The sequence below is a fragment of the Mixophyes fleayi genome, chromosome 1 (genome assembly GCF_038048845.1).
Source record: "Mixophyes fleayi isolate aMixFle1 chromosome 1, aMixFle1.hap1, whole genome shotgun sequence".
Lineage (NCBI taxonomy): Eukaryota > Metazoa > Chordata > Amphibia > Anura > Limnodynastidae > Mixophyes > Mixophyes fleayi.
In genome coordinates this window covers 408,732,290-408,804,378 of record NC_134402.1, presented here as the reverse complement: position 1 = coordinate 408,804,378, position 72,089 = coordinate 408,732,290, and the positions used below count along the sequence as shown (strand labels likewise).

At 40.2% G+C, this 72,089-nt stretch overlaps 2 protein-coding genes, 1 non-coding gene and 1 pseudogene across 6 annotated transcripts; 3 read left to right on the top strand and 1 right to left on the bottom strand.

The window, feature by feature from the left end:
* The first annotated feature begins 16,726 nt into the window (after window positions 1-16,726).
* Window positions 16,727-16,857, top strand: LOC142137256 (small nucleolar RNA SNORA47; annotated as a pseudogene).
* Window positions 16,858-19,061: 2,204 nt separating this feature from the next.
* LOC142137257 (small nucleolar RNA SNORA47) lies at window positions 19,062-19,181 on the top strand. The gene has a single exon (XR_012687899.1). It is a non-coding gene; the product is annotated as a small nucleolar RNA SNORA47 (small nucleolar RNA).
* Window positions 19,182-24,536: 5,355 nt separating this feature from the next.
* AGGF1 (angiogenic factor with G-patch and FHA domains 1) lies at window positions 24,537-50,285 on the bottom strand. Of its 2 annotated transcripts, none has more exons than XM_075182140.1 (14): window positions 49,839-50,285; window positions 45,598-45,688; window positions 44,129-44,319; window positions 43,799-43,930; window positions 42,589-42,774; window positions 40,763-40,832; window positions 36,414-36,525; window positions 36,282-36,333; window positions 32,732-32,833; window positions 31,939-32,101; window positions 30,714-30,796; window positions 30,148-30,275; window positions 29,800-29,899; window positions 24,537-25,597 (listed from the first exon to the last, which is right to left on the bottom strand). In XM_075182140.1, exons 1-14 carry the CDS (start codon window positions 50,142-50,144, stop codon window positions 25,400-25,402), a joined length of 1,914 nt encoding a protein of 637 aa, XP_075038241.1. In that variant the 5' UTR covers window positions 50,145-50,285; the 3' UTR covers window positions 24,537-25,399. The 2 variants fall into 2 exon arrangements, with proteins under 2 accessions (XP_075038241.1, XP_075038233.1); XM_075182132.1 differs by lacking the exon at window positions 40,763-40,832 and adding an exon at window positions 37,080-37,341.
* A 122-nt stretch (window positions 50,286-50,407) lies between these two features.
* On the top strand, window positions 50,408-57,646 carry LOC142099061 (THAP domain-containing protein 1-like). Of its 3 annotated transcripts, none has more exons than XM_075182161.1 (3): window positions 50,408-50,528; window positions 54,373-54,462; window positions 56,491-57,646. In XM_075182161.1, exons 2-3 carry the CDS (start codon window positions 54,395-54,397, stop codon window positions 57,236-57,238), a joined length of 816 nt encoding a protein of 271 aa, XP_075038262.1. In that variant the 5' UTR covers window positions 50,408-50,528; window positions 54,373-54,394; the 3' UTR covers window positions 57,239-57,646. The 3 variants fall into 3 exon arrangements, with proteins under 3 accessions (XP_075038262.1, XP_075038271.1, XP_075038253.1); XM_075182170.1 differs by lacking the exon at window positions 50,408-50,528 and adding an exon at window positions 50,544-50,633; XM_075182152.1 differs by lacking the exon at window positions 50,408-50,528 and adding an exon at window positions 53,581-53,741.
* Window positions 57,647-72,089: the final 14,443 nt, after the last annotated feature.

Here is a 72,089-nt window from a genome sequence, read left to right as displayed (position 1 = left end):
TCATTTAGAGTATAACATACAGTTTACAGAGTCACAGTATTGATAATACCCAATGATGGGTTCAGCAGTCTGTGGTTATTTTGTAGGATACATGATGAGAAGTTTATTAGACATGAGCAGACACATTGTATTCCCTCTAAGCTGGACAACAGAATTCAGGAAATGCAAAGCCATGGCCAGGGCATGTTCGCTTCAAGTTGTGGGTGTCATCTCTGTGTGGGTTGAGTGTCTTATCTTAGCTACTGGTTCTTATGAAGTGTTAAGCACTTAATATAACTAATAGCAACATGTTTAGAAGGGAAGTGACCTTATGCTGTTTTATTTCAGTAAACATGCTGCATTGCACCAATTTATTTTAGATATAAAACATCACAGCCAAGTCATGAGGAAATACTATATATGTACTCTTTCATAGAAAGGCTGTTTGCATGTACTGTAGCTTCGATGTAGGTTATTCCTAAAAGAATATATCATTGTTACCAGCTATGTCTGGGTTTCCAGGCATACAAGTCAATTAGGAATTCCACCAAAACAAAGATTTATTCTTATATATGAAAACAGTTTATACATTAATAATTTTAGGCACAGTATTCTGTCTTCTAGAAGACAAATTATAACAAGCACTGCAATAGACATAATATTAAGCCAAGCTATTCAGTAGACCCTGCAGACTGAACCACCTGTAGATACTGTGGCAACCAGTCACTTTTCCTCTCTGAAAATGTTCAAATAAAAATACATATTTATTTGTAGCAAAGCTGTCTTGTTCCTTTATGCAGACAGTGCAGCATGTTGCCATGGGAACATAGGATGAAGCAGAGGTAAGCTCCTGTTGTGAGTCTGAGCAAGGGAAGGAAAGAGGTCTGAGAGCAGAGTATGCTGAAAAGACAAAGTGTGCCAGCTGACACCAAGACAGCAGAACTATAAAAGAAGCTGCTGAGTGTAGTATGGCAAAGGAGAGTCTTATAGCTGGATTCCTGCACAGAATCAGCTATCAAGCAGCCTTAGGGAGATTGCACAGCAAAGCAAACCAATGTGCGTAGAGGAAGACTCCTGTTATTAGCGGACTGTGTGTTAGCAGAGAGGGACAGCTAGCAATATAAAGCTTTCCAGTAGTCCATGACCCAAATGTGGCTTAGACCATCATCTTCATCCAGAGGGAAAGAGATAAGTAATAACACACCAAACACTGGGACACTATTATTACTGCATTATGAAAAGAACATTAAACCTCTAATCTCCACAAGTTAGACATTCTAACATTGATCTGTACATATATCTGAGACTGTGCTACCTGCGAGAGATATAGAAACATTCAAAGTATCAGAACTCTAATGCAAGTTACCCGTAAATACACCAAACTTAAGTAGCCCGGGTTACCAACATTCCTACAAGTGCACCAATGTTAACTAGTTAATCTCTCAAACTATTTAATATTGCTAGGACTGTGATTGTGTTAAATGAATATTGATTTATATTTGTTTTATATTTATATAGTTAAGAATTAGGAGCTCTCCTGCTTGTGTGATCTATAATCTGTGCAATTACTGCTACTACTATGTGTAGGATCATTCCTGCAGTTTACTAATACAGCTGGTTGCAATGCAAATAGTTACAAGCTTCATCCAGCTCTCAGTCTAGCAGCCTCAGGCGTTCAATCACCTACCACACTCATGCAGCTAGTCATCCTGCAGTTCTGATTGGTGCTGCTGCCTTTATAAACCTCTTCCTTGCAGCATACCAATGCTGGTGATAGTTCCTGCTTGACCTAGTGTGCCTTTTATCCTGACCTTTTCTGCTATCAGTGTTTGACCCAAGTTATTTATAGGAATTGCTGTATTCTTCTTTCCTGACCCTTGATTTTCTTAAATGGATTTGCTCTTATATCTCTACCTGCCTTTATTCCTGGCTTTATATTCCTGACTTTTTATTTAAAGGATTCCTATGTCTTCTCTACTCCTGATTTCTTCCTGTCTGACTCTGAGTTCTGACAAATACATTCTGGTTGATCACTATCTGCTGCCATGTGCTATCCACTCCATCAGACAAGTGCCACACTAATCTGTATTAACCCTTGCCTGTCTGTCTCATTGTTCTGCTATTTACAGCCTGGTTGCTCACTACCTGCTGCCATGTGCTGTCCACTCCATCAGATAAGTGTCAGACTACTCCACATTAAACCTTGCCTGTCTGGCTCAGAGTTCTACTAATATATCATTTTGCTCATTACCTCCTAATGTGTTCTGCCCTCTCCACTGGTCAGTTGCTAGATCAACAACTGCTACTACCCTAGCCTGGAGGCTACCGAGTATTGTGGAACGTAATAAGTTCCTCAGAAAGGGGGCTGCTAAAGGTGAATATCTCGCGAAGTGGTTCTATTATTTGAGGATCTCACGTTATTCTCCCCGTAACAGTGTATGAGTGAGTTGTGGGATAGTTTGGGCACCAGTAAATGCATATGTGGCAGCCATCTTGTTTGTTCATTACTTTTCACTGTACTGTTGCCTTTGATTATTATCTTACCCGTTGTCCAACTTATCCTGTCCAGGATCTCTTCATATTTAAATTTGCCTTACCCATTTACTTTTTCCAAAATAAACACCCAGTTGCTTGTTCGTAAACACAATATGTGACCCATTATAATTTATTAAACAGAGGGCTAGTGTGGTCAGATACAAGAGGCTTCCCGAATCAACTATCAGTGGATTCAGTCACAGTCCCTATCCCACCATACTTTGTAGAAGTCTTGGGTGGGGGCACTGAAGCGGAGAGACAATATGTCACCAAACTGTTACAGAGTGCTAGGGAAAGGGGTGTTACATATTATATTTACATATGGAGCAGAGTCAAAACCTATTGCACAGGCAGGCGAAGCCACATTTATTATTATCATGTCCAGGGTTCGTGTCACGTTGAGGAAAATAGTTTTCTATGTCCGTATTAAGTGTAGCAGAATTCTATTATGAGCAAACCCAGCGGTCAGGTAATGTTGCCATGTGTAGTTTCCTGTCTCTATATTGATTGCAATAAAACTGTATTACAATGTCCAGTGGTCAAGAGATGTTGGCGGCTGTAGTGTCCTATGTCTATATATAGTTTAATGAAATTGTATGATGATCATGTTCAGTGGCCAGGTCATGCTGGAGCCTGTAGTGTCCTATGTCTGTATTCTGTGTGATAGAATTGTAATATAAGCTATTTCTTATGGCTCCTGGTGATATTTCACCTATCCCAACATTTCTCTACACCAAATCTTCCCATCCACCTTGTATTTCTCTGCACTCTTGGGAGATCTGTTTGTAACAAATCATATCCATTCTTGATTTACTCTTTTCAGAATCTTTCAACCTCCTTGAGGTTACAGAAACCTGGTTTACCCCTTCTCATACTACAATCCCTGTAACTCTCTCCTACAGGTCTCTCTCCATCAGCCATGCTCTCAGACCGAGAACAAGACAAGGTGGAGGATAAGGCTTCTTACTTTCACCAATATGCACCTTCCAAATCATACTCTCAGAACCAATCATCAGTACCAGTGTGTACCATTTAAAGTACACACTGTCCATCTATTCTCTCCTATTCACCTTTGTGTTGTTTCATTTATCACCCCTAGTTCCAGTTTCCAAATTCCTTTTTCTAGTTTGTTGCTCACATATCCTTTAAGATATCTAATCTCATACTAGGTGGTTTCATCATTTCTATTAACAACCACACTGCCACCACAAAGCTTCTTTTTCTTGCTTCATTCCTTTGGTATCTCCCAGTGGACTTCATCTCCTACCCACTGTGACGAACACTTCATTGACCTCATCTTCTCCCACTTCTGCTTCTTCTCAAGTTACTCCAAATTTTCTTTCTTGCTCTTGACCATAACCTCCTTTCCTTCAGCCTTTCCTTACCTCATGATCCCCGCGCACCCAAATCCACATGCACAAAGTGAAACCCTTTCACTTGTCAAGTAAGATCACTTGTCTAATATCCACCCAGTCATCTAGCCCCCAATGCAGTTTTGCTACCTAAACTTGCTTCTCTGGCCATCTACAGCACCTCCTCCTTCCTCACAGCCCATTACTTTGCCACCTACGTGAAAGACAAAATCAACACCATTCAACAGGAATTCTATACAAGACAGACACCTTGAACACCTTCTACTGCACTCCCCAATCCATCCTCACTTTGTTCTCCCCTGTAGCAGAGCACCGCACTAGACTAATTTAATTGTCTTACCCCATAACCTGTCTCTTCAACACTATTCCCTCTCAACTTCTTTGCTCCCTCGGCATACCCACCTCTAGCTCATCTCTTCAACTTATCTCTCTCAATTGACGCATTCGTATCACTCTTCGGACCAATAAAAAATATATATATATATATCTCGACTCTCCAATTACTACCCTATTTCTGCCCTTCTTTTTTCTACTCTCATTCCTTCCTCATCTTTTGGCAATCTGTCCCCCCCCCCCCCCCCAACAACACACATATTCCACTGGAATTTCTCTCACAAGTTGATGAATGACGGCAAAGTCTAAGTTTTACTTCTCCATATTCATCCTCTTGGACCTCTCTGATGTTTTCAGCACTGTTGATCATCCTCTTCTCTTGAACACCATTCAATCCACAGTTCCCACCTGGTTCACTTCCTATTTGTCCAACCCCTCATTCAGTCTCCCTACCTCTGGCACATCCTCCCCTCCATTCCTATTATCTGTTAAGGGCCTACGAGACTGTTGTTGGCCCTCTGATTTTCTTACTGCACACCTCTTTTCTTGGTGAGCTAATTTGCTCACTCGGCCTCTAGTTCCACATCAAGGCTGTAGACACATAAATCCACCTCTCTTCCCCTGACCTCTCTCCTTATTTGTTATATTGTGTGACCAACTGCGTCTCTGCTGTTGCTACATGGATGTCCCAAAACTACCTAAATCTCAACATGTCCAAAACAGAGCTTCTAATCTTCCCTCCTCCCTGAGTCACCAGCTCCTAGCTCACCATCAACAACATTACAATTTCCTCAGTCTGCTAAGCATGTTGCCTTGGTGTGACCCTTGGTTCTGCTCTCTGCTTTACTCCTCACATCCACTCGCTCACACAGTGCTGCCTCCTTCATCTATGAAGTATTTCTGTAATATTCCCGTTTTCTTTCTCAAGATGTAAACAAGACTCTTAGGAGCATATTCAATTCCGATCCCGATCCGCGGGATCGCGCCGTAACGGGCCACAAACCTAATCCGCGGTACCGCAATAACGTGGATTTTCGTTCGCAGCCCTTGGGTTGCATACGAAAATCCGCATTATTGCGGTACCGTATTACCGGAAGTAGTGCGCATTTTCCGCGGTAACGCGCATTACCGCGGATCGGGATCGGAATTGAATATGCCCCTTAGGCAGGGTACACACTACTGTGTTTTCAGCAGATTATCGGGCCAATCAGATGATGAATGACTGATTGGACCAATATCACAGTAGTGTGTACCCTGGAATGATAAACGATTATCAATCCAAAGCACATAAAATCGTTGATCGAGATTTTCAAACTGACTTGAAAATCTCGTTCAACGATGGAAAAATGTTGTATGCACTCCCTAAACTTCCCTTTACAATGCAGCGCCGCTTTAAATTTAAGCGCTGAAGAGGCTGAACACGCCGGAGATGAAGAATCCGGAGATTCATACATTTACCCCCAGGTCTCAAATGATTATTTGTGGATCTGTTTTACGATTTCATTCACGCATTTGTACTTTAAGAAGGAGTAAACACATATGAAAACAAAAACTTTATATGCATTTTAATGCATTTTCCATGCACTTTTGAAGTGTTATGCTTGTAAAATCTATTGTACTGATAGTGTGGATTAATGCAAGAGAAATAGGTGATATTGCATTCTAAAAGTTTAAGTGCACAATTATAGAAAGTAATGGTGGGAACCATTCATAATATTCATAATATTTTCAATGCACTTTTCAGGTGTGTGTACTGTAGTATTAATTACTTCATCCTAGTACCTCTGCTGACCACTTGTGGAGAATTGATGACAAAGCAAGTAATCCACTATTACTATCTTTATTTTATATTTACAAAGCAACAACATTTTATGCTGTACAGTGGGAAACTAATGCAATCATAAAATAATGACAGTACAATATATATAGTTGAAACAAAATAGACGTTTAGTTACACAAAAAGGGGCCAGGGATGAATCTTTAAATATTGGGACTGTCTCAGCAAACCATTTAGCAGAGGTTTATACTTCTACTCATATTCTATGATTGCACTAGGTCATAAAATGAGATTAATATGCTACATGGGAATTTGGAGCTATAGCTCTCCTAGCTCAAATTCCTATCTCCAAAGGCAATGCTAACCTACTACAACAATCAGAGCAGCGGGGTTACCAGCTTGTCCTCTCCTTCTGCACCTGTCTGATGGGGCGCTGAAAAGTACCCAGCCCCCGCCAGCAGTGTTGAGTAGGTGAGGGCGGGTGACACTCCAGCAGGGGAGAGTGACTGCACGAACCAATAGTTTCCTATTGGTCCACTTGGTCACAACCCCTTAGGCTGCTTCTGCCGAAGCTGTGCTCACACACTGGGAGAGAGGGTTCAGTGCTGTCATGCTCACTAGGACTGTGTGCACAGCAGCGGATTGTGCAGAGGGAATCCTCTCTGTGGCCCTGTCTGTCTGTCTGCAACACATAGCAGCCAGTGATATAAGGGGCAACAGTTGCAGGAGACACGCAGCATGCAGTGACGCCCTTCAGACAAAAGCCACTGTGAGCTGCTATATACCTCCAACAGTGCCTATTTTGGTAGGACTGCCCTGATTCGCAGACCCAGGATAATGTTATTTGGAAAAATCATGGAAGGGACTTATTGGGGTCCTGATTTTTGCTTTTTGGAATGTTGACAGATGTGTGTTGTTGCTGCTGTGGTCACTTTCAAAGATGTGGTGCTGATTTAATAAGCGCAAAGAAACTGGCAATATTCTGTTGTTCTTCATTTCCTTACAAGATAACTTAGGCCCATTCTTGGGACCTGGCAGTTTTAGTTATACCCGGAGGCAGATTGCTTTGTAGTGGTTTGTAGAAATAAATGCGTTAATGCAGGACTAAAGAGGTTAGAGAAACTGGAGACAGTTCTTAAGACTCGCTGAAGAAATGAACCCTAGGGGACCCAGGAAAAAACATATTTAGGGCCCAACAAGGTTTTGATTTGGCTCTGTTTAAATATCAGAATAGTTCTGTTTTGTCAGAAAAGCATTCAGAAGTTACACATGCTGTCATATTTCTGTAAATGTCCATCCCACTTCCCATGACATTGACTTTGGTCAAACAATAAATTGCTCTACAATTTTTCCAGTGTCGTTGGATGGCTGCTGGAGGAATTGTGGGTATAAGGACACCCTGTCCCACATGTGGATGCCCTGCCGCAAAATTGTGAAGTACTGGAAAGAGATGCATGGCTTTATCCAGGTTATCGAGCCCCTCCCTGTCCATCGTTCTTCTGCGCACCTTTCCAGGTGTGCCTAAGTACACGCAAAGCCTAATTTGACATATTTCCCATGCCGCTAGCTACAGTCTTGCGGCCAGCTTGAAGACCGCTGAACTTCCCTCCATCATGGAACTTGACAACAAGGTATGACAAACACACTGGCTTGAATACATAACAAGTATCCAACATGAAAAATAAATCTGCAGCTTATGGTCCTCCTGACTGAATACTATGCAGCCCCTCACAAACTTAAATGTTCTAAATGTCCACAATAGTACTCACATTTCCTCCAAATTCCCTACACTACCATTCCCCAAACTCTCCCTCCCTCCCATTAACCTTTACTACCACCCCCTACATCCCCCTCCTCTTCTAAGCAGCATTGATTGCTCTCTACATATTTGGTAATATACCTCTTATATTCAGTTTTTCCCTGGTATTTCAATACTTACTGACTTTGTCCTTTATATTTGGGCAGCACAGTAGCCTAGTGGTTAGCACTTCTGCCTCACAGCACTGGGGTCATGAGTTTGATTCCTGACCATGGCCTTATCTGTGTGGAGTTTGTATGTTATCCCGTGTTTGCGTGGGTTTCCTCCGGGTGCTCCGGTTTCCTCCCACACTCCAAAAATATACTGGTAGGTTAATTGACTGCTATCAAAATTAACCCTAGTGTGTGTGTGTGTGTGTGTGTGTGTGTGTTAGGGAATTTAGACTGTAAGGTCCTATGGGGCAGGGACTGATGTGAATGAGTTCTCTGTACAGCGCTGCGGAATCAGTGGCGCTATATAAATAACTGATGATGATGATGATATATTGTCTATTAGGATAAGCTGAAGACTGCAACACTGTGAATGGTACCGTATCCCCTCCATTTCACTCCTTTTATCTGTTCTATACCCCATCCCATATTATTCTTCTTGAGAAAATAATTTTAAAAAATAAACTCCTTTATTAAAAATCAGATTTTACCTCCACCACCTGTTTACATATCACACTTTTACAAGCAATGGAAAAAAAAATCTAAACAAAGCATTTCCATTATGACAGACTTGCTCCTAGTGTAAATAGCACAACGCCACCCACTTTCAGAGATATTGTCATAACAGCGCTGAGTCATCTGGTGCTCAGATAGCATAAAGTATTCATGCCAACATGTGAAAACAAATTCTAGGGACACTTCACTGTTGGGCAGCTGGATCTGTACATGTCGCTGGTGTAAGACACCTACTCAACAAGACCATACTGTTATGATGAGCACGAAATATAGTGGATTAACTATTTCCAGCCAGGGTTGGCTCTAGCAGGAACAGAGACATGGAATCTCACCACTCCTGGATTTCACCAGATGGTTTGGGCATCGCTGCTGGTAGATTCACAGGTTGCAGCCCTCTGCCTGGCATCCTGGCATGACAAGCTGGTGTGAAGCAGAGAAGAAGAGTGGTCAACAAGTCGGAACTGGTGCACAGTTGGATTGCAAAGTGCCAAAACTTGAGGAAATAACGGGACATCAGGACTAGCCGGGTCAGATCAGTCACAGAAGAATGCAGAGGAACACTGAGCAGTGCACAGAGCAGGGTTTGATAGATTCAAATTATACAGGCTTAGTAACATCAGCTGTCACATGTGACTGCCAGTAGAAACTCCCTACACAGCCGCACATCTACCTCTATTCCAAAGCGGGACAGCGGGAGGAAGAGGAGGAAGCACAGGGCACCAGGACCTGCAGTGAGCAGGTCAGAGGGAGTGTGCCAGACTCTGGTACATGACACAAACATCCCAACATTTCCAATAAAAAGAATCAGGACACATTTGACCATGACACTGATCCACCTTGTACAGATCCTGATATTGTGTTTGGAGGAAGGGTCCAGCATGCATCGTAAATACCTGTATTCAGGGCTGGCGCTGGCCGGAGTTTGCGCATGCACAGTGAATATCCTTTGGACCAACCCAAACCCTTACGCCTATTCGCCACAGATTGGTTGACAAGGCACCCTGAGAACCATTGCAGCCTCCTGCAGTGCTTACCATGTTCCTCCAGCCCTGCTTCTATTTAAACTTATATTATATTTTTATATCTGCTACAGCATCCCGAAAACAATAAATGTATTTTAAATAATAAAATAGCAACTCTTTTACTCGTTTTTTTTTTTCTATATGTTTTTTCAGATTTTTGCTGTGTATGTTTCCTTTCTGAAAAGCCCCACCCCTTTAAGCACCTGCTGTGAACCTATAAATTGATTGAACACATGAATGTATAGGGACTCTCATTGTTTAGAGTTAGGCCCACCCTATTAGCAAGAGCGCCTTGATATAATGGGGGGCTTATCATATCTGTAAATTTATGTAACTGAGACTTCAGCATTTTATGCACAAGTAGAATAGCAGCTCTTTTACTGGTTCATAGCAGTGTGCTGGGTTTTTTCTGTGTATGTTTCTTTTCTGGGTAGCCCCACCCTTTTAAGCACCTGCTGTGAACCTATAAATTGATTGAACACATGAATGTATGACCCAATATAGGGACTCTCATTGAGTTAGGCCCACCCTATTAGCAAGAGCACCTTGATGGGGCGGGTGGCTTATCATATCTGTAAATGTATGTAACTTAGACTTCTGCATTTTATGCACAAGTAGAATAGCAGCTCTTTTGTGCTGGGGTTTTTTCTGTGTATGTTTTCTTTCTATATTTTCTTTCTGGATAACGTCACACTTTCAAGCACCTTCTTTGAACCCAGAAAGTGATTGAGCGACTTCCATTTCCGCTATGGAAATGGTACTTAATAAAATGATCAGTATAACAAACCAGCAATATTTTCAAAACTTTTAAACTTTGGAATGTCCCTTCCAAGCCAACACCCACTAAATGTCTGCTTCGCTTAAGACTCATTTAAATATTTTGTCCAACCACAGAAAAACTACAAAACCTGGGAGTGTAAATCTGGGAATTGACTATTTTGTCCCTCTTTTTGAATCAGTATGACCCCGGCTTGTTAGACTCCGAGTTGCCTCCTGATTCTGCCTGACTCCATTCCTGTGCACCGAACCGGCTTGTCTGACTCCGCATCTTCCGCTCCACTCCGCTGCACTACATCTTGGGGCGAACCTGAGGACCGCGACCTGCGACTACTGGCAGCAAAGCCCACCCCGCCTTGCGGCGGTTCTTGGTGAACACCGGGGAGATCGTTAGACTCCGCGCCTCAGGTAAGCCAGCGCTAATCAAGATTAGTAGTAGCAGAATCCAGTATCTGTTACAGTTTGCTCTGACCATGGATTCCGCAGCAAAAGACCTGTTGGAGCACTTAGTGGGAAGGATGGATAAGCAAGAGGCTAACCAAGAGCAACTTTTAAAATTCCTCAATAGTTTATCCACCCGGTTGGATGTTGTCCAGAACACCTTAGTGGCTAGCGGACCACCTGCAACGGCAGTGGCTGCCCCAGAATCCCAGCCCGTAGCGGCAGCTTCTTCCTCGCAGTTACAGATACCTAACCCACCTAAGTTCGATGGGGATCCCAAATATTGCAGAGGATTTTTAAATCAATGCTCCATACAATTCAAGCTATTACCCGGGAACTTCCCTTCCGAATGGAGACATCTACTAGAAGGGGCACAATTTCCAATCACCATATATACCGATCACAAGAATTTGCTTTACTTACGTACTGCCCGATGTCTAAACCCTCGGCAAGCAAGGTGGTCCTTATTCTTCTCACACTTTGATTTCAACTTCACCTTTCACTCGGGATCCAAGAATACGAAGGCAGACGCCTTATCTCGCTCTTTTGATCCAGCTGATATGGAACCTTTGGAGGACAATAAATTCATTGTAGACCCCTGTCGAGTATTGGGAACTACACGCCTGAACAAGGGTTGCCCTCCGGGCAAAACATTCATCCTGCCACGTCTGCGCACTCAACTCCTTAGCTGGGCTCATCACTCTCTCTTCTCTGGGCATGCCGGCATCCGCAAGACCTGGGACTTGTTGTCCCGAAGTTACTGGTGGCCTTCTTTACGGGAGAATGTGAAGAAATTTGTTTCTGCTTGTTCCAAATGTGTTCAACACAAGACCTCTAGGAAAAGACCTTATGGATGTTTGCTCCCATTACCCATTCCTGAATACCCGTGGTCACAGATTTCAATGGACTTTATCACAGACCTTCCACCTTCCAAATCCTGTACTGTGGTGCTAGTGGTCATAGATCGCTTCTCTTTATTGCTCTTAAAGGCCTCCCATCTTCCTCTTCTACTTAGCCGATATTTTTATTAAAGAAATATTTCGCCTCCATGGCTGTCCTCAACATATTGTTTCCGATTGTGGATCACAGTTCATATCAAAATTTTGGAGGTCCTTCTGCAGTAAGTCCGGAATTAAGCTTGATTTTTCCTCCGCATATCATCCCCAGTCCAATGGGTCTACAGAGAGAACCAACAAAGAATTAGAAATATTCTTAAGAATATTTATCTCAAGTAATCAAGATAACTTGGTGGATCTTCTCCCTTGGGCCGAGTTCGCCCATAACAATCATTTTCATGAGGCCATCTCTAACTCCCCCTTTTTTGTTCTTTATGGCTACCATCCTAAACTACCCACCTTCTCTCAAATTACTCCTTCCGAAGTTCCGGCAGTGGACTCATTGTTTCGTAACTTTTCTTCTATTTGGGAACAAACCAAGAGGAATTTAAAGAGTGCAATCAGTTGTTCCAAGAAATCTTATGATAAGAGGAGGAGAGTAAGCCCAAGCCTTTCTATCGGTGACAGGGTATGGCTATCCACCCAAAACATGCGTTTAAAGGTTCCCAGTAAGAAATTTGCTCCCAAGTTCATTGGCCCGTTTGCTATTTCTGAGGTCATCAATCTGGTAGCTTTCAGATTGAGTCTGCCTCCTTCCCTACGCATTCCAAATGTCTTTCATGTCTCCTTGTTAAAACCAATGGTAACCAACAAATTCTCCTCTCCATCAAGAGTTCCTCCTCCTATTGTGGACCAGGATCAAGTGGAATATGAGATTAAGACTATTCTGGATTCTCGCAAAGTTCAAGGTTCCATACAGTTCTTGGTGGATTGGAAGGGTAATGGCCCTGAGGAGCGCTCCTGGGTAAAAGCCACTGATCTGCACGCTCCCCGTCTACGCAAACTGTCCCATAAAAAATTTCCCCTAAAACCCTGTTAGGTGTCCGGAGTCAACCCTTAAGGGAGGGGGTACTGTCACAAACTTACTTGCTTCCTGCTGTCTCTGTGTACAGCAGCATTTCCTGGTTTGGGTGGTCACATGATCGTGGCTGGGAGGCGGCTCTTACTATCCACAGACTATATTAAGCTCACCTGAACACTGCAGCCTTGTCAGAGCAACAAGTTCACTTACCTGTTCCTGGCTCCTGTGCTTCGTGGATTTCTGTGTCTTCCAGTCTCCTGTGTCTTCCTGTGTGCTGATCTCTGCCTGTTAGACTATCCTGGCTCTCCAACCCGTGTGTACTGACCCGGCTTGCTGACCATCCCTCTGTTCTTGTGACCCGTGTACCGACCCCGGCTTGTTTGACTCCGAGATGCCTCCTGATTCTGCCTGACTCCATTCCTGTGCACCGAACCGGCTTGTATGACTCCGCATCTTCCGCTCCACTCCGCTGCACTACATCTTGGGGCGATCCTGCAGACCGCTACCTGCGACTCCTGGCAGCGAAGCCTACCCCGCCTTGCGGCGGTTCTTGGTGAACGCCGGGGAGATCGTTAGACTCCGCGCCTCAGGTAAGCCAGCGCTAATCAAGATTAGTAGTAGTAGAATCCAGTATCTGTTACACATGCCAACATAAACCAAGGGAGACATTTGTCTGGTTTGGAATTTCTGACTTCCAGCATTTTGACTGACTTAACTTAACTTAATTAATCAGTGCAAAAGGCAGGTTTGATATTCGCTTATAAACTGAGCCGAGGTTAATTCAGTCAACAAGTGAACAGGGGACATCATGAGCCAGAGAAAAGTTTCCATTACGAAATGGGTAAGTCTGATAATCTTCTCTATCAGCTTTCAAGTGTTCACAAAGCTACGAAATCTATAATAATGTCTGCTCTTTAGACTACTGCATGTTACAGAATCTCTGCCAATCTGATTCATTTTACCAGGACACCACTAATTCCATAAGTGTTATTATAGACCCTTCCACTCGGGGTCACTCGTACATAATGCTCTGCGCCTGAACTTCCCTCTTAATTCACTTTTGCAATTACCTGGGCTAAATTAATTAGTTGAGAAGTGTTTTTAAAAAAAATATATTAATTAATTAAGGCATCTGCAATAGTAAATTAAGAGGGTATTGTGGGAGCGAGCATTTTGTACAGAGTGGAAGGGTGATGTAGAAGTGTGTGCATTTAATAATTGATAATAAAAACAAATGTTTTGTTTTTATACATCAATCACTTGATTTATGCCAGGTTAGTTAAATGGGGAAATAAGTGTGGAAGCAGGAGTATAGCAATCTATCCTGGACCACACATGTACATTCTTGGCCAAAACATTTGAGAATGACACAAATATTATTTTTCACAAAGTCTGCTGCCTCAGGTTTTATGATGACAATTTGTATATACTCCAGAATATTATGAAGAGTGATCAGATGAATTGCAATTCATTTCAAAGTCCCTCTTTGCCATGACAATGAACTTTATCCCAAAAACAACATTTCCACTGCATTTCAGCCCTGCCACAAAAGGATCAGCTGACATCAGGTCAGTGATTCTCTTGTTAACACAGGTGAGAGAGTGTTGATGAGGACAAGGCTGGAGATCACTCTGTCATGCTGATTGAGTCAGAATAATAGACTGGAAGCTTTAAAAGGAAAGTGGTGCTTGAAATCATTGTTCTTCTTCTGTTAACCAAGGTTATCTTCAAGGAAACTTGCGCAGTCATCATTGCTTTGCCAAAAAAATGGCTTCACAGGCAAGCAAATTGCTGCTAGTAGGATTGCACCTGAATCAACTATTTATTGGATCATCAAGAATTTCAAGGAGAGAGGTTCAATAGTTGTGAAGAAGGCTTCAGGGCGTCAAAAAACGTCCAGCAAGCACCAGGACCATCTCCTACAGTGCAGAGCTTGCTCTGGAATAGCAGCAGGCAGGTGTGAGTGCATCTGCACGCACAGTGAATCGAAGACTTTTGGAGAATGGCCTGGTGTCAAGAAAGCCAGCAAAGAAGCCTGTTCTCTCCAGGAAAAACATCAGGGACAGACTGATATTCTGCAAATGGTACAGGGATTGGACTGCTGAGGACTGGGGTAAAGTCATTTTCTCTGATCAATCCTCAGATTGTTTGGGGCATCTGGAAAAACGGTTGTTCGGAGAAGGAAAGGTGAGCACTACCATCAGTCCTGTGTCATGCCAACAGTAAAGCAGCCTGAGACCATTCATGTGTGGGGTTGCCTCTCAGAAAAGGGAGTCACAATTTTGCCTAAGAAAACAGCCATGAATAAAGAATGGTACTAAAACATACTCCAGAAGCAACTTCTTTCAACTATCCAAGAACAGTTTGGTGATGAACAATGCCTCTTCCAGCATGATGGAGCACCTTGCCATAAAGCAAAAGTGATAACTAAGTGGCTCAGGGATCAAAACATCAAAATTTTGGGTCCATGGCCAGGAAACTCCCCAGACCTTAATCCCATTGAGAACTTGTGGTCAATCGTCAAGAGGCGGGTGGAGAAACAAAAACCCACAAGTTCTGACAAACTCCAAGCATTGATTAGGCAAGAATGGGCAGCCATCAGTCAGTATGTGGCACAAAAGTTAATTGACAGAATGCCAGGTCGAATTGCAGAGGTCTTTAAAAAGAAGGGTCAACACTGCAAATATGGACTCTTTGCATAAACTTAATGTAATTGCCAATAAAAGCCTTTGACACTTATGAAATGCTTGTAATTTTACTTCAGTATACCATAGCAACATCTGACATAAAGGTCTAAAAGCACTGATGCAGCAAACTTTGTGAAAACCAATACTTGTGCCATTCTCAAAACTTTTGGCCATGACTGTAAGTATGGCTTTAGCTCAGACTTGCCAACTCTCCCGCATTTTGCGGGAGACTCCCGCATTTTGCGAGAGTCTCCCGGGCTCCCGGGCGAGTGTGGCAATCCCCCGCATCTGGATAATTCTGCCCACTTCCTAGTGAAGTGGGCAGAATTAAGTCCCAAACGCCGCGATTCCCGGTGAATCGCGGCGTTTGGCCCCGCCCCCCGCTGTCAAATGACGCATTTTGCGTCATCACGTCATGGGGGCAGGTCCAAAATGACGTCACTTGGAGCCCCCCCCCCCCCCCCCCCCCCCGTCACGCCCCGTCACGCCCACCTCCTCTGCAGGCTCCCGGATTTCACCAACAGAAAGTTGGTAAGTATGCTTTAGCTGTATAATAAACTGTGTTTTTTTTATTATAGGGGTGCATGAATGTGTTCAGACTCTCCAGTCTGGTGCTGTATACTGTGTTGTATGAAAGTAATCACATTGAAGGGTCTGTTTGTGAAAGCAGGAAACATTTTATTTTTATTATGATTTCGTGTGTCCCTCTATGGCCATATTAATGTTATGATATGAAAAGTATTTTTATTTTTTGTACCATTATTTATCAACTCAGAAGAAAGTGAAGTGGGATAAAACCTCTAAAACTACAGCACATATTTCTGGCTGCTAAAAGTGCATTTTATTCATTGTCCGTGTAGTTAGAGATTGGAGACAGCAGGTGGCAGTACAGTGATTGTAATGCGCTCAGCCCGGAGGAAGTCTCTCTCTCTCTCCCTCCTCTATGTTTCAGTATTTCCGGGCACTGGTTGGCAGCACGTGTAGAAGGTCAGTGGATGTCCTCAGTACTGGAAGTAATGGGGAGTTGTACAGACTTGGGTCACATGTGGTTCCGCAGCTGTTGTGGGAACGTAGCTGGTACTGCGTGCTGGGACTTGTAGTTCCATTGCAGCTGGCTATTGTGTAATCCTTAAACCTGAGTAAGAAATTGTTTTCCTGATGTAACGTTTTATTAGCGCTCTAAAGTCCCTGCAGGGACAAATCCTGCACCTCAATGTCAGGTAAATACATTTGTCACATGACATATTTTGCTTTTGGCACCGATTGTGAATATGAGATGTTAAATGGATTATGTTACAATAATGTTTATAACTCTCATTATGGGGGCTGGTAACATTACAGGAGTAACATGCATGGGGTCATTTCTAAATGATAACAGATAACTGATATCATTGCATTGGTTGGAGGCCTGAGAAGGTGGAGCAGTCTCCTATACTGCTTCTTACTGGTAATATCCTCCTATAGTAACACTGCATGTGCTTGTTGCCTTCCCTGCTCTGTTAGGAAATGATCTGGCATTTTGCAGTAACAATTCTATGGTGATCTGAATTTTCTCATGCGATTGTTTTATTTTTTTTAATGAAATACTTTTTGGGCTCGGGGTGTGGGTGAAAACTGGAATGCCAGAACACTGGAATGATTTGGCTCCCTGCAGCGCTCTGCTGCTTGCTGTCTTGAGTGCAACTTGTTTTGTTTTCTCTCCCTATATAGTGCATTCTGTTCTGCTACACAGATATGTTATCATAATTATAACACATAATATATTCGTATATATTTCTGTATATCATAGCTATATATAATGGTTATCTGTTCTACCTGACTGAATGTATGTCTCAGTGGTGTGCTGAGTGCATTTGCCATCCATTCTGGATACCGGAATGGAGCTCTCAGTATCTTAGACAATTATTCCAGGTGTCGGAATGGATGTCTGAGTATCTTAGCGATCCATTCTGGGTTTCAGAATAAGGTTTTGTTTATATTAATCACCCGTTCCGGGTGCCAGAATGGATGGGTAAGGTATTCGGAGCCCCATTCCTACATACATTCAGGCAGCTAGAACAGATAACTAGAAGATATAGCTATGATATACAGAAATATACTGTGTGTGTGTGTGTGTGTGTGTATATATATATATATATATATATATATATATATATATATAGTGTGTATTATACATACACACGCACACACACAATATATGTGGAATAGTTGTTCCACATGTTACAGAGAACATGGCTAAGTGGTTAGCACTTCTGCCTCACAGCGCTGGGGTCATGAATTCAATTCCCGACCATGGCCTTATCTGTGTGGAATTTGTATATTCTCCCCGTGTTTGCGTGGGTTTCCTCCCACACTCCAAAAACATACTAGTAGGTTAATTGGCTGCTATCAAAATTGACCCTAGTCTGTCTGTGTGTGTATGTATGTATGTATGAATGATAGGGAATTTAGACTGTAAGCTCCAATGGGGCAGGGACTGATGTGAATATAAATTATGTAAATAAATGATGATATCTGTGTAGCAGAACAGAATGCACTATATAGGAAGAGAAAACACAACAAGCTGCACTCAAGACAGCAAGCAGCAGAGGGTGCTGCAGGGAGCCAAATCATTCCGGTATTCTGGCAATTCCAGTTTTCACCCACACCCTGAAATACAGAAGACTCCTAACAAATTAGTCTTTGTTTTGCAGCTTATTTATTTATTTGGTGCTTTATACAAAATGATGGTGAGGTATTGTTTCTGATTAGGTTTAATTCATGTAGGCAGCTTGGTAACAGCACCAGAAGTGGATTGCTGACAGGTAGAGTGTACAGGGAAGATGGGTGGAAAATGTGTCCTGACTGCTGGTCATTGACTGGGTTTGATGACAGTTTATTAAGCAGCAGTTGTCAAGTTCTGTTTTTAAACCCAATGTTTTAACTAGTATGACTAGAAAAAACTACTTGAGCCAATTTTTTTATTTTTTTTTTATCCCAAGTTCTACCTGGCAAATGTCATGTTATTACCATATTCCCCAGTTTGGGCAGAGGTCGGGAACTTTTCCTTTATTTTCTGCTTTATAAGCGTGGCTCTCGGCTGAGCACTATGCTTTTACGTGAATTAATAAGCAAAATATGTTTATAAATGCTAGTAGTGCGGAAAACAAAGTGGAAATATAGGGATTATTAGAGCACAAGTTTTTATACTTAATTACGTTCAGGATCTATTAGTGTAAAAATCTACTTGTTTCCATGAAAATGTTTTACCGATTTGTTCTTTGCACCATAGATTGGAACAGTAATGCGAGATATGATGGCAAGACACAGCAACCTCCAGAAACAAGTTCTGAGTCTGTATAAACAGTTTTTAATAGCTGGGAAAGACAAACCTGGATTTCTGCCCCAAATCCAACATGAATTCAGAAAGAATGCAAAGATACCAAGGACTAACATCATGATCATTGAATACCTCCTGCGGCGTGGAAAGAGGCAGCTGGAGCAGCTAAAAGATGTACATACAATACAGCTTGGAACTTTCATCAAAACCTCTTCAGACAAGGAGAAACCTCCCAAATCTACATAAATGGGACAGATGACTTGTGTTGGAATACCTAGTATACAAATGGAAATATTTGGTGGGTTTTCATTGTTCATTGATATATATCCCATATCTTAAAATTGATTTTGCTTGTAGAATTATGTAGTTTATTTTGGAACAATGATGACAACACAACAGGTAGTAGTATGTATGGGTTGGAGGCCTGAGAAGGTGGAGCAGTCTCCTATACTGCTTCTTACTGGTAATTTCCTCCTATAGTAACACTGCATGTGCTTGTTGTCTTCCTACTTATGTTGGGAAATGATCTGGCATTTTGCATTAACATAAACACCAAATTTGAGTTTCCAAATGTGTTTTATGCCTGTCTTAGGCATTCTGTAATATATTGTTTTAAGTTTGTGACCTAGCGAGATAATGTGAGGTGTGGCTGTACAGTAACTATACGGAGACCATGCTGTAATACTCTTAATGAACTTAAAACCTAGCTTTCTATTATATGGTGCTGTGGCTGTGTTTGTAAGCCATGTTCTTATAAGTATGACCAATGTGTAATGTTGCATTATTACAGTGTAGGATAATGGCTTTTCACTGTAGATGTCTACTTATGCAACAACTTTTTTTATTATATTTAATTATACCATATACACAGATGTCCAGATAATGAATTGGTATGTTAGATTACAATTCCTAAAAACATTAATTTGTGGGAAAAACTGTTATTAGAACACAGAACTGTGTTTTGGCCCAGAAATTGCATGTAACAAGGCAAATACTGTTTAATGAATAACTCTTTAGCCCTTGGCCTATAATGTAAAGGGTACATGGTTCCTAATTTGCACTGAGGTCCAGCGAGTAGAATGGCATACTTAACTCAGATACTGAATTTAGGTTATGCAACTGTGACTAATATTTGTGTTTCTTTAGGACACTGGTTGAGTGATTGGAAAAGGATCAGCTTCAAAAACAAATTCTCAATGAGCTGGGAAACACCAGTTTTTGTTCAAGTTCTCCATCTACCATGAGCTCAGAACAAATGAGATAGAGGACAGATACCATGCACAACGAATATCTCCTGCCAGAAACAGCCAACAGATGTAGATACAAAATGCCTTGGGACTTTCATCTGAACAAGACTCCTTTTTGTATAACTGTATTAACATTATTTGGATTGACCCAAAATAAAAATGTAAATATTCTGTATTTAGTTTTAATGTCAGTTCAGAACCAGTAAATGTGCTGAAGAGTGTAAATAATTTAGGATATTTAATAATATATAATAAACAATTATGTAATAAATGCTTCTTTGAAAAAGTCCTAATTTCGGATGAAACGCGTTGGTTATTATTTTTGAACCTTACCAGCCACCGTACACTTGCGGGCCAGTTCATCACTTCCGCGTGTCAAATGCGACAGCACGAGTTATCAAGCCAGCACTGATACTCTCTAAAGCAGATTGAAGCTTCATCTCTACACCTAGAGCTAGATTTACTAAGCTGCGGGTTTGAAAAAGTGGATGTTGCCTATAGCAACCAATCAGATTCTAGCTGTCATTTTGTAGATAGTACTAAATAAATGAAAGCTGAGATCTGATTGGTTGCTATAGGCAACATCCCCACTTTTTCAAACCCGCAGCTTAGTAAATCTAGCCCCTGGACTGTATGTATTGCCACATCCTGAGGATTCATACCACGAATAGGGATTACTAGGGTAAGATTTATATATTTTTTTCTCTATTTTTATCCTCTTCCCTCGCGGAGTTCCGACAGGGTCTTTTCACTTCCACCTGAAAAGAGCTATAAACATGTCTCGTTGTCTGTTAGTCCTTTAATTATCATTGCGCCCTTCTACTATTTTATAATATTTTAACTATAGGAGCTGCATATTTTGATGAGCGCTCACCCACTTTTCTGAAATAATTATGTAAAACAATGTGTCCAATATCCTAAAGGGAAATTTAAAAAGTAAGGTAAAATACAGTCTTGCATAAACAAAAACATGAAACCTCTGAGCCAGAGTAGCCCCCAGGAATTATCATACAAAACCCTGTAATGTGTCTTAAATTTACAGGCACACTCCCCTTACAATAGGACTATAAAGCTGGTACACCACTACCGGTTGTCTAGTACTAATGAACATAAACACCCAGATGTACAAATGGCTCAACTCTTCATTGTCATCAGATGCAGTTAAACTTTGCTGAACATTTTTTTGGTGTTAGGGTGTATGTAACAAATTGATTGCTCAAGTATGCAGCCTCTAATCTTATGTGATGACAACTACCTATGATTTAAAAAACAAACCAAAAACATTTTTAAGTTGTTGGGAGCTTGTGGATGTTTTTGCATTGACAAACATCTGAAACTTCAGTCACACATGGGTAAAAAAATCACTTTCTTCTAGTCTCAAGGACCTGAACTCCAAACATGATTGGGTCATTCCATAGCAAATCAACACAATTTTAGAAAACAATTCTACCTTACATTCTCTAATTTCAATTAAATTTGGTATAATAAATACTGCCATGGATGTAAAGAAAACACCCAAATCTTAGGCTGACATCTGCACTGGTATTGAAGTTACATGCCTGTAAAGCTGCACTTTTTTAATGAAAAACTTGCTTATAACGTTTTTATTTTTTTTTATTGCAGTGCACCTGCTTGAGCTAAAGCTGGGCACGGTTTCATTTTAAACCTCTTTTTATATAATATATAACCGCATTGTTTAAATAAAAATGTAAACTTGATTTTTTTCAAAAAGCCATATTTTTACATTTTTGAAAAAAAATCTCAAATTGTTCATACTCTTGTTAATAAATCCACAAAGTCTTATTGTGGGATTATTTGCTACACTAACTTTGTTTTGATTAAGTCATGAAAATTGTATTTATTCAGGCACTACGCGTCTGAGAAAATCAGCAAAACAATATTTTTCCCAGCTCACTTCATTAGAGGAATGCAAGATCCTCTTCAGGCGTGTTTGGTGATGAGATTTTACACTCAGCGCCTGCTCCCACTTCTGTACAGGCTTGTAAACTTAAGTGGAAAAATACTCTACGTGGAAAGACTCTGCAGTCATGTTGAATAGGCCGGCCTTTTATAGGGACAGGATATGGTTGGGGGCTTTAATTAGTGAAGAAAATCCAATTGGTCACTAATATAAGTCCATCCAACCCTTACCTGACCCTGGACCATTTGTGTCACATTTGAAAGAGCAGAGTTTAATTACAGTGGATTATCAGACTGAGAGAATGTGCTGGGAGCAGGGAGGAACAGTAACTTGGAGGAGGGGTGCTGGGAGGGAGAGATCCAACAGACTGGGAGCAACACTACTCACAAGAAGAAGCCTCAGTCACCCAGCCAGGCAGATTAGAGAAGACAGCCCATGAGGCTGCTGCTGATCTCCACAGGTCAGATGAGAATGTGATGGGCTCCTCTAATCAGAGCTCAGCACATGCTCCTCTCACCCCTCAGCAGAGTCTCATGGGAATTATTTTCCCGGCAGCTCAGTCTGAGCCTGCTGTGGTGTTTAAATTGGTTTAGAGAAGAATAAAAATGGAGGAAAGTGACAGGTACCTTATTGTTTCAACCCATTTAAAGAGGCTACTCATACTTCTAATAAGGGGTTGAGAACGGTTTCAGAATAGATGTGTAAATTATTTTCTGAAATGCCAAACATTGCAAAAGTTTTTGCCAGCTGCAGTAAACAACTTGGGACTCTTTGAAAAGAGCAATAGGGTCACTGTTCAGTTGCTCAAGATAATGCAGTATCAGCTCCCACTTGCTGACATCAGAGGGTATGTAACTGTCTATGGTAACTTGCATTTATTCTAGAGAAAGATGAAAACATTGATGAAGTGAAAATGACATTCCTCCATCATCACCTTTATCATACCCAGGGAAGCTGGATGTTTTATGGATCACTATGGTAGATTATCTGTGTAAGGTAAATCCATTAACCCCAACAGGTGGGATGTACACCCTTTCTGAAATGGGAATACTAGAAACAAATGAAGCCTTTAGCCAGTTCCAACCCATTAAGTAGCAGCACCAAATGTTATGTAGTAAGCTTTCTTCTAATATGTAAAAGACAAATATTTGTGATAATTTTAAGTATGTAATGTGTCATTGTACATAATATACATCAAAGGGATTGTTTAAGGAGATAAATTAAAAGTAATAAACAGGCCTAGATAGTCTCCATTTTCATTATTTTAACAAACAGTTCAAAGTGAAAGTTCATGTAGCAGATGATGCCATCATGATCCCAAAATAAAAAAAAAAAACTTTAGGGATTTATTAACAAGGAGATTTTTTTCAAAAATTTAAAAAATATGGGTTTTTGAGAAAATCAAAAATTTGATTTGAATATTTTATTGAAACATACTGCCGTTATATATCGTATGAAATCCCATAATAAGAGGTTTAAAATGAGACCATGCTCAACTCTCTAGCTCAATCAGGTGAACAATTTTAATAAATGTTAAAAGCAAATTTCCGTTAAAGTGCAATTTTAAAAGGCATATAACGTCAAAACCAGTGCACATATCAGTGTAAGATTTGGGGGTTTTCTTTACATCCATGACAGAATTTATTATACCAAATTTCATTACAATCTGAAACAGTCAGTGTGAAACAGGGCTGATTTGATGTGGAGTGACCCGATTACAAACTGTCGCTATATACCCTGGGGGTAAACAGAAAAGAAATCACTATAGATCAACAATTGTAGCTGAGTAAATGAGTACAATCAACACTTTGTGCAATAAGTTAATTTAATGGCACGCCCCGGTATAAGCCAATAGGAGAAGATTGTCCTTTTGAATTAAAAAACAACAACCCCCACATCTGTATTTACTGTAAACAGGAGACACACTGGTTCCAACACATATGTCCTGCTTCTTCCATTGAGTAAAAATTATGGATCCCACGGAGTTGGTGCTTCTGGTGCATTCTACCTCTGTGGGTGGAGGGGTGACAGATAGATGTGGTTGTGGAACCATGTTTTCCATATCTCCCTGCTGGAGCACAGGTGTATTCATACTGACGGACACACTGTAAAATATCCACAGGTGGTACGAACTGTCTCATGGAAAACTTGCACTGTTAGGGCTTCCTCAGGACTGGATTTGAGAAACACATTAATAACCCATTGGGTATAGATGCTCTTAATTGTGCAAGTTACGTACATCTCGTCAATGTGTAATTATCATTTATGTAACTGGTTTAGTCACTCTAAAATAAGCACAATAACGTATCTCAAGTTATTCTGAAATTACAAAAAGCAAACAGCCAACAAATCATGGCGAAAGCTGCAATTGTCAAGTGAAACTACACTTTCCTACAAGCTGCTGGATTGTGCTTTCATTCCGGTAGCACAGTGATTAGCATTGCTGACTTGTTGGACTGGGGCCATTGGTTCCATTTATAACCAGGATTGTGTGTGGAGCGTGAATGTTTGTGAGGATTTCCAACGGGTGCTCGGGTTCCACGCACAGTCCCAACAACATACAGATAGGTCTATTGGCATCTGCTGAAATTGACCAATGTTTGTGTGGTTGAGAATTTAGACTGTAAGCTCCTCTATGGCAGCAACTGATGTGAATGATAAAACATTCTCTATAAAGCACCAACATGTTGATTCTGCATAAAGGATAATCATTCCAAAAACTCATTTACAGTTTCATAAAATATATATTTTAATGGATATTACATCTGCACTTTCAACACATACTTTATACTGTAGATTTCTTCACGGAAGAAACACAGATCACTATGAAACACCATTTACTAAGGCAACAATGTGGTACTGAGCCTTGGCCTTTCATTAAGGAATGATCAGTTTAAAAAAATATCTGATTTTCAACTGTAATCATAAGAGCGACATCACTGACCTACAAGAAACATTGTAACCATGTATTATTCCCTCAGTTGAGGCAATATGAATAGTCCGGGGGAAGAGGAACATTGATAGTTTATGTGTCTCTTTAAATCAGTGTGTTATTTAGGCGATATTAGTCATGTGTGGATTTTTAAACAAATGGATACTTTCACTAATGCTTTTAGCGACTTTTACACTTCTCAAATCATTGCCTAGCTCTTAACTATAAGCAGTCTGGATTAATTATACCTGCAGGAATTCCTGTTTGCAAAGGAAAGAAAGAGACTTATCTTGGTCTAAACTATAACCCAAACTAGGTGGTGCCAAGCCCATAACTCAACGGAAGCTGCCGTGTTTAGGGGAAAACACTCCACATACATAGATTTCTCACGTTCCTCCTGTGGTAACTCACAGTAAATTGTAATTTACTGCTAAATGTATTCTCAGTCGATCTGATAGCATCTAGGAAGTAGTACACTGTACATCCAATAAACCCACCCCTGGTGTAGGCTTATGTCTGCTAGACAAACGTCCAGTACATGGATAATCTGCCCCTGGGTTAGAACATTCATTAGTAGCAGTGAGCCCTGTTAATGTCTATACACTTTTAAAGTGACCAAAATAAGTCAGGTACAGTTCATACTTAATCCACTGGGTTACTGTGTTACGGTGCTCTTAACCCAGCCAGTGGATTTCTTTGCATCCGATTTTTTGGTATCCTGGAAGTTTTCAGCATATCTCTCTCTGGCCTTCTCCCAGTTCTTTTTGTTCTGAGTCTGACTCTGAATGTCTTCAATGGAAGCAGAACTGCGCGCCCCCAGGCCGGCCTTCTTCTTGTGGAGCTGAAGCTGGATCTGGTAAATCAGAGGACATTCTATTAGCAGGAGTTGCTGGACTGTTCCGCACACATATAAGTAAAGATGGACTATTATGCTGAGCAAAAAAAAAAAAAATCTGCGCAAGCTTTTTCACCCCATTAAGTCTGTTTATATTGTATGCAAAGGGACATTCAAATAGTATACATCATAACTCACATTAGGCATATTATAGCAATCTTATTTTCAATCCAAAAGTACACTTTCAAAAGTTAAGTCTTCAAAGAGGTTTGAATATTATTTCTGCTGCCAAACGATCTATCCACATTGTGTGCAAAGAATATCCGCCACAGCTAAGAAACTGGTCAGACATTGGCATTTTCCAATGATGTAATTGTATGGACAGCAATTTATCCCAGCATAGCCTTCAGGTGATCAATGTTCTCTTGCAGGAGGGAGAGCGATTATACATTAGAGCCCAGAATGCCTCTATTTTGTTACATCAAGCACTTGCATACATGATTTAAAAATGTCGCATTTATTATGAGCGTGCTTGGAGGTTCCATTGTTGGAAGCGGAACAGAAAGTTTCATATTACTTAGCCTTTTTGTTGTAATCACTATTGTGTGCTATGGTTATGAAATTACACCATTTTATCATCATATACATATTTAAAGGCCAACTGATCTGGAATGCTTGGGACTTGGGGTTTTCCAGATAAGAGGACTTTCCATAACTTAAATTATTATATAGAAATCAGCATACGACGCAGGGTTTTACAATTGGGATACACTAAAATTACACTGAAAACTTCCCCCTTACTGCTCCTGGCACTCCCGCTCGCATTAAAGATGATGGTCACATATAATAACCCATCATTAACCACTGGTTAGAAGCACTTTGCGAGGCAGCATCTAGCCATAATGACGTAAGAAATTCTGAGATCTGTCCCCCACATTGTGTTGCTGCAGAGTGCCTATTTAAAGTAGAATGAAGTAGGAGGTATTTTTGCCCTGATTCAGCAAGGAGAATTGGAGAGCCACAGCAATCAAAATAATACTTTCTAAATGCTCAGTGAATTATTAAACATGTAAAGAAGCAATTATAAAGTATTCCACAAGTTGTCCATTGACCTGAACTGCACAAGAAATCGCTACAACCCCCCTTCTGCGCCAGAAACCACCATAACCCTCTGTTGTCTCTTGACAAAGGGGTGTGTTATATTTACAAAAGAATAGACAAGACAAAAAAACAAAAAAAAAAAAAAAGATTCAAACTGACAAAAATGCATTCCAAAGGCGGCAGAGGAAATGATTACAGACGCACAATCTAGGGAAGGATACAAGAGGAAAAGAAAATTAATGAGAACTCGGTGTACTCCATTGTACAGACGTGGAAGAAGTATGAAACCACAAGCACACTGGCTGATTGGGGGGGATTGGCATGATCTAGCCAGACAAGAAGTTTACTTATTAGAAAAGCTGCAGAAGTGAGTGGCACTGATGAAACAAAGTAAGTGCAAAGGAATCTTCAAAGTATTCCGCAAAATGGGCCTTTCAGGAAGAAGCATTGGCTGAAAATAACCCATATACTTCCCATCCAATGAGTTTCCAAAACACCAGCTAAAGGATACTGTAAAGATCTGATATGAATGGCACGAATCAAACACTGCAACACCAACCACACAGTAAAGAACGGATACAGTATTATGTTATGGGGGTTTTTCAGGTTGCAGTCACTGGCAATCTGTTCGTAATTACTGGGAAGATGAATGGAGCATATTACAAACAAATCCTGCTGCTATCTGTCAAACTGGGTTGGAAGTTTATCTTTTAACAGGACAAGGATTCAAAGCAAAAGCACAACACTGGAATGGATCACAATGAAGAAAATAGAGGTCTCCTACTGAAAATCTGTGGCAAGGCCTCAAACTTGCTGTCCATCGCTGCTCTCCAAACTAACCTGCCAGGGGTGACTCAGCTAAGTATTGACCAAGGGGATGATAGTTCAGTTGTGTTTTTTTCATTGCTTTACGGTTTACTATTTAGGGTAGGGGAACACAAACCTCACAAATACAAAATTGTATTTTACCAAATAAAAGTTACAGCACTTATAACTGAGAAAAAGGGATGGAGTTGAATACTTATTCAAGACACTGTATATCATATATGTACATTTGTGGGAAAGATTTATGAAAGGTGGGACTAAGGAAAAAGGACTATAAGGAGAAATGTTTGTACCAGTGACTCACAAGGAGTAGTTTGGGGTCTAATCAATGCTCCAAATTTTCAAATTGTAAACAGAGTTCTGGCGTCTCTGCAGAATCAAGTAATGCCAAAAACAATGCTGAATCTATTTACACAATTTCTTTTTTTTTTCTCTTTTTACTGGTAGGTACTCAGATGCCTCCCATTGTACATCCACTTACCAGAAGGGGAAGGACTTTGATACAGCACAACATAGCAATTAATCTTCCGGATAGACGTTTGGACAAAGCAGAACTTTCTATTCTTATTGAAGGCAATCCTTTATCCTTAACCACCAAACGTGACCGTTTTCCCACCCTACTAGATTGTTTTACTTCTAGTGAGAAATGTACATTTAAATGAATTACAAACATTTCCCGCCAACACAGGCACTTAAGATTAAGATAAAAAAAATAAAAGGAGGCTTTGATCCAGGTACATTTTGACATATAGCTCTTTTGTGGAAAAGGATATTTAAAAGGACTCTACTTGCATTCCAATGCAAACCATATTGGCCAAATATATCTATGGGTGAGTTTAAATAGTTGGCATCCTGGTAAAGTCATCCGACCTGGCGATAAAGGAGGTGCAATTGCAATCTATAGGAATAAGATACTCCGTGATATCTGTCCTAAGTTTATCCAAGGGAAGGTTGACTAAGAAATATTGAGCTTTGCTTACGAGTATGTTGCAGAACTCAACAGAAAAGGGCTGGATCCTGTTGGCTACATAGAAGCAAAATAATTTGACGACAAAATTCCTCTGCTCAATTATTTCAGTGTTTATTCGGTAACTAGCTTCTGTTTATTTGGATTCAGTCTTGAAACGGTTTGTCCACATGATGTCAACACACTTAAGGGACACATGTTTTTTATTATTATAACAGAACTTGATGATTTACAGAAGATAGGGTGAAGATTATTAGGTGGCACTGTGCTCAAAATATCAAATCCACCCTAACTGGTAAAGCTGCAAAAACCTAACAAGATTTCCCTCCTGGATTACAAATGTATAGAAAAAGACAATTAGCTGCGCTCATACCAGGTCACCATCAGTATTCCTTAATTCTGAGTTTTCAGGTGATGGTATGCTAAGAATCCTACTCACTGTTTTTTTTGGTAGGATTCTTAGCATACCATCACCTGAATACCACAAGTATTCCTTAATTCTGGATTATCTGGTATGAGCACAGCCAATTGTCTTTTTCTATACAGAGGATTGGGTGCTGCCAACGATTTATGTATCCACCCTTGACATGCAGTTTTGAAAATAGTTAGCTTTTAAAATACCGTGGAAGTAGGTCTTAATACCCAGACCTTACAGGTTAAAGGAATATGTAAGTGTGATAACATCTACTTGTTTCTGTAAAAAATTATGTAGCATTGTGCTTAATTAGTGTATGATCATCTGTGTAGAAAACAGGATAGACATCAATATGTTTCTAATTTGTAATTAAAGTTTCTTTTTTCCTCTTTTCATTACTTGAAGCTATGTATACCAGTGAATCTGGTTGAAAAACACTACACAGTGCATAACCAGTTTCTAAATAATTGTGACTCTGGTCATTCTCACTTTATATAAGACTGTGGGTTTTGATTTCTTAAACAATATTTAACGTTAAAATTACCGTAATAAATACAAGTGTATACTTCTTCAGCTGCACAAAGTGCAAAATAACATTTTCTAAAATGATATATAAAATTCACTTTGATCCTATAAGTAAAAGTTACTAGAGAACTGTAGCAGAATACCATGTAATGAAGAATAAAGGGCACAATGACAACAGCTGGGTACTTTATACTAACACATCCATTCTGTTACTCTAAGCGGTGTCGTGTTCCATTCACCAATACAATAGAAAAAGACAAATTACTAGTGCTTCTGTCCTACAAGTTTTAGTAGGCCTGAACAAAAGCTGTGACTGTACAATACGATTTATTGTCAGCCGCCTGTTTCTACTCACGCTTCATATATGAACCAGACCTCACAACATACCGGATCTCTCATGCCATCACCAGATTTGCCGAGTCCCTCTCCCTTCTTCCATCCCATCTTCTCTAGCATTTTTCTTCCCTTGTTACCGTCATTAATTTCACTGTGCAAAGGGAAAATAACCGTTACACTTGGGTTACTGACTATGTGTAATGGATATTTTAGATACAGTCATGCAGCAGTTCCCTTTAATTATATTCGGCTACACATGGTAGTTTGATATATAATAAATAGGGCAGTGAAATTAGGTTAGGATGTGTAGATCGTCCTGGGCCTCGTTGCCATCAATGTCACTATCAAGGCATGGATAAACAAATCATTAAACCGGGGTACAAGGCGCCCGCAACGTACACGTGTACAGACGCTGGAGCATCCTCTTTCTGGAAGGTGCCTTCACTTCCCACCACCTGGCGACGTCGGCCTGCTCTGTCTTTGTACTTTGAATTCTTCAATACTTTGTTGTCTTCATAATCAGCTCCCTAAAACAATTAATTACAGTCAATCAAACAATTGGATACAAAAGTATCGAACACAGAGCAAAAAGGATTCTAAAATAACAGTCATGTCAGTGGGAACAAAACAAACTTGGATAACAAGGAACATGTTCAATACTGTACTCCACAAAGGCAGAGACGGTTGGACCTCTAAAATCCTGTTTTATATCCATTATGCCAGAAGTAGCAGTTAGACCTGTGTTTCTAGGGGTGTTTGATAAGGGTCAGAGCACCTATTGTATTCATACTTCATTTCCTGTCTCTCTGGGTGTTTCCAGCTTTAAAGTGGTTGGGGCTTGGGCAACAAGCAGCCAGAGGAGGTTAATGGCAATTCAGAACATTTCAGCTCTTTAACCCGCGCTATTTATTTATCATAGGAAAACATGCTGTTGCTGTTAGAAGAATGACATTCCCACCTCTTACCTGCAAGCCATATTTCACACGGATCTGCTTGAGTCCCTGTCTTCTTAATAATTCTTTCCCCTCTTTGCTTAGGATTGGACCAGCTGATGATACAAAGAAACATAACAGACACATTGTAAATATAGTAGCAATGCTCAGCTCTCATAATACATTTTTACGTCTAGTATTTCTTACCCTATATTCAGCACAGGTATTACTTGCAACATGTAATTAACTTTACATCTCTAGTACACGGATAAGCACACAGCTTAGCGCTGAACCGTATACAGCAGAGAGCGATTAATCCTGTACTCAGGAAAGACAACTTTTATACCTCTCAACTAGAATGAACTGTTATTGGGTATTAAAAAAGCGGTTTTGAAATACAATACATTTATACACCAGGGGGTATATTTACTAAACTGCAGGTTTCAAAAAGTGGAGATGTTGCATATAGCAACCAATCAGATTCTAGCTGTCATTTTGTAGAATGTACTAACTAAATGATAGCTAGAATCTGATTGGATGCTTTAGGCAACATTTCCACTTTTTCAAACCCGCAGTAAATATACCCCTAGGAGGCACACCCTCTTCTTTAAACAGATTTCTGAGCCATAAAGATTGTGTATTAAAGGGCAGATGGTTCTATTGCACGACAGTGGGGCTTTATGTGAAGTGTTGGGGTGTTAGGAATTTCACCTGGCCTTCCCAAATACTATTGGTGACACATATATTTTTTATTACTACTAATGGATAACCTGTGCACTGTACAATCCAAAATCCTGGTCTTAACTTACATACCCTTTAACTATACTGCACCTCCTTACTCTATTAAATAATGCTCACCCCAACCGTAGCCTCTGCTCATAGCCTCCTTCTCGCTCACACCCCCAGGATGTCACTCATGCTGCACCTATCCTTGGGAACTCCTCCAGAAGCTTCAAGTGCTCCCCAAAAACTCATTCCCTCATTCAAAAGTATACCGTGACCCAGTAATAACTAGCCTCATAAATGTGCCTTTAAGATTTTTAATTGTTATAATTTCCTGTATGAGTGTACAGGTTGCTCGATTGCCACTGTATAAATTAACAATTATAAATGTACAATTTTACATAACCAACCTGGCTCCAGTATGGTCGGTAAAGTGTTCACTTCGGGAGCAGGCTGTAGCCCTGATGATTATATATTATAGCTCCATATCTGGAGACAAGCCATGGCTAGCTTCACACAAAGTACAAGGTCTTACCAGATCCCTCTTTCTTATCTAGAGACAGATGTGCTCTGACTTGCCCGGGTTCACAACCAAAACAGGTTTCACTGCCGGGATGCACATGAAACGAAAGGACGGTTTCCCCAAACTTGACCTCATCCCCATGATGCAGAACGCACGGCTCAGAGAGGGCTTTAGGCTGTAACAGAACACTGAGCTTGTTAATTACCTTGTACAGCAACAAGACTTTATACAGGAAATACAAAATAAAATAAATATAATTTTCATGCCATCAATCCAAATTAAAAGTTGGTTATACATTTCTTGGTCAACTGCACAACATTCCAGCCTCCATAATGTTTTAAATGCAGCTTTATATTACACCTGGCGACAAATATGGCACATCCATTGCATATAACCCAGATACAGAAGAATTAAAAAAGTTGATTTGTAATAGAATACATTTTTCTATAACATCTGATGTTTCAGAAACGGGGAGTAGCTGGCAAATATTAGCTGATCAGCAGCCTATTAAAAATATATTTTAAAAGGAAAAAAAAAAAAAATGCAGGTGGGCAAGTGACCCAGCCCAAGATAGCAGGTGTAAGAAAATTCTACAACTTTGCTTTATTGAGAGGTCTTAAAAATCTAATGAATAGAAATATGGTCAATTTTCTGCCTAAAATTTGGTTTGACATTAGCTGCACATTTTTTTCCACCTATTTAGAAGCACTGAAGGCGCATCTATTCACTTGTGTGTGAAATTACACTTGGATAATTAGCAATCGTTATGGTATGACAATTAAGTAGTAAATTACCGCCAACTTACCTGCAGAATCTGGTTGCCATTAATGACGGTGCCATTCTGGCTGCCTTGATCAACAAGTACATAGCTTTGCAATTCATGGTCAAAGTAAACTTCAGCATGAAACTAAAAGACAGAAGAAGAGGACATTAGGCAATAACAAACAAAATATTAATTTTCTGCCCATTCTATATTCTCTTCCAGAGTGATGGGGGAAATTAAATGCCAAGCTCTTATTATATGAACCAGGGCACTTACTGCAGAATTGAAGTGTCAGGGCTTTAATTATCCAAAACAGGTATGGATGATATCCAAAACAAAATAATTAAGTACATTAAAGCCCTGCTAAAGCCAGGGGCCACTTCTCCCTTCTCATCCTCCTTGATCTCTCTGCAGCCTTTAACACCGTTGACCACCCCCTCCTTCTCCACACCCTCCCGTACCTTGCTGACCGATCCTTCTCAGTCACCACCTCTGGGTCTCTCTCTCCCCCCCCGTCCACCCTTCCAGTCGGGGTCCCTCAGGGCTCTGTTCTGGGACCCCTACTCTTCTCTCTATACACCTCTTCCCTGGGTGAACTCATCAGCTCCTACGGCCTCAACTACCACCTTTACGCTGACGACAATCAACTTTACCTGTCCTGATCTCTCTCCCTCCCTCCTCACTAGGGTATCCGCCTGCCTCTCTGCCATCTCCTCCTGGATGTCCTCTCGATTCCTCAAACTTAACCTCGCCAAAACTGAACTCAGTCTTTCCTCCCCCTCATACCTCACACTCTTCTGACCTCTCTATCATTGTGGACAGCTCCTCCATCTCCCCTGTCCCCCAACTTCGCTGGCTCGATGTCATCCTTGACTCCTCTCTCCCCTTTGGACCCCACATTCTCTCTCTTGCTAAACCGCCTTCAGCTGCGTAACATCGCTCGCAGGCCCTTCCTCTCCAAAGATGCCACCAAATGTCTTATTCACTCTCTGATCATATCCCGCTTGGACTACTGCAACCTCCTCCTTACTGGCCTCCCCCACTCATCTCGCTCCCCTTCGATCTGTACTTAACGCTGCCGCTAGGCTTATCTTGCTTTCTCGCCGCTCCTCTTCTGTCTCCCCCCTCTACCAATCCCTTCACTGGCTTCCCTTCCCCTACAGAATCCTGTTCAAGCTCCTCACACTCACATACAAGGCCCTCGCCAACTCCACTGCACCCTACATCTCCACCCTCCTCTCTATTCACGCTCCATCCCTCTCCGATCTGCTAATGACCGTCGCCTCTCTTCCACCCTGATAACCTCCTCCCACGCGCATATCCAAGACTTCGCCCACGCAGCCCTCCTCCACTGGAACAAGCTCCCTCCCTCCATCAGAACTTCTCCTAATCTGTCCAGTTTCAAACGGGCTTTAAAAACCCACCTTTTTCTTCAAGCCTTCCAGTCTCCCACTTAATTGCCTACCTTTTCTTCTGCCTCTTCCCCTTCATTCCCCCTCCCCTTCCCCTATCCTCCATTCCTCCCTCTCTCCCCCGTGTCTCTCTGTCTACCCCACCCCTTAGATTGTACGCTCCTTTGAGCAGGGTCATATCTCCTCCTGTCTCCACCACTTCTAACACTGCTATCCAGCTACCTAGCCCTCCCCCTCGAGGACCCTCTTCCCCACCCCGTCCCCTCTCGCTCCCTCCTCTCCCCTCTGGAGGTCTCCCTGTCATCCGTGCCCTCCCTCTTGGGCTCCGTCGTAAGCGGATCTTGCCCTCTCCCCTCCCTCTCTAGCTGTGCTTTGAGCTTACTGAGCTACTGTGCTTATTGTTTACTGTACTGTGCTGTCTCACCTCGTATTGTAATTTGTTTGTCCCTGTGCGGCGCTACGGACACCTAGTGGCGCCCTATAAATAAAAATTCATAATAATAATAATAATAATTAAAAATTATTTTCTTTGTACACTGCATATTCAACTATGCATCTTTTTGCATCTCTCATTTCCCCTCTATTAACTATACAGTAACTATGGGTGATTGAAGCAGCAGCATGACGTCATGGAAGGCAGTTCTAACTGAATGCTGCTGCAGCAAGTTCTGCATATTAGGGTCACCTCTCTGGAGGTCAGGTTTCATAAGGGCTCCTGCAGGAGCAGAGGGGAAGAGGGTCTGGGAGACAGTATTAGGGTGGTGATCGGTTTACTGTTAAAAGTGATTTATCCATCAACATGAAATATTCCTATTTAAAGTATATACATATAGGAATAGGTCAGATTATTCGACTGGTATAGTGACAAGGAACTCTCTACTCAACTCCAACCAGCTTAAGAAATTCTTCCATCCAAATAATGTGCTTTTGTTTTTCACAGCTTTACCCTTGGTAAAATGAAACATGAAAACATCTGTCACTGCTCAGCTCCTAGAGGCCCAACGTGTCAGTTATTTATATATGCATACCCCCCTTTCTCCAATGTCAGGGGTTTTGGCCAAGTGTAAACAGATGGGAAGAGAATATTAGTCCTCAGGAGGATGAAGACTGGACTGATCTGTATTCTCAGAAAATTAGTTTATTGGGCTTGTTTTTCCATTTAAAATAGTCCTACAAATCAACTCTTTTTGGGCTAAAGCAGGCCTGTCCAACCTGCGGCCCTCCAGATGTTGTGAAACTACAAGTCCCAGCATGCCCTTCCAGCTATCAACAGGTTGTCTACTGGCAAAGCATGCTGGGGCTTGTAGTTTCACAACACCTGGAGGGCCGCAGGTTGGACAGGCCTGGGCTAAAGTTTGTAACTTTGATTTGGAGGCAACCTCTTCCCCCATACTGAAATGTCCCAGGGTTCAAATGACTAGATTGGTTAAGCAGGTGGCCATCACAAAAAAAAATGAAAGGGTCTTATTTTCCCTTCTTTTTACTACTACAAAAAAAAACAATTGCACTTAAAGGGAAAGCTCCTCGTTCCCCGACAACTGCATCGTGGAAGCCTCTTAATTTCATAATGTACAACCATAAAGCAGGGGTGGAGAAAGTCCGGCCGTTAAGAATTAAGGTGCTGGTGACCAGCTGCTAGGCCTTGCATCCATTCCCTTACAATGACTTATTTATCATTGTTCGATATGGGACACAGATGTTCATTGCAGACACAAATCTGCAGTGAAAATAACCTCCCTTCCGACACAGGTCACCTTCCCTTTCTGAGCACAGCGCCACCTGCCTGCACCAGCAGGGACTAACAGACACTAGATACAAACACACACAAACAAGCTGCAATAAGGAGCACATTGTAAGAGAAGACCAATTTTATTATCTCTCACTGACCAGAAAAAGGAGAATGTGATGAGGATTATGAATTTATTTTATGTACAAAATGTATGACATCCATTTAGACCTTACATAGAAAGTAAATACATATTCATATAATTTTTGACTATACAATTTATTCCCAATCTGGAAGTCATTTACATTGACAGTGCACTGGATGCGGGGTTAAACATGGAGGGAGGAGTTACACTCATAAAGCATAAAAATACACAGAAAGGCAACAAAACAGAAACCCAAGAACACGACACACTGACAGCAACCCACAGTAATTCGCTGTATAATGTACTCACCTTACTGACGCTGAGCTCCGCAATACGAATTGTATGCCCCATGTCCTTTTCCCTAAATAAGAAAATAAACTCTTCATTTCCTGCATATATCTCTCCAATATACTGTCTAATGTATACAGTAACTGTACCTACCTCCCGATGGTGGCACTTTTTACAGCTGTTATTATAAAGAGCGACCCTTTCTGTAGCACCGGTGAGCGAACTACTATTACCCGAATACAAGGAGGCCAGATCCGCTCTGTGTCTGCGCAGGAAGTCAATGAGAACATCATTATCAATCTCTTCTACAGCATTTAAAACACAGAAAATATTTGCAACTTGCTTAACTTATAAATCGAAAATACACATCATTTTTAGGCAAATTCCTGACCAATCTGAAATGCAATATAAAAAATGAGCACTTATGGATGCAGTAAGATTAGATCAGTTATTGGGATTTACAATTTAAAATGTGCTCCTTGCCCAGACAATATTCTGTGTCCCAAACCAATATGAATGAGAATGCAGCCTAATAAATTCACTGAATCATGAAAGTGTGGCTCTCTGTGTTTACATGTGCTAATACTCCACTCTAAACAACTCTGGACCCCATATTCAGTCAATAAGGTTTCAGTTTACTTTAACACAGCTTTTACTGGTCTCCCAACCATATGTAGAAAATATGTTAGATTAAAAACCTAGAAACTAAATACAGAGATCTTGGATTATGTGTTTTAGGACACAAACAGTACAGCCATTTCTCATGCAAGAAAACGACACTCCTGCCTCTTGGTGAAATCTAGATGCAACGGAGATCACCTTCAATGTCAGAGTTGTGAGGAGAAGCATTGTCTGCACTGGACATGTCTTCATCACTGGACGTCTTCTCAGAGTCAGTGAGCTCTCCCTCCTCTGGTTCACTGTCATCTAAAGAGGAGGAGCTGTCTCTGGTACTGAAGTCTACACAATGACTGCTCAGCCTGGCCTTCTTGTGTTCACTGGCAAACTCTTCCCTTTCATATGGACACTCTGTGTCATGAGCTGCACTATAGGAAGATGATGTTCTCATCTCCTCGGAAGCCTTGGGAAAAATTGGGACAACACTCAGGCGATAGAAATACAGAAATAATGGTCTCATTAAACTAACTTTTTACAAGAAAGTTGAGCTTTCCCAGAACATTACATGACCACTAAAGGCCTAAAAAATACAAAATGTTTTGGTAGCTGTTTAGAACGGATGATGATGGGGCAATAATGTGTCGGTCTCTGTACAATACAGGCTTCCTCTCTACAAACAAGCAGTGCAGTAAGCCTGTGATACTCTACAAATCAAATAATGCAAAGGTTTTAATTCATGTTTGTTACAAAATGACTTTTCATATTGTAAAAACATGCATTTAATTGTTGTGGCCCATTAAGATAAGATATTGTTTTAAGGAGAACATCTTTCACAACAGAATACATATGAAAAGTTATGATGGCTATACACTATGTTTTATATAGACTTTATAGTAAATAGTTTGAAAATGTGGAATCAATTCTGCAAGTAAAAAAAGTTTTGATAGCACATAATATGGTCCAAATCCCACCGTGAGAAAAAACAACTGGTCTTGGGATGTGCGCGATTTTGACTTTTTTTTTTTTTTTTTTAAAAAAGACCAAGCTATAAATATCTAGCAAGAAATCTAGAACAGGAAAATGACAGGTGAAATGTGCAATTTAGGGGCCAATTTATTTTTACAACATTTATTACACGGTCGCTGTGATAGATTTTAGAGACGTATCGCAGTATCTCATCTGCAATCCTAGCCTGAATGATTCCTACAAGAATTGATGCGGTTTTGAAGGCAAAGGGTGTTCACACCAAATATTGATTTGATTGAGATATCTCTTCTGTTCATTCACTTTGCATTTTGTTAATTGATAAAAGTAAATCATTAACACTTCTATTTTTGAAAGCATTCTTACTTTGCAGCAATGTTTCCACACCTGCCTAGTACTGTACATTTTACTTTCACTTCTGCATGAATCTCAGCCAAACCCCTCACTCCTCAGTGTGACATTTGCCATCTCTTGTAGACAGGCAGTGACCTCTACACTTCTTGTTTACGGTTTGCTCTGCAATTGTCCCATATTGTAGAGTTGTGTAACATATTGATTCTAAATATGTATTGGATACTAATAGATACAAACCATCTGCCGCAGGTTTTCCATCTCTGGGAGCCCTCTATGTACACTGTGACGATGATGTCGTATATCTAATGACTGATTATTTTCTGTTGAATTCATGTATGACAATGTACATTGTATGTAACCTTGTAATGCAATATCAACGTGTGCTTTGCTAGATGACATGAGTATGAACTTATGCAAGTGTCATTAATCTGTTGAAAATAGCCAGGCCAGGGAGAGATAGGATCTTTGCTGGTTCTGCTTGCCTAGATGGTTTACAACTTTGGGGCTTCAAACTCCAAAGGTGGGAAATCAGGTCCGGTGAACAATCCTATCTCAGGACATCCCTAACTCACTTCGAAAGCCCTGTGACATTTGGGAGATCAATCTGTCCTTATTGACAGCTAAACTCCAAAGATGGGAGGTGAGAGCTAGGTGGAAAACGGTTTAAAATCTTCTGATTTAGACATTACTGTGTGCATTCTCATGAGGGGGATCTATCAAGACTGAAATGTCCTATTTTCATCAATTGTGTTCCCTCACACACCAGGGGCTAGATTTACTAAAGGGTGGTTTGCTCAAACCGCCACTTTTTGGCTATTTTTTCGGCGGTTTTGAAACCGCCAGATTTATTAAAGCCCAAACAGCCATTAAAACGGCCAGAAATTACATTTTTCAAAACCACCACTTTACAAACCACCATCTCAATTTTAACAATGATGAACATACAAAACAGCTGGATTTACTAAGCTGGGGCTTTCAAAAACGCCACAAAACAACCATCCAAACAGACAAAATGAAAGAGGTGGTTGTGAATGGCGAGATTACTCAAACTGCTGCTGTTTGAGCTATTTTGCCATTCAGAACATAAGAGAAAGCAACAATGACATTTTAATTATTTGGAAAATCATTATTTATTGATTAAGTAACAAAATTTAATAATAACTTATGGGGGATTTTTTTTATTTCTTTTAGGGGACACTATTATAGCATTATATTTTGTGGGATGTGTGAATATATAATATTATTAACTGATTGTTAATGGTGGATATAATTATATATGTTGCACAATTTGTCATTACATATTATCCGAATAATATAATAATTAAATCAATTTATCCCCTTATTATAATGATTTTTTTCCTCCCTTATAAATACAATATTTAATTCATTTTGCCCATTAATCAATAAATAATGATTGCCAAAATAATTTAAAATATCAATGGTGCTTCTCTTATGTTCTGAATGGCAAAATAGCTGAAACAGCATGTTTGAGCTATCAAGCTATTCAGAGGCACATATTAAAACTGTCCTGTCCTTTCTTTTGGATGGCGGTTTTGATAGCGGTTTCATCCAAACCGCCGGCGGTTTAGCTTTCTCAAATCGCCAGATATCACCAGTCATTTTAAATTGAAGCCTCAAACCGCCCTAGAGTAAATGCAGGGGTTTGGACCACTAAACCGCCGGCGACGGGTGGCGGTTTCAAACCACCACCAAACTCTATTCTTAGTAACTCTAGCCCTAGGTCTTAAATAGTAAGTTGCAATTCTGATTTTATTTCCCATTTTATTTTCTAAAACTTATTTGTGCAAATTTATTATATGTCTTATTAACTTTTTTTGTAATTAAGCCTTGGAAACATTTTTCAAATTATATAAAATTTAATCTAGCGCGTTCTCAGTGATTCTTTGTAAACTTACGAAGCCCAGGGAGGCTCATGCTACATGTGTACGTGATTAATGTTTCACACTTAAATAAGTGGTGAACGCAAGGACACCATAATAAATCCTTAACGGGGGCGGAAAAGGTGTATTCATTCATTGCTAACTGACTAAAGTGACGCCAGTCATGGCCAGCTGTTCAAATTGTTGTATCTGGGACAGGCTGGATGTTCGTGACATACACCCACATCACAAACCCAATAGCCACCTTAGAACTGAGCAGCAAACAGCATATGTAGGTGCTAGATACACTCCTGCTAGAGAGTGTATCTAACAAATAATTATAAGTAGGATAGGAGATAAATTTGATTTAACCACAAATAAAAAAGGTTATAAAATCTCTCTTACACACTTGAGTAACAATCATATTTTAGTTTTTGTGTCACTAGAACAAAACAAAAAACAAACAAAAAAAACCAACAACTAAACTACACCTCCTGTATCTCTGGCCACAAAGAAGAATTTTCCAATACATAACAATTTGAATGTCATAGTGTGCCTATCATTACGTGTATAGACGGTCTGTGTGCTTAAAGCAGAAGAGTTAATTGCACAAATTGATCATTTCTACATAGGAATACAAATGACAAAGGAACAATTTAACTCTACCTTTGTAAGATGATGTGTATCCATAAGGAGCAATCCTCAAGCTAGCCATGTTTTCTGTCAAGTTTTGTACCTAAAGACAGGATGAAGGGTCAACATTGCTGAGCTGGATTATAAAATGGGCACATAGGCAGCCCGGGACTTCGGGGGGACCCAGACCGTCCCCATTCAAACTCAGTGGGGACTTGGATAAAATAGTGAATTGAGCTTGTGGTGAAGGGGTTACCATATATTCCAATTAATTTAGTTAGATGTTCTCACTGTGTACATAAACATCAAATAGGGGCTTGTTGAGTGTTCTATTCAGACTTGCAACTTAAAATTGGTATTAAATGTGTATCTTACCCTGCAATAAGCAAAAGACAAAGCTGGAGCATAGTTGAATTAATGCCCAACAGTCTGTACTGATCTCTGAACCACCAAGTCATCAAAAGCCTGCTGGATTGCTTCTGTCATTCAAACAATTCTGTTGTACATGTTATTTTATATATGCACTATTTCAAGTTTTTATAAACATCTGCAGAAACGTTGATAAAGCGCATCATGTAGAAGGGTTTAAGCAAAAAAAGAGCCAATGGTCACCAAAATCATTCCTCTTATGTGAGGAAACATGTATGCATCCAAGACAATAGCTTTTAAGTAGGCAGTGATCTCTTATCATCCACAGAAGGCGGTCTAGGCAGAAACATAAAAAGGAGAATCAGAGGTTCTCTACAACTCTTAGTTATTTTAATACTGGGAGAGCTCAACTTTCCTTACACAAAAACATATTAATTAAATCAAGGCCAGATATTGTCCCACAAGCACACACGCACAAAGAAGGTCAGACACAGTCACACAGAGAAACACCATGGTCAGGCACAGTCACACAGAGAAACACCATGGTCAGACACTGTCACACACACAGTCACACAGAGAAACACCATGGTCAGACACTGTCACACGCACAGTCACACAGAGAAACACCTTGGTCAGACACTGTCATGCGCACAGTCACACAGAGAAACACCATGGTCAGACACTGTCATGCGCAGTCACACAGAGAAACACCTTGGTCAGACACTGTCACACGCACAGTCACACAGAGAAACACCTTGGTCAGACACTGTCATGCGCACAGTCACACAGAGAAACACCATGGTCAGACACTGTCATGCGCAGTCACACAGAGAAACACCTTGGTCAGACACTGTCACACGCAGTCACACAGAGAAACACCTTGGTCAGACACTGTCACACGCACAGTCACACAGAGAAACACCATGGTCAGACACTGTCACGCGCACAGTCACACAGAGAAACACCATGGTCAGACACTGTCACGCGCACAGTCACACAGAGAAACACTATGGTCAGACACTGTCACACGCACAGTCACACAGAGAAACACCTTGGTCAGACACTGTCACGCGCAGTGACACAGAAACACCTTGGTCAGACACTGTCACACGCACAGTCACACAGAGAAACACCTTGGTCAGACACTGTCACGCGCACAGTCACACAGAGAAACACCTTGGTCAGACACTGTCACGCGCAGTGACACAGAGAAACACCTTGGTCAGACACTGTCACGTGCAGTCACACAGAGAAACACCATGGTCAGACACTGTCATGCGCACAGTCACACAGAGAAACACCATGGTCAGACACTGTCACACGCACAGTCACACCATGGTCAGACACTGTCACACGCACAGTCACACCATGGTCAGACACTGTCACACGCACAGTCACACAGAGAAACACCATGGTCAGACACTGTCACACGCACAGTCACACCATGGTCAGACACTGTCACACGCACAGTCACACAGCTGGTTACTGACTTTGCCATCCTCCTGTGCGCCATTCGGCTGCCGTTTCTTTTTCTTTTTCCCCCGTTTCTCCTTGGTTGGCCGAGCGTGTGGGTCCAAGGAGTGGAGGTCCACTCGCGAGTGAAACTGGTATCGACCACTCTCCACATCACAATAATAATATATACCCATTGAGGGATCATAATATAGTTGGGATTCCTTATTGTGAAAGAAAAAAAAAAAATTAGAATTTTTTTTTTTTTTTTTAAAAAAAGTGAACTTATTTATTAACCACTTTAAAAACACGTCAATTTTCACATTTTGGCAACATGCCATTTTTATTTCTAGGTTTACAGAAGTGATTTTAATATTGGGATTTTCATAACAGAGAGGAGCTTCCTTTTCGGTGAAATAAATAGTTTATTTTATGGACAATATAAAGTGGATAAACTAGCAAAAATAGGAAAAAAGAAAAAAGAAACCCCTTTTCCATGATCGTTATACTTACTTTTACATGTTTATTGTTACCATAAATATTTACACCAATATATAAATCAGCTACTTATCTCAAGTACATGGATATCAAACATGTGTAATTTACACAAGCTTTACATGTGGTCTGACAGCATTAGATGCTCCAAAGACAAAGTTCTACATTATAGGTTTAATTTTCTTTTTTAACCACACACTGATGGGTACAATGCACGCCCATGCACAAATTCTTAAAGGTGAAAGTAGATTAGGATAGGGCCATGATTCAGAAGATAAAGTTGGGATGCTTGTTCGATTTTTTTTAAATCGTGGGACTATCTTAATTCTGTGTGATATTCACATTTTTTTTTTTTTTTTTAAATGAGCATGTGACATTTGTACAAAATTCGTGATGTAAAAAGACAATGGGTGGTCAAGATTAATGTGTTCTACTAAATTACAATTAGTAGGCAACATGTAAATAAGTATTTTTAATTAACGCTGTAACATAAAATTTCTAATTATAATTGTTTATTTAAACCCTCCATCGGTTGGTGAGAAAGAAAAAATATTTCACCTTTTGCATTTTGTGCATGAGAATCGGAGTTCCATAGCTTGGATAGAGGGACACTCAGCGTGACTCCAGCATACGTGAGCACTGACTGACCCACAGTGCCAATGAAGGAACGCTCAAAGGGAATTTGATAGGCTTCGTATTACAAATACAGATGATGAAAGTTTACAAGTTGATGTACTAGTTGAAAACACATACCGAATCGTAGTAAAACCCAGTACTGTGGTCATAATACATCCCGGAGCTTTCATCATAGGCAAATCCGGTCTGAGACAAAGCCGCTTCTGCTGTTGCTCTCAAGCTTTCAGCAAGTGAGGTTCCTCCCTCTTCCTTATAATGTAAATTAAAATTTAACATGAGTTTATCTCACTATGAAATCAAAAGATAGATATGTTATCCTCACAAGCCCATTCAATGCCACATAATATACTGACCAAAACATACAGAAGAGTATTAAATAAATAAGATATCATTGTTGTAAATTTCCATTTTTGACATTTTATGAAAGTACAGTTCCAGGTGTCATACCAGAGAGGACGGAGCATCATTTGTTCCTTGCTCCTCTTCCTCACGTTGACTGTTACAGTCTTTTGTGAGCTCTGGTGGATCCGTCACAGGCTCTGCCGTCACCTCAGCTGGAACACTGCCGTTGCTTTCTTGCACCTCACATGAACTTGTGTGGTTGTAATTGTTAGAGGAATAATAATAGGAGTAGTAATCTGGAAGGGGACATTAACAAGCAAGGAGGTGAACTATTTATAATGTTTGATGGCGTTTTAAATGACATCTGTCTTCTATATTTTCACATTTTGCAGACTGTAAGACACACCCAAATATTAGATGTGAAAAGTCAAACACGCAGGTAAGACACACATCTTATGACTGGCACTTATTACCAGAAATAAATCACTGGAACACTACGTACATATTGACCATGTCTGTACTGGTCTTCACCATGTGCCCATGTCTCTCTCTCGGATTGTCTTACGCTCTTATTTTGTGCCTCCTGCTTTACTTCACTCTTCCCCCTTTTTGTGCTTCCACTTTACACTTCTCTCTTATGTTTTTAGGATTTCGTAGTGTCTCTCTCCCGCTTTTTGCCTCCCCTGATTTGTTCTTCTCTCTAAACCCCATTTAGTATAGTGTGAATAATTGATAATGTCGTGACCTTGTGTCTAAAAGTGTCATTTCTTGCAACTCTGTATACTGGCTACCTACCCTTGTCTCTCCATTGATTGGTCTGTCTGTAGCATCTAGACAAAGGGAGGAAAAAAAATAAAAAGTAGCAGCACTGCTGCTATAGCCAACAATGCAGCCGCTTGTTAATCTTTCAGACCATAAGATGCAAAAAGGTACTTATGTGTGTATTAAAAGGGGAACACAACAACTTTAACTTAAAATGTATTTTGTTGGCTCTAGGATTAGTGGTGACAGACTAGCAAACATGTGGCAGATAGCTCTCTAGTGGTCAAATTTAATAACAGACCACAGCATTTCACTATTAGTCAGTAAAGACTACTTATGGGACCCACTCAATAGAATGGCTTGCCGAACTATTGTCATGATGTTTTCTCTTGTAGGTCATGTGTTGGACACAGCAAACTCTGTGAGGTAGACTTGTAAATATTTAGTAGGTCTAAACAGGAGCATAATGGAAACACATTTTGTTCCACAAATATTTATCATTAAGTTTTGGATGTTCAGACAACATGAAAGTGTTTGAGAATTACTGCTCTATTAAAGAAGCAAAAAAACAAGATCCACCCAAAACAAAGCAATATATTTGTGATTAGAACAGACAGCAAAACACCAAGATATCCTTATGGTAACTCCCATTCAGCGGATGAAAAGTTTGCAGCAGTGATATTAGTTTATATTATAGATTTACCAAGACACAAATAATTGACTCCCACATGGAATTATTTTCAGGATTTTGTGTTTATTTTGCCTTAACAATATGAGAGCTTGTCTGTAGTAAAGAAGACAAATGTTCTTACCCGACCAAGCCGAGTAATCGTCTGTCTGCACTTCTTGGTCAATTGTTTCCGTCTTACTGCGCTCATGGATTTCTTGCCTTAATTCTTCTACCTGGGAAAGACAGAAAAGATTTTTTTTATTTTTTTTTTTTATTTTTTTTTTTATATAACAAAAGTTGCACACACTGTACAATCTGTCCAGAATTCACTCAATGATTGTCGCCTCTACTAAAGTTTTAAATGATCCTGATGAAGCAAAACGTATGTACTTTTGCATAAATGTAAAGTAAAAAAAAAAAAACCACACACACCCACAAGGGACTTATAAATAGGACAACTGTTAATGGCTGACCAAAACAAAAAAAATAAGCAGCAAGCTTTAAGGAAGCCGACGTCGCTTCAAGGCAACACCCTGGGTGAATGTGGAAATAAAGTGGCAATAAAGTCATAATTCGATTTTTTTTAGACCGCTTTATAACCAGACAAACACTAAGAGGCTTCAGTAACTCACAAATAATTGCACTTTGATATTTTGGGTTAAGTTTAAATTTAACAAAAAATACTGCACACACTGAATAAGGTGCAATTCTAAATCCAATAATTAGTTATATCAAAGCTACATTACCAGTTATGAAACATTTTTTCCCTGAGGTGGCCCCTCCACATAGCCCAGACACTGTTACATGCTTCTGTAGAACTGGGAAAAAAGGAATATCACTGTGTTTAAGTGAAGGCAGAGGGTGTGTGAGAGCAGCAGGACCAATCAGAAGTTGCAATCTTTTATTTACAGCGTGTGATAGGTCCCGTTCCCCCCCCCCCCCCCCCTGCTCATAACTCCCTCCCCCACCGGTTTTCCGGCCACCTAGGAAACTATGTTCTTGGGTGGTAACGCAGCTTTTTTTTTTTTTTTTTAAATAAAAATCATCATTTCAAGAAAGTGCTGTACAAATTTCTCTGTTCACTGCAACATGTTCATCTCTGGTTTTATATTTTCACATATACAGATGTTAACAAAACTTACATTCTTAAAGTACTTTAATAGAGCAGGATATGTCTCTCTTCTAGTTTGCAGGAGTAATAATAGTTATGGGAGTAATAAATAGTAGCCGCTCGTTCAGGATCAAGCAGAAAACATATGGCTCCTACAGGTTCCACCAGCTTGACCCTATATTAATTAAATCAGACAGCAATGGTTATGGATGCAGTGTCAGATTTGCAGATCTGTTTTACAAAAGAATTTTGATATATGTGGAATCGCCATAATTAACACCATGGATAGGATTGTGTGGAAGAGAATATACTGGTAACTACAATGCTGCCCATGGTGTTGAGGTTTAATGTCTTTTGCACTTTATTAGAGAAGGGGTATAATACAAGCCACCAATCTGGTTAGCTGCGCTGATTGACAAGTATCAGAAGTTTCTGAAAACCAATCCCTAGAAATCTTGTATGCCAGCAGACAGACTGTCTGCTAGGCAGATAAGTGGTGCATATATATATATATATATATATATATATATATATATATATATATATATATATATATATATATATATATATATATATATATATATATATATACTAGCCCAAGATTTGATGAGGGCAAGTGGGAACTTACCCAAGTTCTTGAATGTCTTTGGGCCCCCCACAAACTTCTTAACTTCCCAGAAGAAACTAAGGGGCAGGTTCAATTACTGTCGATTTGCATACAGGGAGCTGGGAACGGATAGAATATCACTAGGCAATGCTTTTAAGTTCCCGAAAAGCATATGCTGGCCATTGCCAATTGATGGCCTTTCTGTGCCATCACAAAATGTGTATGTAGGAGACTAATGTCCTACTGCCCTTAAGATCACATTGTTCCTAGTTGTCCTGTCTCAATGACCAGAGAATGCAATATGCCAATTCAGTTTCAGTGTAAGGTGAGAAGATGGGAGACAAATAGATGATAAATTAATATTCCTCCTTTCATTAAAGTTCAAGTACTCCAGCACTTGAGTGACACTAGAGAGCTAAAAACAACTAGGATTTAGGATGGACCCGCAAGTTCAGTCCTATAGTATTGTATAACATGTGAATCAGTGAGACATGTCTAAACAAATGATGCTGGGGGTGAGCACTGTATGTACTTTTGTGCATGCTACAGGGTCTGTCTCAATGTTTTGTTAAATGGCTTAGGGTTACTTTAAGGTGACCGCGGCCCCTTTTCTGAGAGCAGCCACGGATGTATGAACCGTAATTGTATTTGTATGTGTGGTACTTGTTAACCTGAAAAATGCCAAGAAATCATCAGCAGTTTTCAAACCTCTTACTGCATGGCTGATGTGATCATTTACAGACATTAGTCAGACAGCAGAAGGTTTGGAATTTGAAGTGGAAGAAGCAGTACTGTGCTGGTGAGACACAGCGGCACTTGTATAATTAATAAGTACCATATTTTTTTATTGGAAATAGTTTTACAAAGTACCTAGTTTTATGATGTATTGGTGGCATTTCTGACAACTTAAATAATTTAATATGTTAATTTTTCTTTTATGGGGGTTTATTTTAATGTGCATTGTTGAATATAAGGGTAGTTTCTTTTAATTTACATGAACTGATTCTATATAGAAAGATATTGTTGATACTCGCATTGTTAATTGCCAATATTTTCTAAAAATGCTTATTCATTGTAAAATACAAAGTAATATAGTGAGCAAAATTAGTACATTTAAGACTGCAGATTGTAATGTGCCCAGTTTAAATATTTTTCTAATAACTTGATTTTGAGATCTGTTGTTTTTGAGGCACCTCGTTGCCAGTGTTACTTTCGGTTTTACAGATTCCTCGAAATACTGTACATGCTCCTGATCATTAATGACATTAATTACTATCAAAAGCAGCAACAGCTATTAAAATATCTGTACTTCAGTTTTTCATTGTTGCTGGTTAGTTTTGAAATAAAATCACATTTAGGGTTTGGAAAGTTAGCCATAATCAAACCTAAATCCCCATCCCAAGCAAAACCCCAAACGAGACTTGTACTTGAAATTGGAGAAAAAAAAACTCAAGCCTAACTTGAATTCCAAAATGCAGGTATAAATCATATTATCTGTGTATTTAAAATGGATTGGGTGGCCTTTTCCCTTACATGAAGCCCTGATGTTTGCTCACACAGTGTTTTCCCAGGGCTCTTCTGATTCTCTAATAGAGAAACAGCAAATCACTAAAGCGCACCATCTTTAAATGTCAGAAGAGAGAGGAAGTTGAGCAGAGAGAACAATCACAAGATATAGGGGCACATTTAACAATCATCGGCAAAAATGAAAAATAGTTATCAATCCTTATCACATGGATAAGGATTGAACGATTTTTCAAATTTATGAAAAACGTATCACAGAAACAGCAGTTCCGAAAAACTGCTGTTTCTGTGATAAAAAAAATAATCATACTCACCCCGCCTCTTCGGACGCGCTGTCTCAGGATCTCCTCCAGGTGTTCTTCGCTCCTCTTCATCCTTCAATTGTGCATGTGCATTTCGAAGAACTGCACATGCGCACAAAGAACCCCACTCTGTCTCTGCAACTATCGTTGCAGAGAGAGAGAGAGTGGTGAGCGACAGGGAGGGATCATGTGATCCCACCATACATGCGTTGTCCAGCTCTGCTCTTCGGAGCAGAGCTGACAGCTTTAGATTTTTTCAATTCTGATAATGTACGAGAAGCTGGCGTACATTAACATGACAAGTTTCCCAAAAAAATGTTTTTGGAACTTGTTAGATTGCGGCCAGGCGCAGTCACAATGCTGTTGAATGGTGACTGCTCGCAAAAACAAAGAGGAGTGCAAAGCAGCAGATATCCACGATATCAGCTGCGATGCACCTTTCATAAATATGCGGAGGACACAGAGGGACCTTAATTTCACGGTAAGTGCACGATAGTGCTTTCTTAAATATGCCCCATACTCTCTTGAATTTGTGATTGGTACTCCCACCTCTCAAGTTGCCCCTCACTGCCTTAGGGGTCCATATATTAAAACACTGCGGTGACAATCATTATGCATAGCTGTATATCCAGTGATGCACAATGAAGCACGGCTGCTATGGTATTCACCCTGCCGAGGCTACTCTGTGAGTACCCCCTCCAGCACAAACTGTTTGTACAATTTACCAGCAGTCAGTGAATGGAGGATTATGCTCATGCATATATATATATATATATATATATATATATATATATGGCCATCTACTACTTATAGGTATAATGACAGGACCAGTGACTCACCTGCTTCTGCAGCTCCTGGTTGCTGGTCTGAGCGGTGCGGTGCAGTCTCTGGCTGAGGCTCAGCTGTTTCTTCATACGGCGCAGCTCCCCCTGACAGCACCTCAGCTTCTCCTCCAGGGCCTGCACCCGGCGGCACAGCGCCGTGTCCACTGATGGGGACTCCGGGCTGCCTGCTGCATGCTCACCCGCCGGCGAGCACTGATCGTCATCTGTACCGGGGGACAGAGGAGCCTCTACAGCCAGCTCCTCGTCCTCCTCCTCCGGGGATACCTCTCCAGAAACCTGCGCTTCTCCACTCCCGGCCATAACACTCCGCGGCCCCGGATCACAGACACCAGCCAAGCTACACCATCTCCGACAACTTCTCAGCCAGACGCCGACGAATGACGTCACGCGAGGCGCACAATTAACACGTCACGCAGTGTGGAGCGAACGGTCATAAAGTTCTAAATTATTCCAAGTAAAACAGTCGTTGCTGAAGCTGTAAGAAGCGGATAGGGACATAGCAGCGATATATCATTTCCGACGACCTGGCCGCCTGTCGGTCATTGCAAGCCCCGCCCAGATGTCACTGACAATCCCTATAACCCCGTGGGAAGCGTGACGCGCGCTCGCCTCTTTCATCTACCAGGAACTGCGGCCGCCATTTTGTAGAAGACAGACTGCAGACGCGTACACTTTTCACAGTAAGTTATCGCCGACGGTTATTTTTTAACTCCGAGAAATCTTACTCTGCAAGTCGTAGACATCACTTAGAACATCGGGTCTCAGTATTGAGGTTTGCCTTTGGTTTAGGTGAGGCCACCACCCCAGTAATATAGGCATACACAGACTTAAGGGACACAGAATGGGGGGGTGACGCAGAGAGCTGGAGGATGAAGACACGAGATGAACATTTCATTAAACAGATTTGTAATGTTGGCTTTGTTTATTATATTGTTTCTTTTGCAAACATTTATTAGAGCAATGTGCTAAATCAATAAAAGGTGCCAGATCTACATGTACTGGTTGCATATTAGTGTACCTGTCGTCGTATAATCTGGTTTTACTAACCTTTGCACTAAACTATAGCAACCAGACGTTTGATTTCATTGTCTAACTTGCTCTAGACGTATTTTCTACAAAAATTATTAAACCTCATTAAATGTAATTTTTTTTATGTCTGTAAGGCTTTTTATTTTTCAAGACCCAGCAGGCTAGAAGATTGCCAGTGCATAGATAAGATATTATCTTTAGTATGCAGTAACAGGGAAAGCCCTGATCTTGATGGTGCTATTACACCTCTGTCAAACCCCTGCGCATTCATTTAAGTGGTTGTCAACTTAGTGACAGCTCCCACTCAGTTTTTGTGACTGACCCTCCTTGTTTCTTGATCAGAGTTTCTGGGCAGTGCTTTTTAACCTTACGAAGAGTTAAATGTTTCAGTGCTGGAGAATTGAAGTAGATTCAGAGGGCCATTTAGAGTCAGGCTTGCAGCTGTGTGTGAAACATAATTTCATACTGAAATGTATCTCTCCATTGCACTTCGCTAGGCTTAGCGATGTGGTATAGGGGAGGTAGTGTTAAGGCATGCGTAGGCATAGTGCAGTAAGGGTGTGTTAACACTCGTTAATCACTATGCTGATTGGGAAGTAGTCGCAGATACACCTCTAAGGCGGATGTTTTGTGGCTGATTTCTTCCTGGTGAAAGATCCCCTTTGATTATTGTACCATTCCAAGTCACCTGTATCTTTAGATATGTGTGGCTTGGAGTACAAAGTAAAACTATGGTATGTAATTTGCACTTACATTGTAAGTGTAATTTGCATCCAATGCTACATGACTCCCTCAATATTTGGATAAGAGGTGTATGTGGTGAATTAATCATCTGATTTAGGGAAGATAAAACATGTTCTTTAACATGCTGAATTCACTGAATACCCCTTTAATGTGTTTGAATCACCCACACAATCCAGTTTTCAGAAGCTCAAAGCCTTTGTCTCTTCATCCTATGGTGTTTTTAGCAACTCTTATTAGACAATGGTGAGGAAGGTAATAATGAGAAACTAAAGAGAGTATGTTGTCCCAATGTGGTCTTCCCATTTAGTAACCAACCCTACTACATGAGCCTCTCTTACAGGCTTTATCATTAGGGTATTTAATTGCACTTCGTTATGAACTGTTTTTCTACCCACATTCCTGCTTATAAATGATAAAAAGTACTATAAATGAATTAGTGGGCTGTGTGTTTGGTTCTGTTGCAGTTAGATGTACTACTGGTTGCACAACATTTTCCCAGAATGACAAATGCTGACATGAAAACTGAATGATATGGAGGGTGTAAAGAGCTAGGAAAATTTCAGTGAGGGTTACATTAGTTGTGAATAAAGTTGCACATCTTTTATCGCTGTTTTTGGAAATTTTGCAACTTTTTAATAAAGTTGCCACCATTTCACTGAAAAATAAGAAGGATTGGAACTTCTAGTCCAGCAAACTACTATATTTAAACAATACAAAACCACCAACACAGCTTCAAACTGTGAGGCCACAAATCGGGAGAGAATTGGCTGCATCTGGACCGCTTAAGTGATGACCACCCTCTTAAGTGACCATTTAAAAAGCTGCATCATATACGATATATATCTAATATATAAATGCTTAGTGGCGTCTGTGTGTGAAAAAAAAAAACCAAGTTGCAGCGCCACCTGCTGGGCAGAGTTGTACACCGACCTACTAAATTCTTAGTGTGTGTGTGGGGAAAAAAATTCAAAAAGGGCTGAAATTTGGTAGGGCTCAAACTCATTTTTGTGAGGTAATTTTACCTCATGAACACACATGTGTAGAGGCGTGCGTTAGTGTGTGTGTGTGTGTGTGTGTGTGGAAAAAACTATTTTCTCAGAAAGGGCTCATCCAATTGACCTGAAATTTGGTATACTGACATTATTTGACAAAAAAAATAGAATAGTCAAGTCAGTTAACTTCCATCATCCCCCCTCTCCCCCGTGGGAGAGGTAGTAAAGGCAAAATTTACGAGTTGAGGGGTCAAACTCATTTTCGTGAGGTAATTTTACCTCATGAACACACATTAAAAAGGGCGCTTGCGTCGGGAAGTAACAATGTTCCCCTGAGGAGGCCTGGGCTAGGCCCAAATGCATGACAAGAACCTTTTTAAGACCTTAAGTATCTTGATTTGACTAGAATGCATGAGTATCATGCACGGGTTAACTTGTGTGTGTGTATATATATATATATAATTTTAGTGGATTTTTTTATGTTCTCCCTGTGTTTGCGTGGGTTTCCTCGGGTGCTCCGGTTTCCTCCCACACTCCAAAAACATACTAGTAGGTTAATTGGCTGCTATCAAATTGACCCTAGTCTCTCTCTCTCTCTGTGTGTGAGTTAGGGAATTTAGACTGTAAGCCCCAATGGGGCAGGGACTGATGTGAGTGTGTTCTCTGTACAGCGCTGCGGAATTAGTGGTACTATATAAATAAATGGTGATGATGATAAATATATATTCACCATTCTGCAGTTCAACAGCTTGGAAAGTGATGCAAATGTATTTCCTCCAACTGCAATAGAATAGTATGACAAAATATACATAATGCAACAGAATACTGGCATTTTGCTTGAATATATATATATATATATATCTTATAAGGTAGCTTAAGTGTCATATGACACTGCAGATACAGGTCTTGGATCTCTTATAAGGAAACATATCCAAAATGCTATTTTAAAGTGATTTTTATTTTATTTTTTACATGGTGAATGGGATGCACACAGGAAACCTGCAGGAGAAATGCACCAAGTGTAGGAATCCCTAATTCTTATGGCCAACGATGGTCATAATAATGAAAAACATTAGGAGCCAGTCAGTCAAATCTCGGAGTCTCCAGAATATTTTAAAGAGCCTGGGAATATGTGCGAAACGCATGTTTTTATTGTTTACAATGGAAGCAAAAAATAAAAGTTTGACGAAGAACACAATAGAGAAAATAGTTTAAAAATAAAGTACTTGTATGAATGAGTCTTTTTAATGTTTGTTTAGCTTTTTTTTTCTGCATTCTTGGAAACTTTTACGTAGAAGCATTTTGGCTAGTTCAACAGACCCCACTATGTGTGCAACTCTGCAGACCTTTACTGCATAACTCTTCAGTTGATGGGTTTCTCAGGTTCCGTCTTCTCTTGGATTCCACTGGCTATCTTGGTTTATGGTGCTAAATTGTACATTGCAATGCTTTGTGCTATTACAGTGTAGGAGCTGTCAGCCAAGAAGCTCGCGGTCGCCCGTGTTCTATGCACTGCAGTCAGCTTTGGAATGGACTAAAGTACCGTATTTCTATGACACACTTCTCTTGCACACACTGGGTGTAATGATGAAAATAATATTAAGGCACTTAAGATTGCGTGCAGCCCACCTTCAAATACATTGTACTCATTCCAGAGCATTTTAACTACCTTTTTTGCTTGCCGAAAGAAAATATTTTATGCATTTGTACAAAAAATTTTGGAAGACACCTAACCGCAATGTTACTTTTTTTCCCCCAAACAGACTTTGGAGTTAATTAGAGAGGATGACGGTCTGTGCTGCATATGGCTGTAAGAATCGTTTGTCCAAGGGATGTGGCAAACATTTTTTCAGGTAACTGGTACAGTAGGTATTACTTGCTTCATCTTTATTAGTAAAGGATGTTATTATTATATTCTGTGACATTAAATATGGTAATCAAAAGTGCATAAGTTCGATTGTTATCTACATAGTTCTAAAGGTTCACTCATGCTTCCTCATATGCTTTATCTATGGAGTTTTAAAGAAATTTTCTATAAAAATTCATACAGAAAGGCCTTCAGTACATCTTGTGACCGTGCCTATTATAAACGGCTTATTTGAAATGCCACAATCTATCTTGTTGTCTTTCCAGACAAGACCTCTTGCTATATGTGTATGTTAAACATTCCAATACACCTCCGTCTGCACCTCTCCATTTTTCCACTGTAGGTAGATGTACTGTGCTTTGTTACCAGACTTTTTTTTAAAAAAAAATATTTTTATGGTGAATGAGGTTAAAGGGGACACGAAGGACTCAAGGACCTCGCATCCTTACTGTGTCTTAATTAACTTCCACACAAATGTCTTTGCCGAAAGATAGTACATAAAAACAGACTGTATATTTACAGCTACTTTCCTGCATACAATATAAATAAGAGCAAAAGTTAGGTAGGTATACCATTAATTGAGCGTGCTACATTCTTATAGCCAGCAGGTGGCACCGTTGCAATTAATATAGTTTTACCTTCATCATCATCATCATCACCATTTATTTATATATCGCCACTGATTCCGCAGCGCTGTACAGAGAACTCATTCACATCAATCCCTGCTCCATTGGAGCTTACAGTCTAAATTCCTTAACATACACACACAGACAGACACACACACTAGGGTCAATTTTGATAGGAGCCAATTAACCTACCAGTATGTTTTTGGAGTGTGGGAGGAAACTGGAGCACCCGGAGAAAACCCACGCAAACACGAGGAGAACATACAAACTTCACACAGATAAGGCCATGGTCGGGAATTGAACTCATGACCCCAGCGCTGTGAGGCAGAAGCGCTAACCACTTAGCCACCGTGCTGCCCACCGTGCTGTTACCTTGATAATAACTTTGAATGATAGACCACACAGCAATGGGTGTACTAATGTTTTAATCCGTTATTTATGCCAATAACATGTTTAATCACTGTTTTGAAGGGGAAAACACTTAAAAAAAATTAAATTAATATTTCTGTTACATATAAATGGAATAGTATTCATTGATACCCTTTGAAAGAAATAACTAATTTGGACTTAAAACACCATTAACAGGTAGGGTGGAACAAACCATTGTACCTATGAACCCCCTTTACCAGATCCCCTGTTTTTTCTGGGGCTCTTTTATCTCACAACTCTGTTTGAAAGCTTGGATCTGTGTGCTGCTTTAGAGGGGGGTGGGTTGATGGCAGCTTTTTGATTGGTGTTCCCGCTGACACCCATCAAAAGCAGCTATTTTAAAGTGTTGAACTATAAACTTTAGGAGACCCCTGAAAAACTGTTTCAGCATACAGTTCCTGAGGCACAGATGTGGACAGCAGAGGGAGATTTTTCACCCCACCTGGGAATGCTACTTTAAAATCGTAAAGAAAATCCCCACCACACTGCTATCAACCAGTAAAAAAGCAAAAAAAAACTTAAAGTGGCTTCTATATCTAAAATGCAGAAGTCTCTGTTATGTACATTTGCAAATATATGATAAGTTGCCCACAGAAGCACCGTGAAGTGGCATGTGTATATATATGTGTATAACGAAGACTTCTGCATTTTATTTACAAATAGAAGACAGTGTTATTTGGTCTGTTTTACTGGTCGACAGTAGTGTGCTAGGGATTTCTGAATTTGTTCTTTAGATATACCCTCCCTTTCTAGAGCCTGCTCCTGCTTAGAAATTGATTAAGCACTTGAATCTTATGTTGCACGACTTAAAATAGAGGCCACAAGTTGGACAAATGAAGCTTCATGAAAAAGCAACTTCTTAGCTGTTATAGATGTCATTTATGGTTCTGATATTGCTAACTACAGTATATTTGTATTTTGTATGTAATCATAAGGTTTTTTTTTCTTATCTGTTGCAGATTTCCCATGAAAAACCCAGAGTATCTTGCCAAATGGCTTGCGGTCATTCGGCGTGACCAGTGGAAGCCGTCCATATACAGCCGGCTTTGCAGTGACCATTTCACAGAAGAGGATTATATGTTGCGCCCTGGGGCCTCATACCCTTATCTGCGCCTGGATGCCGTGCCTTCCTTTATTGACGGTGTCCGTATTAGAAAGGAACCTGTGAAGAAACCTCCAAAAAAGAAAGACGATGCCGCAGCTTCATCAGACCTGCATCGCAAAGCTCAGTCTACAGCCGAGGCCCCGGCCGTGGAAGCAGGCATGTCTTTTGAGCACTCTTATTCTGCGGTTTCTGATAAAGAGAATGTCCGTATTCCTAAGGTGGATCCCATCCTGGTCAACTTGAGAAGGAAAAAGAACACCTTGCAGAAACAAGTGCTGAGACAGAAGACCAGGATTACGAACATGAAGAAGATGATCATGCAGTTAAGAAGTAGCATGCTTGGAAGTGATCCTGTACAGCTGGTGTCAAAGCACTTCAATGGTTTAACCTTAGAACTGTTCCGACACCAGGTGCAGAACAACAAGAAAACCAAAGGAATCCAGTTCTCTAAGGAGATCAAAGGTTTTGCTGTAACTCTCTATTCCTATTCCCCGGTGGCTTATGAACTTTGCAGAACCGTTCTGTGCTTACCAGATCTATGCACATTGAGAGAATGGATGCCATCAATAGTGGAGATGTCTCGAGTTGAATTACTCATGTAAACAGAAACAATCAGTTGATCGCCATCTGTGATGAAGCTTAATACACCTATATGAGTCGGGACAATATTTTCAGTAATAAAATGAGTACAGGTTAGAGAACAGATTTTTTATTTTTTTTGCTTTGTTTTGTTTGAGGTATTTTGTTAAATGACAATTTTATTCCCAAACTTCCTTGCAACATTGCTACCTTGTAGTGCGTGCAATGTGTAAGAAATGAAGACTATGGGCTATGCATGGGTAAAGTCTTTAATTATTTTACCACTCTTCATTTAGAGTTAGGAGAACATCCAGCAAAACTGTGCTGCTCGGTTGGAGGTGTCAACTCTAAATAAGGTTGCCCAGTATGCCACATACAAAAACCAACAGTATTGTCCCTGCATGCAAAAAAAATAAATTGCATTTATACTCCCTTTGTTTGTCCGAGTGCTAATATGCATCTTTTGCCTGGATTTGTTCCCAACGCTAAATGTTATTGCCAATGGCTCCCATCTAGTTGAATGTGGTGTTGCAGTTTGCATGTCCTTGCCATAAGCTAGGTAAGGTTTGAATTCATTTCCTGCTGAAAGGGAGACTGGGCATAAGGATTGATTCATTGTGTTGATTGCCTGCAGCAGCTACCGTGCACTACAAAACACAGCTTTCAGGAATGTCTGTTCTTCTAGTTGTTGAAGGGTTGTAACGTTTTACAATTACATAGTTGTCTTCTGTTGCAGGGCAAGAAATATTGTTCTCTGTGAAATCCAGTGGGTCAGTACACACAGGTTTTATGGAAATAAGAGAAAAATATTGCACAGTGGTCCATATTCCATCAGTCACAATCCTTATTCTTTAGTGTGTGTGTGTGTGTGTGTGTGTGTGTGTGTGTGTGTGTTTTATCAGGTCATAGTTAAACTCCCTGGGTATTTGCTGTCCAATGTTTGCTAAGAAACCCCACTTGTTGTCTATTTAGATAAATACAATCTTTGTTTGAAGCTTGTATTGATGATTTTCAAAGATCTGTGTGACGGATACACAAAAGTTACGGGCAAACTGATATACTTCATGGTGCGTGAGCCACCTTTAATAGGGCTGTCCATTAATCCTTAATTTTAAGAATGTAAATGCAGCCCCAGTATGACCGGCATCACTAATCACTCATTCGAACATGCCTTCCTCAGGTCCCTTAATTCTATGCCACACAGACCACCTGATTTGTACAAAATGCAGCCACAAGCCCTCATGTACCCCAAACCGCTCTCGCATGTCACTCAGACCTGCTCACATGCCTCCATGTACTGGCAATCCCCATAAGCCCCCACTCATTGTCACTCTGCATATGTCCAGAAATCGGTTCACTCTCCACATGCCTCCACTCAGTCTACAAATACTTATTTTGACAAGAGACAGAGGAACGAGGGAGTGCACATGGTGCAGAATACACTGCACTCTCTCCCGTGATTGGATGTGATGCATGACCTCCCTGCATTGTACACAGGTGGCCCAATGATGCGTCAGTGCCTGCTCCCATTCACGTTTTATTCTTTGTTTTATAGCAAAGTCATTTCAGGAGGGGCTGGTTGTGGACTGCAGGAGAAGGCTCATCGGGCCACTAGAGGCCCTTGGGCAACATATTGCCCACCACTGCTTTAAAGGAAAATGTACCATATTTCTTGAAATAGCTTAAGCTTACTTTTTGTAATTAATAATACGTCAACAAAACAAGTAGGCATTCATTATTCTTCATAGAAATAGAACTTTATCTGCGTTTATTGATACAAGTCGGTGGTGTCCTTTGCAAGGCTATAATCACATACACTACAAGGCCAACGCTGATGTTTCTTCCAGAGTCAGGAACTCAGTAGTGAGTGTTGCAATCAATGACAGATGATCTTTACACCATACAGCACTCGGTGATCCTATTCTGTGGCCTGTGGTTTTGTGGCTTAGTTTATGGTGCTCCCAAACATTATCACGTAATTGACAGGGCCATGTGTAATTTTGGAGATTGTATGGCTATAGGCTTGATTTCACCTGTTAGCAGTGGGTGTGGCTATAATGACCAAACGACTAATTAGTAGTGGTGTCCACATACTTTTTGCCATGTGGTGTGTTGTTCATAAATTCATATGGTAAAAATGGCCAGCTTGTCATTCATAAGGAATGCTTATGTAGCATTATTTAATGGCGAGACAACATGCAGCCATTTGTACATACAAGAATTGTCTTACAAGACACATTTGTAACAACTTTGCCAGCTCTGGCCAACACATCAGATTTTAGCTGATATTAACTGCGCTGTGTAGAAAATGAAAGCGTATATCTTGCTTTGTTGTGATGTTGCTATGAGAAACATCACTGTTTTCAATTACCGTAAAATATATTATTGTTTATATATTCATAAATATAATTTGAATATTTAGAAGAGTGAGCCACAGATCCATATCCTTGTATAGATGCCATATTCCGGCACATTTTGGACATGCTACATTAATTAAAACAAATACTTGATGGGAATTAAGGTTTACTTGTTTGTTTTTGTTCTGAACTACTATACAAATACTAGAAATTGTATACTCTCACTGTATAAAACCAGAGTGTTAAAAATAGAAGCTTATATATAATATAATACAAGCTTATGTCTGTTCATTGTGACCCCCCCCCCTTGTGTTACATTATTATCTCTGTATAGCTTTGCTAAGTGTTAAGTAAGCATTAACTCTGTGATCTAATAAACATGAAAAAAACAAATTGGTGTATGTTGATGATAGGCTGCCATACATGTATTTAAAATGTTATATTAGACTTCTGTATAAATGTTTAATGCAATGCAAGTATCAATATAGGTATTGAAGCAATTAGCCATATTAATTACCTTTTGAGGGTATACAACATTGTTTCTATGGCTTACGTCGAGTTAAAGAAGTGTGTGATAACAATGTACACCATAACCTTTGTCTATCTCTGAAAAAACGGCACCTTAGATTTGTTATTTCTTATTACTGTTAAAAATGTGTTTGCTTTCATATTTACTGTATTCTGGTAACTATGAAACCCTTTGTCTGAACACTTCCATGGATAATCACAGCACAATGGGCAGAGGGTCTGTAACTCAAGAACCATTCTCTCCTGCAATGTGGATGAGTTGGGTCTAACCCTCTACGGCCGCTCATCTTTCTGCTACTGTGCTTTCTAATCTTTTGGGAACATGTTTTTCGGTTTCTGTAAAATGTCATTGCAATGTAAAAGCAGCAGATGGCGATGTTTTATTAAAGCTGTGTAACATTATGAATTGGTTTGACATAACCTCATCATAGTAAGGTAGGTTATATTTGGTGGTGAAGGGCGCTCTGTGTTTAATGTATTGTTTGTGTATCTTCTCACATAGGTGCAAATGGATTATTTCTTTTCATGTCAGACTGGCTGGTTTATTGAAAATGTTACTAATTTGCATGTGTCCATGTAAAGCAGGCCTGTCCAACCTGCGGCCCTCCAGATGTTGTGAAACTACAAGTCCCAACATGCCCTTCCAGCTATCAACTGGTTGTCTACTGGCAAAGCATGCTGGGGCTTGTAGTTTCACAACACCTGGAGGGCCGCAGGTTGGACAGGCCTGATGTAAAGTAAAGCTGTCTGAGATAATGAACCAAATCCATAGCTCCAGGAATGAAGATCAAACTACTGAAGATGCAGTAAAAGGATCCTTCATACAGGGTCTGACAATGCAGAATAATAAAGCCTGTAAGATCCCAGTAATGTCTGACTTCTCAAAACTAAGTGGAATACTCACAGTATGCTTAGCATTTTGATTAAAATTACTTTGACCAAATTCTGTATTTATGCATTGTTGGCAGTAGCCATTAGTATAAACTTAACGATTAACCGAGCCTTCCACATTTTTTTTTAAGAGAGTGAACAGATCTGCATGAATCTTGCCACATTGCCTAAGCTTGGTAGAATTAAAAGAATAAAGTGTTTTGTTTTTAAACAACTGCCTTTTTTGTTTGTTTTTAAATAAATAATCTTTATTAGACCAAGGGGTATATTTACTAAACTGCGGGTTTGAAAAAGTGGAGATGTTGCTTATAGCAACCAATCAGATTCTAGCTGTCATTTTGTAGAATGTACTAAATAAATGATAACTGGAATCTTCACTTTTTCAAACCTGCAGTTTAGTAAATATACCCCCAAGTATTTAATAGCCCTCGTTCTATGTGCAGTCTATCAAAGTCATATACAATTCAGTCTTTATCAGAAGTAATGTGAAAACCTGTTAGAAAAGAAATAAAAAAAAAACCTTACCTTTTTTAAGACTTGAAGTTTGTCAATGAGAGGTGGTTTGTATATAGTCTTCTCTGAGCTTCGATTGGTTGGAATAGTTAGCCAATCAAATAGCAGTGTTAAAATTCAAATATCTATTTTCCACACCTAGTATCTGATTAGTTGAATGCACCAACCTATCGGATACATGAAAACTGGTGCGGAAAATATTTGATTGTTTCACTTTGAATCTATTAAGTTTGCATCAGGACTGTCCCGATAAAGAAGAGGGTGGAAATACAATTTTAAAGAAGAGTAAAAAAAATGTATAAATATGATGGGGTAGAAAGTAGATTTATATTGTGTAGTTAACTGTATTGGGACAGTTGGCACAACTGGGGAGGGGGTTACACTGGCTGTTCCAGCCACCACTACATCGGTGTTGAGGATGGCTGTAATTTAATAGGAGTAGCCCACGTATTTTAGTCGGCTCCACCCCCTTCTTTAATGAAGCAATCGCCCTAGCACAGAGTAATCCAAAATCATAGTAGCCAACCTAAGTTGACTAGTGCAAGGCGCTGCTTTGTTGTGAGCATGGAGTTCTGTATACCCTGTGCCTCCTACAGAGGTGGCATTGTTACCACCTTCTGGTGTTTACCACTAATTTCTCTAGCCACAACCCCACAAGGGTAGTTTGGAAGAATTCCTGCTATTTTCAGACCTTGGGCTGGTTTTAATTAGTAGAGGTGGTCCACCCTCTTTGTTTGGCTCCATTCTACTGAAAGCAGTCCACCCAGCACCTATTATCCCTAAGCCTGATAAATCTGATTGAGGAATCCCTCAACCCGTGTTGCCTGTAAATCGTGATGGCCAGCCAATGTTGGATTTGGCAATGGCTGCTATGTATTCTGGTTTGGATCCTGGTCTGTCTACTGACCTTCCATTTATTTACTCATCACATGTCTGTGCCCTGGCTGGCTTCTCTCTCTCTACACTATGCCTCTCAGTCACATTCCTACGTATCAGTTGTCCTGTTTAAGTTAGTTATTTTTTTCCTTTGATTTCTTAACCCATCTGTTATTGACTAATAGTTTATAAAGGAAAAAACAATTCCTACCCTTGGTAGCTGTTTTCACACCTCTGGAAAGACCACATCCCCTTTTGAACTTTGAAAATGAGGATTTAACATCAAGAGGTGGAAGGAAGAGGCAGTTAGGAACATTTAAAGAAGAACTCTAGCTAATTCTTTTGTTTAATTGCTTTTTTTTTTAATACCAACTGTCAGAACTTCAGGATTCCATGCAGTCCCTGAGAAAGTCACCTCTGTTTCCACCATAACTGTTATTTCCTCAATGTTTCAACCTTGAGAGTTGTTGGAGAAAGTGAACTCTCAGCTGTTCTTTGGCTTTATTAATACATGTACACTAAGCAGTAGAAATCAATGTTCACCAAAGAATCAAACCGTGGACTACAGACCAACTTGCAGAGGAAGGGTGGAGTTTCTTGAGATTTTTGGAGGTCATGAACATTGGAACCACAGGTTCAGCCAGTAGGGGTAGAGAGTAAAAGTAATATAGACTGTGGTTCTTTAATTTTCTAATTCAAGAACAGGTCACGGAAGGTCAGTGAGTTCTTCCTAGTCTGCTGTTTCTTTTATGTTTTTAGATGTTTTTTTGCCTTTAGCAATCCTACAAACTATATTACCATTAAAATGGAGTGACCGATTTATCCTATGTATATCAAATTCTTACCTAGGCCATCTAATAATATGTAATGTGTTTTTCTTCCAAAATACTGTTTTTAGCACACTTACCTTACGTTGTTGCAGATCTTACTTTGGCTGATAATACTCGCTGGGACTAGTAGTTTCACAAGAAGAGCCACAAGTTATCTGGCTTATTAACATGTAATTATCTATCTGCCCTAGCACCACCTCATGGAAAGTTAGATAAAATAATACTGAAATAGAAGTAAAATAAATCTGTACATGGAATTTATTGCTATTATTGGTAACATGCAGGAGAAAATGTGTAAACAGATGTGACAACTGAATAAGACCTCGGGTACACCATGGTGAGGAGAATCTAATGTTCTCCCACAATCAATTAGTGAGGCATCTGGGATACAATTGGAGAAAATCATGTCAACAATATTACAAGATTAAATGTGCTGCCCCTCATGTTCATCACAGCAGGAAGCCTGTGATTATTCATTCCGTAGTGTTCTATTAAACCTTGCCCTGTAATGCCTAAATGAACGACTAGTAAAGAAAATAAATACAACTGGGAAAATACAGTACTGTATTTAGTATATTGATTTTCATTTGTATGCCCAAGGTGAGAGATTATATGTATATATATCTATAATGTAAATGCTTAGTGGCGTGTGTTAGTCTGTCTGTGTGTGTGTGTGTAAAAAATAAAACCAAGCTGCAGCGCCACCTGCTGGGCAGAGTTATACACTGACCTACTAAATTCTTAGTGTGTGTGGAAAAAAAAAATCAGAAAGGGCTGAAATTTGGTATACTAAGATGTTTTTAATTTAATTTGTTAATTGTTAAAAGTGTTTATAAAGATTTTTAAAAAATATATACCGTATATACTCGTGTATAAGCCGAGTTTTTCAGCACATTTTTAGTGCTGAAAAAAGCCCCCCTCGGCTTATACTCGAGTCCCACTTACCTGGTCTCCGTTTTCCAGTCTCCCCCGCTCATCTGCAGGCATCTGCAGCCTCTGTGGATCACTGTCAGCCACCATTTTATTGTAGCCCGTTTTTGTGTGTTCATTGCACATGGAACAATAAAGTTAAATGAAAAGGAGCTTGTCAGTCAAAGCTAAAGACCGGGACATTTCCATCTAGCCCCGCTGGTCAGAGACACATGTGAGTACCCTGACTTGTCCACTGCAATTATTTGCAGCAGTTTTATAAAGTCCAATATTTTCATTTTTTGTCACCTATTAATAAGTGTCTGAAGATTCTTTTGCATAACTGTGAAATCATTGAAAAGTCTAAAAACATCCCAAACTTCAAGTATAATAAGGGTTAAATCACACAAAGCAAATTGTATTGTTCTGTTAAAATGTTTCTTCCAGCAAACAAAATCAAACTTATCTTTATCTGAGCTATTATATCAAATTCTATTTAGTGTATGTGCAGCATCTTTTGCATTACTAAAGCCTAAATTACTGTACTGTTCTGAACACTTAGGAGTAACTGCTCATCACCTTCTAAAGGCGAATAAACTTAACTGGCACATGTATTTAGTATCCACAGACTGTCTCATTGATTTATATATTAATGATCTGAGTTGTCTTTAGTGAATGTTATTTATATCTGTGTTCACCTATTAGGCTTGATACCAAGTGCAGAGGATTTAGTTTAACCATTTGTGTACAATTTATTAGGATATGGGTATATATTATGTACTTATATAATTTTATTGATGTTTAATAACACATTTTGATATATTCATTTACAACCTCACGTTTGTATTATTGGGAGCCCAGTGTTAACGATATCCAGCACTGTTTTTATTTTTGAAACTTACCAGTAGCTGCTGCATTTCCCACCCTAGGCTTATACTCGAGTCAATAAGTTTTCCCAGTTTTTTGTGGTAAAATTAAGTGCCTCGGCTTATATTCGGGTCGACTTATACTCGAGTATATACGGTATATATTTCTTGAAGGAGAAGTGACAGTTGGGAGTGGTTGGTGGTTGCCGGGGGTGACAGTGGGGAGTGGTTGGTGGTTGCCGGGGGTGACAGAGTGAGAGGAGTGTGATACTCAGGACCGCTGAGAGAGATCCCTGTGTCTGGATAGACATCTGGATAGATGTGGCGATGAAAATGAAGGATGAGGTGATGGAGAAGAATGATGAGGTGGTGACATGTGGACAAAAGCATGTTAAAAAAGGGCGCTTACGTCGGGAAGTAACGCTCTTCCCCTGAGGAGGCCTGGGCTAGGCCCAAATGCATGACAAGAACCTTTTTAACACCTTAAGTAGCTTGATTTGACTAGAATGCATGAGTATCATGCACGGGTTAACTTGTGTATGTATATGTATGTGTGTGTATATATATATATATATATATATATATATATATATATATACACAGAAAAGAAATAACTTGCTACATGCCAAACCAAGTAAGCATTATTTCCTACACTGATGTACATCCTTCTGCCTATGGTGACTTTTCTTGGGGACAAGCACATTTTCCAATATGTATATTATGCTTAAAAAATGACTTATGTTGGAAAACATATAACATGTAGAATATTTTATCTTAAAACAAATCTGCCAAGAGAATTCAACAAGGTAACTTTAAACTATGCGATTAAAAGCAAATACGAATATAAGAGTCTACAGTCATGGCAAAAGTTTTGAGAATGATACAAGTATTGGTTTTCACAAAGTTTGCTGCTTCAGTGTTTTTCAACCTTTCTGTCAGATGTTGCCATGGTATACTGAAGTATAATTACAAGCATTTCATCAGTGTCAAAGGCTTTTAATGACAATTACATTAAGTTTATGCAAAGAATCAATATTTAGTTTTAACCCTTCTTTTAGAAGACCTCTGCAATTCGCCCTGGCATGCTGTCAATCAACTTCTGGGTCACATACTGACTGATGGCCGCCCATTCTTGCCTAATCAATGCTTGGAGTTTGTCAGAATTTGTGGGTTTTTGTTTCTCCACCCGCCTCTTGAGCATTGACCACACGTTCTCAATGGGATTAAGGTCTGGGGAGTTTCCTGGTCATGAACCCAAATTTTCGATGTTTTGATCCCTGAGCCACTTAGTTATCACTTTTGTCTTATGGTGCTCCATCATGCTGGAAAAGGTATTGTTTATCACCAAACTGTTCTTGTATGGTTGGGAGAAGTGGCGGATGTTTTGGTACCATTCTTTATTCATGGCTCTGTTCTTAGGCAAAATTGTGAGTGACTGAGAAGCACCCCACACATGAATGGTCTCAGGATGCCTTACTGTTGGTATGACACAGGACTGATGGTAGCGCTCACCTTTCCTTCTCCTGACAAGTGTTTTTCCAGATGCCCCAAACAATCTGAAAGGGGAATCATCAGAGAAAATGACTTTACCCCAGTGCTCGGCAGTCCAATCCCTGTACCTTTTACAGAATATCAGTCTGTCCCTGATGTTTTTTCTGGAAAGAAGGGGCTTCTTTGCTGGCTTTCTTGACACCAGGCCATCCTCAAAAAGTCTTTGCCACAATTTGCATGCAGATGCACTTACCCTGCCTGCTGCCATTCCTGAATAAGCTCTGCACTGGGGGTGCTCCAATCCCGCAACTGAATAAACTTTAGGATATGGTCCTGATGCTTGCTGGACGTTCTTGGGTGAACTGAAGCCTTTTTCACACCTCTCTCCTTGAAGTTGTTGATGATCTGATAAATGGTTGATTTAGGTGCAATCTTACTAGCAGCAATATCCTTGCCTATGAAACCTTTCTTGTGCAAAGCAATGATGTGTTTCCATGCAGGTAACCATGGTTAACAGATGAAGAACAATGATTTTAAGCACCACCCTCCTTTTAAAGCTTCCAGTCTGTTATTTTAACTCAGCATGACAGAGTGATCTCCAGCCTTGTCCTCATCAACACTCTCACCTGTGTTAACGAGCGAACCATTGACCTGATGTCAGCTGGTCCTTTTGTGGCAGGGCTGAATTGCAGTGGAAAATTTGTTTTTGGGATAAAGTTCATTGTCATGGCAAATAGGGACTTTGAAATTAATTAGAATTCATCTGATCACTCTAAATGGCATTCTGGATTATATTCAAATTGCCATCATAAAAACTGAGGCAGCAGACTATATGAAAAATAATATTTGTGTCATTCTCAAAACTTTTGGCCATGACTATATACTAAGGCAAGTATGGAGAAAGCGGCACATTTATATTTGCCTCCTCTTGGTCATACTGCACTGCTGTCCGCCATGGCATGTGCCAGGAGGAGAATTCAGGCAGAGCTAGGGCACATGGACATGGTAAAGAGATTAAATCAATATGCAACAAGTGTTCTGCTCTCTAATCCTCCAGGCATACTTGTACCCAATTCTTTTAGTGAATATTTATAAAAGAAACTTAGTGGCGATGTAATGTCATGTACTTGTAAATGTAATCATATAGGGCAAACAATTTATAATCTCATGCAAATTTGCACCTTATTTTGGCTAAATGAGGCCCTATATCTGGTGTGCATAATTAAGAGACATGGAGCTTACTATCTTAATCTGGTGCTAACTAAGGCCAGGCTTTTCCCCAAAGTCTCCAAAAACTGCACATGGAGGTCCTGAGTCATTAAGGAAAGTAAGGCAAATAAAGGAGTAAATGTTCTCTGGGACAAACGATGTTACAATGCAAGGGGTGCAAATTAGTTTAGTAGGTTGCACAAAAGTTACATTCTGACTGTTTTTTTTCATGTAGCACACAAATACTGAATAGCTTTATTTGTACACTGACATTTATAGTTGATCTAGGACATGCCCTACCCCAATGATAAATCTGTCTCCACATTTTACATTTACCTCCCCCTCCAATGCAACATGGTTTTGCCCAGGTGCAAAGTTACTCCTTTTTTAGGCTTTGCTCTCCTTAATGACTCAGGCTCGGAGAATACTACTAAATTATCTCCTTGGGCGGTATGTTTATTGGTAAAGCACAGAAAACAGTGTTTCGGGGGAGATCCCCATTCTTCCTCATTGTTTTGCCAATAAAGATTCCCCCAAGATGGGGAGTCACTGGCACTCTTCGTGTGCAACTTTTAAAACTACACCAACATAAAAGCATAAGGACTATGGGCCTGATTCATTAAGGAAAGTTAAGCAAAAAAATTGAGTAAGTTTTCTTACTCAAGTTTTCTGAACAAAACCATGTTGCAATACAAATTTGCACGTAAGGAAAATACTGGCTGTTTTTTCATGTAGGACACAAATACTTGATAGCTTATTTGTACACTGAAATTTAAAGTTGATCTAGGACATGCCCTACTCCAAAATATAAAACTGCCATCATTTTTTAAATCTACCTCCCCCCACCAATGCAACATGGTTTTGCCTCACTTAATTTTCCTTAACTTTCCTTCATGAATAAGGCCCAAGATCATTAAGTAAACTAACAATGCTATTACTAAAATGTGTTACATGATCAATTTTGTGTATGTAGTACTTGTGGTGCTTCAGGCTTTACAGCTACAGGTTTGGACTGGCTCCATTATTCAAAGTCTGGCTCTAGGTTGGCTCCAGAGCCAAGACACACACTTCATTTCCAGGCTGCTGCATCACCACACTGGTGCTCCAGATACTTTTCACAAAGCTCCAGCTGCAAAGCTTTAAATAAATTGAATATGTTTAGGTTTAATGTCAATTTTAAAGCTGCACTGCTATGTAGAGGTGATGCCTCCCCGCAGCCAGGAAAGCTGCTTCATCCAGGTCCTGTGGTTATTCTCACAACTATAACCGAAATCTCACAACGATGACGGATGACTTTTGGCAAGCATCAAAAATCAGCCCGGGACAGCTCATCTGATAGGAGGCTGTCCCAGCGATGGCTTCACTTAAATTAAAACTCGTGTTGTCTTTCTCACCTCTCCAGTCACTATCGCAAAGGGGTGAGGGATCCAAGCTTGCAGTTTAAATTCAGCTGATATTACAAATACCTCGATTTTCCAGAAAAACATAGAATGAATAAAAATTTAAAAAATGTACCTACCACATACTTGCCAACTCTCCCAGAATGTCCAGGAGACTCCCGAAATCCGGAGAGGTCTCCCAGACTCCCGGGAGAGCAGGCATGTATCCCGCATACTGCTATTTGATGGCCAACATGGTGCGATTTGCGGTGAATCGCGTCATTTTGGCCCCGTCCCCACCCGACAAAATGACGGTTTTGTCGCCGGGGTGGGGCTAAAATGGCGCGATTGACTGCGCCCCGCCCCCTCCCGCCCTCCAATCATGCCTCCTGCCCGGGATCTCCTGGAATTCACTGTTCAAAGGTTGGCAAGTATGACCTATCATTTGCCAAGTAACTTTACTGATTTGATTTCCTATTGATCCTCATATAATATAATTGTTAGGTTATTTATATTAAAACGGACTTCACTAAATGTCATTTACAAAATAGCAACAATACACAATGCATATGCTGTTTTGTGACCTCATGTGCCTGTTTTGCATAAATGCATCTGTCTTATTAAGAAGCTTTTGGATCTGTGCAACAAGAAGGGAGTATATGTAGTCAGAGACTGTGTTACTTTAGAAATAAATGTTGTGGCTCCTTATAATAAGTATTTTGAAGGTGAAAAATGACTGTGTATAGTCCCATGCAGATACTGAGTGTTGACAGGTACTATTACTGTTTACATGTTCCAGGAAGGATTTCATATCACTCTAAATAAATAACTGACTGTGTTTCAGGCTCTGTAACATTATAACACAGTCAACGCGAATGAATGAATAAAACAACGGATCCGTTTCTTGCAAGAAGTCCCTTATGTACTCCTCTGAGCTGTCTGTCAGTATGAATGTGTTTACTGACTGGTTAAATTAATTGCAATCAGTCGCTTCCTGCACCTCAGTACTGGCAGTTTGGTCCACTCTTCTTGTGTAAGCTGCACCAGTTCTCCCAGTAAGGAAGATTTCTTTTCCCAACTGCTGTTTTCACTCCACAGGTGGTCTATGGGACTTCGATCTGGACCCATTGCTGGCGACGTCAGAACAGTGCAATGTCTTGTGTTGAACCATTCCTGTGTGCTTTATATATATATTTGAAATGCATAATTTAACCACATGCTTCTTCTCATTATTAAGTAACTACTAGTCAGTAGCTGATAGGGGTCTTCACATATATATTGGGTCTCTTCTATTTTGTTATTTGTTATACTATGTCATTAAGGCCATAAAAGTCAGGGGCTCATTTGGCATATCCATTGTAGTGTGTTTGTGACGTGCTTTTTTTTGTTTTTTTTTCTGCTTTTCCAATCTTCAAAGCTCTAAATTATTAGTCTCAGCATTTTACCTCACCCAGAATGTCCATCATACAGAGTGGTTCAGAACGCTGCACAAGCCATGCACAATTACTTCAATCATGTGCACCCGTGGCAACTGAAGAAGTGCTTGTTCTGAGGTTAGACAATAACTAAGGGCCTGATTCATTAAGGAAAGTTAAGTAAAAAATTGAGTAAGTAGTCTCATGGACAAAACCATGTTACAATGCAAGGGGTGCAAATTAGTTTTCTATTCTGCACCTAAGTTAAATTCAGGGTATATACGGGAAATAATTTCCAAACATCACAGTAGGTACTTAGCCGTTCCTCCAGCCTGCAGAGTAAGATATATTGAACATCCGTCCATCGATTGGTCCGCTGAGTAAATTAATCCCGAGGTTTAGTGAAGCACCATTTCACATCCTAAAAAGTGCTAGAAGCTACAGGTGACTGTGGCTTGGTGCAATTAATAGTACCTTGAAATGAACGATTGGTATGCCTCTAATGAAACGGCTTATCATGAGCCAAGAAATGCGTAAGCCTATTAGTAACTTTCTTGGTTTGAATTGGTGCTTCACTAAACCCCGGAATTAATTTTCTCAGCAGCAGCTCCAGGTGCTCCAAGCTACTTTTTACCGGAAAATACCATAATACAGTAGTTAGCTCTTACGCAAACGGCGTAAGAGCATTGCGGCTAGGACCTCCTACTAGGTAGGAGGTGTTTGCGGGGCCTCAAGTTTTTTTTTTTACGAACTTCAATCAAGCCTAAAGAGTCGGGATGTTACAAATATGTGCCCCTTCTGGGCGAAGAGTTCCTGTTGGAAAAGATTCCCTTATGGAGGTATAAATGGCTGGGACTGGGGCAAGCCGGCAAGATGGATTTACAAATACTTAAGGACAGGACCAAGCCATCAAGAAAGAAGACATCATTGGTAAGTATTTGGGTTTTATTATTTTTAATAAATACTTGTGGTTTAAAAGAGGGTGGTTAGTGTCTTTATTGTGGGGTTTATTATTTTTAATAAATATGTGTGGTTTGTATGAGGGTGTTGTGGCTTTGTAAACTTTTTTCTTTGTGGAACTACAGGGCCCAGCAAGCCAGGGATGTCAGGGCATGTTGGCACTTGTGGTTCTCCAAGTGCCAACATGCCCTGGCTGCCATGGGTATGCTGGTGCTTGTAGTTATACAAGCACCAGCATGGCCACACTGTTTTTGGCAACCTGGCTGGCTGGGACTTGTAGTTCCACAAACAAAATTGGTGTCAGTTTGTTTTTTTTACTACTTTACGCCGTATTACCCTACTACCCACAGCCCAGGGGTAGTAGGAAGAGCCCTAGTGCTATCAGCACTGGGCTGGTTCTTTCTAGGGGGGGGCCCGCTTGTTTTTTTCAGTGGACCCCACTCCCTAGGGAATCCAGCCCAGCGCTGAACAGTTCAGGGTTGGTTAGTCATTATGGCAGGGGGACCCCTGCCGCGCGTCCCCCTGCTATAGTGCCGCCAACCCTGGCTGGTTTGCCTAGTGCTGGTAAAGTGAAAATCGGGGGAACCCCACGCAAAATTTTTCCCCGATTTTCACGGGACCAGCACTAGTCAGGCAGCACTAGGGTTAAG

Coding starts and splice junctions, on each gene's coding strand:
- AGGF1 (XM_075182132.1), bottom strand. CDS start 50,144: ATGGCCGGGAGTGGAGAAGCGCAGGTTTCTGGAGAGGTATCCCCGGAG. Junction 30,276..30,713: donor GTGTGAAATATGGCTTGCAG/GTAAGAGGTGGG, acceptor TAATTGTTTTAG/GGAGCTGATTATGAAGACAA. Junction 25,598..29,799: donor GTGATGGCATGAGAGATCCG/GTATGTTGTGAG, acceptor CTGATTTACCAG/ATCCAGCTTCAGCTCCACAA.
- LOC142099061 (XM_075182161.1), top strand. CDS start 54,395: ATGACGGTCTGTGCTGCATATGGCTGTAAGAATCGTTTGTCCAAGGGA. Junction 54,463..56,490: donor TGTGGCAAACATTTTTTCAG/GTAACTGGTACA, acceptor TATCTGTTGCAG/ATTTCCCATGAAAAACCCAG.